Source organism: Diadema antillarum, unplaced genomic scaffold (genome assembly GCF_040938485.1).
Source record: "Diadema antillarum isolate AM-2024a unplaced genomic scaffold, OU_Dant_1.0 scf00000054, whole genome shotgun sequence".
Taxonomy (NCBI): Eukaryota; Metazoa; Echinodermata; class Echinoidea; order Diadematoida; family Diadematidae; genus Diadema; species Diadema antillarum.
The window spans coordinates 66,324-126,184 of NW_027270943.1; the positions used below are offsets into that span (position 1 = coordinate 66,324).

At 38.0% G+C, this 59,861-nt stretch overlaps 3 protein-coding genes and 1 non-coding gene across 4 annotated transcripts; 2 read left to right on the forward strand and 2 right to left on the reverse strand.

The window, feature by feature from the left end:
* Positions 1-5,976: 5,976 nt before the first annotated feature.
* LOC139715747 (armadillo-like helical domain-containing protein 3) lies at positions 5,977-40,351 on the reverse strand. Its single transcript, XM_071627296.1, has 27 exons — positions 40,223-40,351; positions 36,580-36,726; positions 34,559-34,615; positions 33,498-33,563; positions 32,131-32,211; positions 31,261-31,368; positions 30,559-30,651; positions 29,810-29,884; positions 28,808-28,894; positions 28,290-28,346; positions 27,207-27,250; positions 24,803-24,866; positions 23,083-23,132; positions 17,054-17,135; positions 16,491-16,569; positions 15,435-15,539; positions 14,733-14,791; positions 14,067-14,132; positions 13,275-13,344; positions 12,400-12,460; positions 11,789-11,877; positions 11,102-11,184; positions 10,311-10,437; positions 9,607-9,682; positions 8,094-8,172; positions 7,446-7,562; positions 5,977-6,821 (listed from the first exon to the last, which is right to left on the reverse strand). Exons 1-27 carry the CDS (start codon positions 40,277-40,279, stop codon positions 6,729-6,731), a joined length of 2,172 nt encoding a protein of 723 aa, XP_071483397.1. The 5' UTR covers positions 40,280-40,351; the 3' UTR covers positions 5,977-6,728.
* Positions 21,600-22,456, reverse strand: LOC139715748 (uncharacterized). Its single transcript, XM_071627298.1, has one exon. The coding sequence runs from the start codon at positions 22,398-22,400 to the stop codon at positions 21,600-21,602; it is 801 nt and encodes a 266-aa protein (XP_071483399.1). The 5' UTR covers positions 22,401-22,456.
* Positions 24,179-24,281, forward strand: LOC139715764 (small nucleolar RNA U13). The gene has a single exon (XR_011709865.1). It is a non-coding gene; the product is annotated as a small nucleolar RNA U13 (small nucleolar RNA).
* Positions 40,352-42,404: 2,053 nt separating the features above from the next.
* LOC139715720 (uncharacterized) lies at positions 42,405-49,396 on the forward strand. The gene is made up of 7 exons (XM_071627270.1): positions 42,405-42,494; positions 43,167-43,374; positions 44,052-44,261; positions 44,535-44,819; positions 46,273-46,414; positions 47,455-47,959; positions 49,000-49,396. Exons 2-7 carry the CDS (start codon positions 43,336-43,338, stop codon positions 49,394-49,396), a joined length of 1,578 nt encoding a protein of 525 aa, XP_071483371.1. The 5' UTR covers positions 42,405-42,494; positions 43,167-43,335.
* The last annotated feature ends 10,465 nt before the right edge of the window (positions 49,397-59,861 follow it).

Consider the following 59,861-nt stretch of genomic DNA (forward strand, 5'->3'; position numbering starts at 1 on the left):
CTCCGCCAAACATTCACGAATGATGTATCTCTCACACACACAGTTAAACCAGTACCCACTTCACGGATCTCTCACTCTTCCAAACCATCTCGTAAATATACAGCTGATAGCAGATCGTCTGATCCTTCCGTCAGCCTGGGACACTCAACGATAGGAGCTGCGCTCAACAGAAGGGAAGTAGAGATCGCAAAGAATTTGTTTCTGGTGGTGTGTGTATTCGTGATTTGCTTTCTCCCGAGCGCCGTAAATTTCCTTATTCCAGGATCTAGTGTCTTTACTCTCTATGGCTCCGTGATTGCGGTCACCAACAGTGCGTTGAACCCAGTTATGTACTCCCTAAAACACCCAAATTTTCAAGAAGTATTTAGGAGTGTCCTACGATGTCGACTATCGGACATATCCGAACCAGGAAAGGTTCTGCGGTCATGGAACTCCGCGAATAGATGAACCAAAACTGAGATTGTAGGGTGTGGTTTCGGCTCATAGACAACAAAACGATTTATTACTGACAAGAGTTCAATCGATGAATAACTCACTTAAATAAAATTAGCTAAATCTTTTTGAACTGGCATCTTGAATCACATTTCATGTGAAAATATCTTCGGTGGTTCTAGATAATTTTCTTTTGTTATTTTTTGTTTTTAATCACTGGACGAGTGATAAACAAGAATGCCGCAGAATGGACATATCATGACAAAATACGATGTCTGCACGTCTCTGTTGAAATAGTATCACCAGCTGTAAACACCAATTATGTAAAAACGGTTCATTTTCAACTTATCTGTGGCTACACTGAGAATGTTAAGATTGCTTGTAAGTACAAAACGCATAAAAACACATAAATCCAATAAGGGCACAAATATACAACTACAGCAAATGTATGAGAAACCCGTATGTAACTCTTACATCTTCAATTGTTTGGTAATTTGCGACAGAGACAACTACTGACTTTGAAATATGGAATCCATTTCCAATCCGGAAAGAAATGGATAGAAGAGAGATTACAAATAATACATGCATCAATGTTTCTGACTATGACGGAACGGTATGAGCAGAGCATCACGGACGAAAATCATTAGAACTATTTTTTTTTAAGGGAGATTATCATAAAGATATTATGGGCATTCGACAATAGGATACTATTTTTCTTTCCTTAACGGCAATCCAATACTTAAACTGATGTTGACTTTATAAAGCGACTTATATGTAAATGATTTAGGTAAATAGCCTGCATTTCAAAATACATTGTATAGGTAGATGTGGATACATAACGAATTAATTAAACATGAAGGAAAAAACTCAACAATGCTAGATATCAAATGCCATACGCTTGTTTCCATCATGAATGCGTGCTTCAAGCCCTCATAATTATTTCGGGAAAAAAAATAATATCGGGGATCACTGGCGGCAAAAATAATCATTGCAGCTCTGATAAGAACTTTTCTATCAACAAAATTCTCACATGTCGATGTTGTGATCATGAAAGGTGTGCATGTATTATGTGTGATTTTACGAGGATTGGTTCTGAGTTCCATTTCACCTTCCATGGTTTTGACTTGATGTTATAGGCGACAGATAGGACGTGCACAATCTCGTACACCACACATCACATCAAAAATACAAGTAGATCAAATATCACCAAAGAAAAGATAAAATCACTAATCGTCTATGAGATGATGCAATTTTCATAATTTTTATTACAATTTTGCTCTGCATCCTTGTAGTCAAGACAATATATTTCATGCAATAATGTGACCTTTTCCACAGTCGTTGGGAGTTAACATACATAAATCATGGAATTCTATTGTACAAGCAAGTTTCCCATGTAATCTCTTCTTTTAACAATCTATACACTCTTTCACTAACCCAAGTCATCGGTCTAAATGTTGAGATCTTTCTGAAACTATTCGTGAAATAGACATGAAAAGAAGAATGTGCTCAAGTATTTTGGACTTCTCATGAAAGGAGATGGGGGGGGGGGGGAGGGAGATGAGAGGACTTGTACAGTCAGCTCTGAGCCTATGAAAGTTAGCACGTGCTTGGATTAATACCTAAGAAATAAGGCTGCGATTTGTCTCATGTACTTGTATTATCACTTCTTCTTTTTATTTTTTCAAATTTCCATTATGTAATATTTGCAAATTGTCAAATACCTTCTTTTTTCTTTAGATTTGAATTACCTAAAACAAAGTCTAAAGTTGTGTATGTGATTATGATTAATTTACACTTACACAACTTGCAATATACACCTATGCTCAGCATACAATCTCTTGGCTAATGCTCTATGTCACATCATTTTCTAGCACCATAGTACAGTTTGGAGCACGCCAGAAGATGATTATGCTTGCAATGGCAAGGTAATTACCAAACATTGTTGATGCAAGAGTTGAGCCGTTCTCATCCTATACGCCATCGAGGGATACCTAAAATGGAGAGGAATACATGTGTTGTACAAGCAACAATGAAGCTGCTGCTTAGATGGCAGGGTTTTAAACGTGGTAAAAGTCGGTCATTGCTACCATCTATTGTATCGTGCCATTATCATGTTCACAAGAACTTAAATACAGTGCACTCCCGTTATAACGAAATGCTCAGGACCGGCAGTTTTCTTTCGTTATAACAAAATTTCGTTATAACCGAACAAATACAATAAATAACGAAAACAAGGAATAATTGATAAACCACGTACATATATCATATTCTGTTTGCTGAATACTCATCATACACTGGAAAGCTATGTGAAATGTGATGGGACAACTGTATTACAATAATAAATGCAAGTTCCCCTCAGAAACTGTGCGTGACACAAGGAGCAAACACACAGTCGTGTGAAGCGTTCACCCATGCAGAGACGCTATAAATGCTTGTTCCGCTACGTATTTTCGAAAGCAATTCGCATTTCGTTATAACGGAGCACATTTCTTTGGTTTTTCTTTGTCTGTGGCGCTCAGAAAAGACTTCGTTATAATGGAAATTTCGCTATAACCGTGTTCGTTACAAGCGAATTTTGTACCATAGACTTTAATAGTGATAATTTTGGGACCAGAAGATTTACTTCGTTATAACGAAATTTCGTTATAACCGTGTTCATTGTAACGGGAGTGCACTGTATGAAGAAATCACAAGAGTTTGCATAGGAGGATTGCAAAGAGCTGGAAGTAGGCTCCATCATCACTTTCCAACCTGAAAGATTAACATAAGATCTAATCTGGCTTGGTAATATATGTTAAACCTCGTCATCGGCCCACATAAACAAACAAAAGATTTAAAATTGAAAAAAACAAAAAACAAAAAACAAACAAACAAAAAGTACAGTACTTGCATTGCGAATTCATAATTGTCAGCCCAAACATAGGTGTATGTACGGTCAACCTTGCTTAAGTTGACCTCACATAAGTCGAATAATCGCCTTAAGTCAAAGGTCTTTTCAAGTCCTCTTCTCTTTATGTTCTATACGGTGTACTATTTCAATACCTCATACGTCAAATTTTCTGTAAGTCAAAGCTACTTCTTCAGTCCAAACAGATTCGACTTAGGCAAGGTTGACTGTACGATAAAACTATATATGCACCAATTTTCTGGCTTAGTCCATGGAGCTACATTTATGTGCTTAGTCATAACCTCAAGTACACAAACATTGTGTCTCTACCTTTTTGTAACACTGGTATGACAAAAATAACAATGGTAAAGAACATTCATTTGCTCCTTATAAACACAGAAAAGACAAAATATAAGGGCCTACTTTTTTTGAATTTGTATTTATGAAGGATTCAACATTTTTTAGGAGGATTCACGATGACACAATATTCTCAAAATGTCCTAATGAGCACAAAAAGATTGCCATGACAACTCTGTCATATGCATCATTAAAACAACAGACTACTTTTGGCTAGGTGCAGCTACATGTAAGCCTTTTCAAACAATAATTCTGATAAAAACACTATGAAAATGTGATCCATGAACATTGTTAGGTCTTTGAAATTTTGTAATATAAAAATAACACCATTATGTGAATCCACAAAACACTAAAAAACACAAAAGAAATTTATATCTGGATTCAAGAGCATTTAATGCTAGAAATAGCTTAAATTATAGCTGTGATCATAAAAATGAGAAAAAGAAATATTGCTGCAGTTACTTAAGGAAGATTCAGTGACATATCAATGAATACAACAGTAAACATGAAGCAGAATCAGACATGAAATTTTCAAAAGTTTTCAATCTGACGAACAAATTACAATTCAATTTCATTTACAAGGCTCAATATGGAGTTAAAGACATAGAGAAACATAGCACACCTTTCATTCAATCATATACATTGGACAATTAATCCTATGATAACCACTAGAATTGTCCACCATGTTACAACTTCAACAGATAATGTAATATGACTGACCATGAAAATGTTTCATGATTTGATTACACATTTTGTAGATGAGTTGTGTGCGAGGCCTATGCCTGGTGTAAGGACAAAGTTTCTATTGAATAGTTTTAACCAATGGAGAAAGAAAATCCCTTCACAAACAGGAGAATTAAGAATGAAGAAAATTATAGACAGTGATTAGAATTGCCTGGAGATAAAGTTAAAAGTGTTAATCCTATGACTTTAACTACAAATTGTAAAAGATGGTGAATACAATTGCAGATGGGGAATTCCAAATAAACATACAAACAAACCAACATTAGTCTTCCTGTCATACTGTCAAAACTACATACAATTATCTGTAACTAGAATTGACAGTGAATTAAGATGAACTTATTATGAATGGAAATTAACATCTAATGAAGTTTTGATGAAAACAATACCTCATTCATCCATATTCATTGTGACCTTGGAAAAATATAGAATGCATGTATCAGCATGGGTTCAAGCAAACCTTTCTTTTTTCAGCTTTCATAAATGACCAAAATGGGCTTTACAAGATGAATGTGACATTTGTAAAATCAAACAAATTGGAGATAACAATATATCCCCTTATGCACCAAATATGCTTGATACTCAACAACATAAACAAATACATATGGTTTTCCCTTGGATCACAAAGCATGGCTCAATATTAAGTATTGATTCTTCACAAAAAAAATATGAGTGAGCGCAGAAATCTAATTGCAGACAGAGGCTCTTCCTAGTTATTCATTACAACCAATTATGGTCATTTTTTAATCCTTCAAATTGACTGGGATTGAGAATAATTTGCATCATGAACAATGACAGAGAGGGGGGGGGGGAACACCTTTGAAATTCAGAATGGATGCCTTGATATCACGTGAAATAGATTCCTAATCACCTAATGAAAGAAGATGAAACACGTACTCATCATGTGATCCCCAACTTATCCTGACATTTCTTTATGCCGGCAAAACAGCTAATAAACATGTTAATAATTAATTAACTATGATATGCAAACATCTTAGTAGTCAGTATACTTTTAACACATAGTTTCATTGCTAAGGAAAGTTGCTATGATTGTAAGAGTTGAAGTGACAGACACAAGGTTGGTCATAAATCAATTCCTAAAGCCCTTGAGGTAAAGTCATCGACCTTTGATATACCACCTGCCCAACTCACAATTCCCAGAAGAAACAAAACAAAACAAAACTTATTCCAAATATAGCTGTAAACCATACTACAATGTATTTTCCATTTTTCCCCTTGTTTCATGTTTGCTACTGAAAAAATAAAATCAAACAAAATCATATCAGCTTCAAAAGACTGTAACTATTACTTGAATTCAACAAATAACAGAAATTGTGATACCTTCAACATTTTGAGAAGCAATATGAGATATTGATGAATGAATTCTCTCAGTTGACTTTAGACCTACGAAAGCAGCCATTCCTAATGCATCCAAGTCTGAACTTTACTGCCATAATACATGCCTTTCATATTTTCATATTGTCAAACAATGGCTGCCAAATGAAAACATAAAAACAATGATCAACTCATATATTGGTTTCCTTGCATGACTTCTATTATTAGCAATAGGACAACACTTATTCTGCACCATGTCAACACAATTTCTGTGTTCTTTCTCCACTCTATAAAGCAATGTTTGACTTTAAGCAATATCTCTTCATGCATCTCTCACAAAACCTTGGAAAACTGCTCATCATATCCACATAGAATATCAATAGAATCAATAGAATATCAATAGAATCAATAGGATATCAATCAGACTGTTCTTATATGTGCAAGATATGATCAGATCACCACATAAAGGTTGCTTTAAAATTTGTACTATGCCTGCACTTGGAACAAAATATAATGAGAAACACAATCTAGGAACTATAACATTACAATATAAATATACTCTTTATAATACATTTCACATTTCTGTTCTCCAATGGGGCTTAGGTGCAACTCCTTCCAACTTGTCCACTGCTTCAGCACACAATCTGTGTTTCCAGCGAGATGTGAGTGTGCTTAGTGTCTTCACTCACCCCCTGTAGTCAAGATTTCATCATAAAATCTCTGTCATAAATGTTTCATGCAGGGCTTTCCATGCTGCATCATCACCACACTGAAGGAAATTGTCACAATGAAGCACTACACTCCCATGATCCTTGATCCAACATGAAAGCTTGAGAATGGCCATAACACACCTTTGACCTTTGAGCTGCACTGGTTTCATATTGCGCCTCTTGTCTCCACATTGCACATTTGCCAGGCCACGAGGCCCTGTTTCATAGCTCCATTAAAAGAGTCCTCAGCCATCCAAAGCTGCCTGTCAGTGTATTGTGGAGAATTCTTGTAGCACACTCTGCTGCTCTAGGTTACTTACACCGGAGTTGGTTCGGAAATTCTCCACCACTGACCTCACCTGAAATCAAATGTAAATTCACAACAATTAACTTGACTAGTTTAAAATAAAAAGAAAGAAAAAAGAAACTTTTAAGAGCTGTCATTGGGAAACATTAACACATATAAAGTATGCAGGTCATTTGACATAGAGATGTTTGGTTGCAAACAAGTTTAATATAAGCATAATCTTCACTCAAAAATGTGACATACATGCTGTTTGAATTGCTATGACACATCAAGGAAGGCTATCATAGAAGAAGAAATAGGAGAGGAAGAAGAAGAACAACAACAACAACAAAAGGAGGAAACGGGAGAAGGAGAACACAACATTATTTTTATAGGAAAAAACAAGCAATAGCTAACACATTATGTACAAATATTCATTGGTGAAAGAACAAAATACAGTCAACCTTGCTCAAGTCAACCTTGCATAAGTCAAATAATCACCCAAGTCGAAGGCCTTTTCAAGTCCTCTTCTCTTTTTATTCTATTGATTTTAATCCCTCATAAGATGAACTTTCTCCAAGTCAAAGCTATTTCTTCAGTCCAAACAGATTCGACTTAGGCAAGGTTAACTGTAATACTGAGTGGGAGAGATTGCTTTGATACAACCTTTAAAGAGTATATTAAGTGATTTGCTTACCAGCTGGGTGAAGAAGGCAGACTCTTTGGGCTTCTCTGCATACCTCTCATACTGATCCAGACTGTCCTGCAGCTTCAGCGTCAGTGTGTCGTAATTATTCTTCACGATGGCAAGGACCTTAAAAAAACATTGAAAACACAGTCACAAAACAAAGTGTGACATACAAGCCTAGCATAGAAATTTATAACTTCTGCACAGTCATGAAAACAAAAGTGCTCAGCATTAAACTGTCATGTCCCATCCATAGGACAGAAGATTTTACACCAGTGATTGCTCTTCTTTATTCCTTTCACCAAATATAAATGAAATGACTTTCAACATTTAAAACTTGCTATAACATTACAAGCACACCAATGCGCCTGTATGCTCGTACATCTGTCTGTATGTCTGTATGCATTTTGCGCATTGTATGTGTTGTGTTCTTACTATGTGACAAACGACAATGGACACGGACACGTCCAGTTAGTAGCCATCATTTATTCGGAGCCAACAGTGCATGATCATACAAAACAGTATGTATGTACCAAGTGTGTAAGTATGTACATTTGTATATTGCGTTTGCTTATCTGTATGTATGAGTTTGTATGAATGTATCTGTGTATGCAGATAAAACTCTCTATAGGTCAGTCAAACTAGAGTCAAACTTACCTGTTCCTCAGTCAGACCCGTTGTTTGATTGTGTGCTGCCCATGAGTCAATCTTTGGGGTGAAGTGATTGATAATGGCCCTGCAACAAAGGTGAAGTAAAAAGGATATATGACAGATTCTATCCAAGCTTGTCTTACATAGAAAGGCATATGTTCATATCACTGCATAATGCTAACCTGTATACAAACACACAAATACACATATACAAACATATTTTACTGATGCAGGCAACTGGTCTCACAGCTGCAATTCTATTCATAATTATTTCAATATCTACGAACATCTTGTAGATTATATGCAAAGGACAGTCACACATCAAACAATTGTGTATTGTGGACATACATGTACAGTCAAACCTGCCTTAGCGGCCACCTCTCTATAGCGGCCACCTGTCTATAGCGGCCACTGAAAAATCCCCCCGAGAGAAAAGCAATGTTAAAGACCCTGTGTATAGCGTCCACCTGTCTAACGCGGCCAGCGGCCACAAATTTTGTTTCCCGTGGTAGATTTTAACCTGTCTATAGCGGCCCAAAACTCGATGGAGCCGTAGCCGAGCCGATAATTCAGCGTGTTTTTCTGCTTGTTAGCCGTGCCAGTCATTCCTGGGCAACGTTCAGTGATCACCATCGTTGCATTCATCACTTATTCAGTCACAATAATGCACTTTCTTCATGACTGTGCACATGCTACATGTACTGTGCAACAATTTCATAAACACTGGTATTGTTCTATGTATGATACACACATGTGCATACGTACACACATACATGTACATGTAAGTATATATAGATGTATACAACGATGATACATGTTACCTGTCTATAGCGGCCACCTGTCTATAACGGCCACTTTTCCCGTATCCCTTGGGTGGCCGCTATAGACAGGTTTGACTGTAGTTGATTATTGTGGTAAGATGTGAACTGACCTTTTTTCGTCCAACTTAAGCTTTGTGTTCAATGCTTAAAAACATACAAAAATACAATTAAAACAGTACAAAATGGTTGTACACAAACACACATACAAAAGTCATGCAAATACTGTATACAACATATATTTTGCAGAGTTTTTATTTTGACAAATTGTGCGATTCGGGTGCTATATGCGAATTTAACAACACACAAATATATCACCTCTGATCCCAACATGAATGTGACATGCACACATACATTTCACCATTCAATACTGTACTCCACAATCACAAATTTAACCACTCATGAAATTGTCAGTCCCTGATACATGAAATATTACACTCGCTAAATATATGTTGTATACAGTACAGCATTTCAATACAGCACAGCAACATAAAACAAATATGCATAACCACTGTTCAGGCTATTGATAATGTTATCAACTTGACTGTGCTTTTGTATGTGTTATTTTTTCACTAGAAGGGCTTTTGGCTGTAACTACAGTGTGCTAGAATTGATTGTCCGAAAACAAACATGGTGACCTGAAAGCAATGCACTGTAGTCAGGGTGACAGGAGAATGCTGTAGTGGAATGTTGCCGCTTACCTGATGTTGACAATGTTATTTGCCAGTTTGTTTGCTGCCTCTTTGAACTCTCCATTGTTTGTGATGTGTCTCCTGGCTGTAAAGAAGATTCAAATCAAAGACAAGACATAGATAGACATCAGACAAATCCCATTTGTGACAGCTGATGTGTATGACTATTCTCTTAGATCATTGACTGCTTACAAATCTTTTCATCCTAACACCCTACAGATGTATCACTGAAAACCGTATCTCGACAATGATTTCAAATGTTACGATAATCTAGATACTTAACAAGAAAAAGTGTTATATTTAAGAAATTGCTGAATTTAACAAATCTTTTTTTTTCTCAAATCAAAAGTCATACCAGAGTACAAATTAAAAGTTAGCCCAGCAAGTAATCCCTCTGATCTGAAAGAAAATGAGACACTGAAATCACTCCTAAAAACATGCATGCATCCAAAGCTAGCGAGCTTCCATAAAGACCCAAATAGACACACCAATTTACTCTTTCATGATTAAGAACTAATCTGCTTTAGTATTTTCAGGGAATTAAGAATAAAACAGGATAGCAAGAACTTTATTAACAGTAGGTAAAAATCTTCAAATACATTGTCTTTCAAGTTAACAAAGTAAGCAAGTACAACCTAGTGTTTGCCTTTGATAACTTCCAAGTTGCTTTCTAAGTATATTAAAGGCCAGTGTCTCTGCCTGTTGCTCCTTACCCATGGAATAAACATTGTCAAAGACTTGGTGCATTCTGACAAGTTCATAGTAGAGCTGGTCATAGCAGTTAGCTGAAGGCAGGAACGTGTCTCCATACGTGATGAACAGATTAAACAGGTTTACCACCTGGTCAGAAACAGATACACAGGAAGAAAACATGAACCATTCCTCTTTACATGATTTAGGCCATGATGCCTCACTGTACCCATGAGCAAACAAAGAATCTTGAAGATATATATGTCTGTGTCAAAGGGTGCCTGGTGTTGAAAAGAACAGGGCAAACTAAAACATACTTTTAATAACCACTTACATATCGGTAAAATATATACCACAAATTTCATTTACCAATTCTACACTCTGTAAGAGTAATTTAGACTCACAGGGAGTTTACCCACTGCAGACGCTTTGATACATCAAATGTTTATAATTTTATTCTAATCAGTTTTCTGTGACAGTCTTTTGAGAAGGAAAAAGGAGGAAGATATCACCTTGCTGTACGAGGAGTGTAATTCATCAGCAGGTTTAAGTTAACAAGTCATTAATGCAGATTAGATGATCAAGAATCGTAACTGAGTTTACCTATGCTTTATTGGTCCGTATCCACACCTCCTTGATTTAACTACAATACTGTGACAGCACATAAAAGATGAGTGCAGAATGTACTATTTGGCTGTTTAGTTTGTTTCTTACATGAGATGGAAATGTGTTTATGAGACATCATATCTAATGTCATAGATGTAACAATCTAGTCACCATGACATGGATTTTATGAATGATATGCTGCTCTCACCTTACATGCCAGCTCAAAAATATTGTTCTCTGGTAGCAAGACGGATTCACTGGCAAGGAGGTACTTCAGCAAGCTGATCAAGGCTGGAGAAAACAAGCATGACAAACACATTGTTCAACAAATTGATCTGATTTGATTTGATTTCATGTTAAAATGAGCATGTCATATATTGGGTATCATTGGTAATCAAAATTGTCAATTGTCAATTCATTGCTCCTAAAATATACCATGCCATGCATGGCACAGCAGAGAACAGTAGGAACATATTCAGAATAAATGCCGGGTGTGAACAGCAATAATACATCAGCACATGTTTGTGAAATCTAATGAGACGCTGGCTCATTGGTCAAAGAAAGAACACATCTCTCCTACAAACAAATCACACTGTAGCAAGCATCAATGATGCCTGAAATAACTTCTAAACAGTTTATACTTTCTCTTCTCTCTCACTCTAGCAGTATACAATCAATAATAATGGTGTATCAAATTCATTCTGTGCTTTCATAGGCATTGTTCTGATTCAAACTTCTGGTAATCAAATATTATTCCCACTGTGACCCGTTGAGGACTGCAGATTTTGCTGTAACACACATTTCCCACAGACACCTGCCTTAATTATTCTTGGGCTCGACTTAAACAGGTTAAGCTGCTGTGGACATCTTTTTAATATGCACTTCAGTTTCTTACCTGTCCAGATGTTCTTCCAAGAGTACTGCAACCTGACCCGACATTTCTTCTGGTAGCACAGGACCCTCTGTATCACACCCAAACATTTCCTGTCAGAAAAATGAAAAGGTCGAGAGTTCAACCAGGGGAAAAATCTTCTCTGTCCCATACATGTCTGGATGACAACGTGGCTGCTGTTATCACAAGGATGTAAATCACCCACCTGAAGCTAAATGGCAACAAGTCAGGATTCCAGAGTCAAAGGAAACAATGCTGCAGAAATTAGAACCATTTTACATGGTGTCAATGGCACTACCCTTCATCATCAGGAGAAGTGCCAAATACTTTAAACCTTTAGGGTGCAAAAAGTGTCAATCTCACAGATATAGCACAATATCACTATCTCACAATATCAGAGAAAAGAGAACTGGATTTCTGTTGCAAAGTGTCTCCATTTCTATCACTTCTAACAGTATACGCAAGAATCTGCACGTTTTGTGTCAGGCATTATTGATTTGCTGATCAACACAGCAGGAAAAGACTATACACTTCTTAGTTATGACACACTGCTTATCATTTCTATTCTTTTAAGGGGGAGGGTTGGTGATTATAATAATAACCTTAATACTTACAGATACAACTCTTGTGGAAGATTTCGCATCATGTGACTCAAGATGAACTCGACCATCAAATCTGGGAGTGGTTAGAAGCATGAAAAATCATGTCACTCAAAACTAACACCACAGCGTCCTACTCATCTCACTCAGTGGCTAAATGCTGCATATAAGACTGTGTTATTTCCTGGTAAACTACATTTGGAAGAAATCAAAAGCTAAATGAAGTTAGATATCTAGTACATTAATGGATAGTGTAGTCTCTGTCTATACTGAAGTAATGTTGAATACACTGAGAATATTTCATATTTTATACATTTTATTCATTTATTTTTTTCATCAACAAATGCTCGAACAAGAAGCACATGTTGCTTCTCAGGAGTCCTGGCCCTTGATGTTATGTATTTGTTTCTCTGTTATGACTTGCATTGTTTTACATTTTGCCAAATATCATGAATGACTGACTGACTGAATGAATGAATGAATGAATGAATGAACAGTATTGACCAGGCACATTGTGCCATATACAAAGAAAAAGGCAAAGCTTGGCAAGGTATAGCTAAGGGCCTCAAGGGCATTTATAATAGGATAAGTCCTTTTGTAGCTTTGTTCACTGATTGGAATGTCTGCTGGAGTATTTCTGCTTTTGCTTTTGCTTTTTTTCCTTATGGCACAGATGTCTATAAACTAACTGCCAATGAATGAAGATTACCTAATCCCCTTTTATCCCTGTTGTGTAACCATGGCCTTGGAGGATTTATCTGAATGCTAATGAAACAGCACAGCAAGCTACAACTAATTGTGTCTGGGCACATAAAAATTTAAGCCAGTGGTGAATTGAATAATATTAGCACTCAACATGTGCACCTGGTAGACAGGACAGAGGACCTCACCTAATAATGCACAAGCCAGTGGCCTGGCTGGGAGATCCTTCTCAGCTGGCTGCTTTCTGTGCCTCATTGGCTGGTAGAAGATAAAGAGATGAATTACAATCATGGAAAATTCATCTCATTCAACTTTTGATGTGCAAAGTTTGTGTGCTTCAATCATACAATTGCAAATCAAGTGGTGCATTATATTCTATTTGGATCAATTTAAGATGCAAGTGGGAATGTGTTACATATGTTACTCAAATCAATCAATTCTGTACCTGTAACTTAACACCTTCAAAATAAATCTTCACAATATATATTATGTAATCAAATGTTATTTTGTTATCTTGCTATTTTGCCAGAAAAAAGAAATAGCTCACTGGAAAAACAAATAAGATCTGTACCTAAAAAAAACCCCAACCAAAACAACAAAACACAAAACAAGCAAATATCAACTACTACTAGAAACAGATTCCAGAATGAGGTTTACTCATCATGTCAACGAGAGTTTATCATGACTTCGATTTAGTCACAATTTAAAGTCTGCCCAGGGAGGCAGCATACTGCATATAATATGTGATCTACAGTAGCATACTGAACTGATGGTATCACAAACTATTTTATTTAGAGGAGTTGAGAAAGGCCGAGTTACAATATCCTAGCACACATCCTATTATGCTCTTAAGTCAAATGCTAGGCAAATAATCTGCATTCCACTGAATTGCAGGAAGGGATCTACAGTCTGATGTAATCACTGCAGTCAAATTTTCTCTAATATCGATAGTTGAGCAGTATAGATCTATGCACACTCACTGCTTGATGAAGTGGAACTCTGAATGTCAGGTTGGCATCGTGAAGAAATGAGTAGGCATACTGGTCCTGCACATAGAAGGTGGATGATACAAACTTACAATTTTGTATGAATCAATGATCCTTAGCCATTGTTTATTGTCAAATGTGACATAGAATGCATGACACAGATCAGCAAAATGACACTGACAAAAATGTCAAATTTAAAGAAACCAACACTTATTGCATCATTTTCACTCTTTTAACCCGCTGAGGATGGTTTGATTTTGCCACAACACGCATTTTCCATAGACACTTGCCCGAGTATACTCTGGACTCGTCCTCAACGGGTTAATAGCACAAACACGTAAAAACACACATAGGAAAAATAGAGCGCAGTTCCACACATCCCCGATTACTGGACTTAGCAAAAGGCAATGGGTCACATACTGTAAGACTTCAAATATTTTATTGAAAGTAGTTGGCAAGTTAGTGGCTTTAGCAAATCCAGTTTCATGTAAGATGCCTCAATGGACAGAAAAAAAAAAAATTATTCTTGGCCCAAAGCAAATTTTCTAGTCACTAGTCTTCCGGTCTGTGGCAGGCTGTTGATGAGAATGGAGATGTGGACTTGGAACCTTCTAACACTGTGTTTGATTCTACGAACTGTGACTGAGAATATTCACTCACCTCGGCTATACATGACAGAATAATGAGACACAGCTTCGTGTTGTTCAATCTCTCTTCATCTGTGGATATCAAGGGGAAATACAGTCATTTATGTCATAGTGGATCCGTCAAATGCTTTGCTTCAATAACCCCATATAGCCTGGGCTATTCTGAAATAGTTCACAGCCATCAATTGCATGGTCATGGTGAAAATCTGCTCACATGTGCCCATCACACAATCTCCAAGAATTTTCCCAAAACATGGTCATTTTCTCTGCATCATGCTAATCAATTTACGCATATTTTTTCTGCGTCAGATTTTAAGCTCCAAACAGCTAATTAACCTAACTGGGGGGGGGGGGGGGGGGGGGGGGGGGGGGGGGGGGGGGGGGGGGGGGGGGGGGGGGGGAACCACTGTCACCGAAAATGGCAGTTTCCAATGACTTTTGTGTGTACAATGTATGGGTTTTACAAGAAGTGCTAAATGAATGTTTTTCCCTGGTTTTTCTTTGACATCTTTTTTGGTAATCATCAACTATTTTAGCAAAAAAAAAAAGACCATGACAATTTCATTAAATATTCTTTGAAGTATTATGAACAAATTCATGTGAAAAGAATTGCAATATGAAAATGAATTTCTCACATATTCTATTGTTTTTGTTTTTGTTTATCTATGTATTTCACTGTTCTGATTCATGCATTTCCCTGTTTTTATTGTCATACCTTTAAGATCCTGCATAATGATGGAGCAGTAGCTGAGGAAGGTGACCAGGATGTTGGTGGAGCCTGATGTGTTACCACCCACTGCTGGGACTGGGGTCTGCAGATCTGGAAACAAATAAACAGTGAAAAATTGATGAATTAAAGCCCTCTGATTTACAAACCTTGTTTGCTATGCAGAAAACTCTGTAGGACAAAACAGAAAAAGCAGTAGGTTACAAGTTAGCAATACACACATGCTTTGATATTAAATTCATAAGCGTCACTTGAAATGTGAGATATGAGGAGGCTTATTACTCATACAGCAGGCCATACTTTCTCCTCGAAACAATCATTCATATTTTGCATCCATTATTTTCTGAACTCTGAACATAGCCAGTATCAAATTAAAACAAACAGTATTGGCATCTAAATTTATGAACAGAAATTTGTCCTGTCCGAGTATGAAATTCCATATGAAAAATTTCAAAATGTTATCACCAACAGTCAAGTTGCTGGTGTAATTTCACTACATCCTAGAGTCACACCTACCATTCCAGTCTATGTATTTTAAACTGCCAGTAGACCAAAGCACCACAAAGTTTAGAGAAACAAAGGAATTAACCAAGTAACAAGTTGTTGAATAGTTTGGGCAATTAAAACCAATTTTGACAGCATATATCTTTATTTTCTGCAATCAGGCTGATTCTATGAAACTGACCATTAAAAACATTATCTACACACCCTGGATTTCCTGTGCCCATATTTGTGAACACAATGAAACTATTTCACCCATTAATACATATCAGTGGAGGATTAGCACCTTGGTACTTAATGAAATAAAAATGAACACAATAAACAGGGGCGGATCCAGGAATTCCGTAAAGAGGGGGCGTGTTTACAAAATTAAAGGGGGGGCGCACGCACCCCTCCCCCCGTTTTTTTCTTTTTATTTCTTTTGTTTGAAAAAAAAATAAAGGGGGGGCGTGCGCCGGTTGCGGTCCTCCCTGGATCCGCCCCTGATAAAGGTTCCAACGCAACACAAATTGCACAAGTGAAAAAAAAAAAAATCAAATTTACTGTTAACTACACTCGGAACCGCTGGCGCTGGAGGGGTGGTTGGTGTTGAGGGAGGACTGCCTGTTGTATCCGTGTGATTCTGCCAACAGGAGGAAAAGAATTAAAAACTACAACAACTTTTGAGATGAGAGCATGACACTGGAGAAATATGACTTGTAAAGGATTGCAGATTGTGAAGGCATGACAATTATACTCTCCAACAAGACAGTATAGCTTATTTATGAAACTTTGTTTCACTTCTAACAGTGTGTTGCTTGAAAAAATATGAGAAAGAGTACATCTACTTGTCTTAACCATCAATAGAGGCAGCATGAGCACAAAAACATCCAATGTATGTCCCAGTGATAACACACAAGATATCACATTATGGTAAGTCTTAAGAATATAATAGTATGAAATAATTATTTCATGATGGTATATATCATCCATTCTATCTCTGGTCCATTGTTTCCTGCAGCAACAAGAAAATCTAAAAGATCATAGGCAGTGGATGGAGTAAAGAACCTGACATGAATGGAGAGCTTTTGATGTGATGACTCCATCCAAAGAGTGGAAGAACTTACATGTGAGAGTACTGTGATGAAGTTTCTGTTGAGATGGACGGCTTCGTAGAGAGCAAGCAAGTTTGCGTTGTTGGGATCTCTTCTGCACACAGCAAGAAAATATGACAACGATGAAGAGTTTATCTATCACACCGCATCATACACAACATCAAGCTATGTCAACAGTTCAAACTGTCATCCTATTACTATAGACAGTTATTGAGTAGTCAGTACAGTTTTGCATGACTAATTTGTTGACTGGTTTAAGACAACTTTAGGCAAATGAAGGCTCTCAAAGTCTGCCATGAGTTACTTTTCACAAAACAGCAGCTGAAAACAAAAGTCTTGTTGTTTAGCATGGAAGGGATTCCACAGCAACTTAATACAAACTCAAACAAAGTAATGTCTGTGCAGCAGCCAGTCTGTATCTCTACAGACACACTGCAAATAATGGAGTGCAATATACAGAACTTATGAACATTCATTGCCTCTTTTGTTAATTACTGTATCTATTACGTTGATTGTCAATTATATTTGTTAGTCATTTGTTTATATATTGTATCCGAATTGTACAGCACATAGAGAAGCATGTGCTTATTATGTGCTTTATGAATGTAGTATTATTATTATATTATGACGAATCAGGTAAAATTCAAACAGAATTGGGCACAGCAATGAATTATTAGAGGCAGCAGTCAAATCTGCGATGTGTTGAGGAAAACTTTCAATATATTTTGGACATGGTTTTTCTTCTTTTTTTAAAACCCTTTTCTGGTGATTGAGATGATATATCTAACATTAAGACATAACATGAATTCTTCTTTCCAAATCATAAAGCTGAACCAAAAGGAGAACAGAAAATCAACAACTGGTATATAATTTAAGTAAAAAGTGAATATAGAGTTATTCACACTTGCACCCAATTTGAAAAGTATCCCCTTATTACTATTCTATTGAATTGAATTGAATTGAATTTATTTATTCAGCATAAAAACAACAGAGAAAGACAATGATGAGCAATCATGACAGACACAGAGAAAAAAACATAACTTTGGAATACATAAAGCTGAAGGGAAGCAGCCAACGAGGAATTAAATTTCCTTAAAATCTGGCCGACCCAGAAAATCCATTAAAAAAAATGCATTGGTGGTAAATTTTTCATATCTATAAAAAAAAAAAAAAAATGAGATGAACAGATATACCGTTGCAAGACAAAACAAAGCAATACAGCATGATATACAATACACTACATTTACATTACAAAGACAATACGAATAAAGTGAGTTACGATCATTAGATAGAATACATGTATTGCCAGTCAAGCATGTCAAAAACTTAGGAATTATAATTTTGTATAAAATTCTCCTTAAGTTTACGTTTGAATACATTAAAAGAGGTAACTTTACGAATATCATCTGGTATTGAGTTCCATATAAGCGGACCTTGATAAAACACAGATTTCTGAAATAATGATGTTCTTACTTTTGGGATATGAAAATTCTTAGCGTTTCTGGTATAATATAAATGAATATTGCAATTTAAGGTGAAATAATGCATCAGAGAATCGGGTAAAAGCTTTCTATGCCATAGAAACATAAGATTGCCTAAAATATATTTATATCTGTCATACAACTTTAAAATCTTTTGGGAATTAAAAATTGGTGAAGTGTGAGCTAAATAAGTTGAATGGTTTATAACCCTTATTGCACGTTTTTGTAGTTTAAAAAGTCTGTCTATGTATATATTTGCAGCACTTCCCCAAACAGAAAGACCATATTCAAAAAAAGGCGCAATAATTGCATTATATATCATTTTAAGAACAACAGTGGGTAAAAAGTTAAGTCGAAAAAGTATCCCAATATTTTTTGAAATTTTGTTGCATATAATATTTATGTGATCTTTCCAAGTCAATTTATTATCAATTGTGATTCCTAAAAATTGCAAAGACACTTCATGCTTAATTTCAGATCCTGCTAAATATATACTAATATCCTTGACATCAACATTTCTATTGGTGAATATCATAAAATGTGTTTTACTTGTATTTACTGATAATTTATTCATATATAACCATTCAGAAATTATACTTAGCTCATTATTGACTATGATTTGTAATGTTTGGGGATCATTATGAGATATAAAAATACTGGTGTCATCAGCAAATAATATATATCTAAAAACCTCAGACGTATTACATAAGTCATTCATATATAAAAGAAACAAAAGAGGTCCCAAGATTGACCCTTGGGGTACTCCACACTTCAATTCTTTAGATTTAGATTGAAAACCATCCACAACAACATATTGCACTCTGTCGGATAAATAACTGCGGAACAAATCTAAAACAACTCCTCTTATGCCATATAAATACATCTTACTAAGTAAAATATCATGATCAAGACTATCAAAAGCCTTACTCAAATCCAAAAATATGCCGATTAAAATTTCCTCATTTTCTATTGCACACATCACATTTTGAATAAAATTGATTAAAGCATGAGAAGTGGAGTGCCTCTCCCTAAAACCATATTGGTTTGAAGTGAATATATTGCACTCTTTGATAAAGGATAATAAACGAACATAAATGCATTTCTCAAAAATCTTTGAAAAAAGAGATAAAACAGATATCGGGCGGTAGTTACTTAAAATCTCTTGAGAACCTTTTTTAAAAACAGGTATTACACGTGCTATTTTCAGTTTATCTGGGAAGACACCAGCATCTAAACACTTATTGAATATTGCACACAGAGGTTCACATAAATAATCAATAACTCTTTTCAAAACACAAATTGCAATTCCATCTGAACCTGGGCTTGTATCATTCTTAAAATTCTTCACAATGTCAACAATCTCATCAGGAGATATTGGTTTAAAAAATGCAGATTTCTCATTTTTGATAATATATTTTACATTAGGTGACTTCTTATCATCATCGAACTTACGTTTCAAATCATAACCAACATTAACAAAATACTCACTAAAAACATCAGGAATTATATTCTTATCTGAAATCAATTCATTATCAACAATAATCTTATCAACACAGGATTTCTTTTTATGTTTTCCCAAAGCCCTATTAATAACTTTCCACGTTTTACTACTGTCACCATGTGCAGCCTGAAATTGAATCTTATAATACAGTTTTTTTGCCTGTTTAATTTTATTAACAACTTTGTTTTTAATTTTCTTATACACCCTTTTTCTATAATCAGTTGGATTTTTTAAATATAACTTATACAAACGGTTTTTCTTTTTTATAATTTTTCGAATTTCATCATTAAACCAAGGTGCACTTTTATTACTTTTGCTTTCCTTTAAATCAATGCGTTTTAAAGGAAAATATACATCATAATAATCTAAAAATACATTTATGAATTCATTATAACAATCATTGGCATTAGGAATTGTGATATTCCATTGGAAACTATTCAGATGCTGCGCGAATCTAATTATATTCATCTCACTGATTTCACGTTTATGAAAACATTTTTCTTTAAAAACAATAGAAATTTTATTACAAATACAATATATGGGAAAATGATCGCTTACATCACATAAAAAAAGCCCCGATGAAGATACATTCACACTATCCTCATTTGTAAATATATTGTCAATTAACGAAACCGAGTCTGGAGTAATCCTTGTAGGATATTTGATAAGAGGAAACATATTATGAACCAACAACATATCAAAAAACTCATTTACGTATTGCTCTCTATCTATTCTTAAGAGGTTAATATTGAAATCACCCATCAAATAAAACACTTTTTTCTCATTTTGCACAATTTGTAATACTTCACTTAAAGCTTTCATAAAATCTTCAACACATTGATTAGGTGGTCTATACATAACTCCAAATAAAATTCTTCGATGATTCATTTCAATTTCAGAAAATATACTTTCAATATAATTATTGTTTACATCCAAGTCAGTCCTTCGTTCAAAATTGACATCATTTTTTATATACAAACCAACTCCACCACCCCTCTTAAATCTACGACTATTTGCAAAGAAAGAATAATTATCAAGCCTGTACATATCAAGAGGTGAGTTAGCATTCAGCCATGTTTCAGAAATTCCTATTATAGTTGGTGCAATATCAATTGAAGTTAAAAATGAGTTTAAGTTATCAAAGTTGCGAGACATGCTCCTACAATTAAAATGAATACAAAAAAGGGGAGATTCATTTTCTTTTGCAATCATCTTAGAATGTAAAACGCTGTTAAAATCTTTGGTTGAATAGTAATACTGATCAGAGACATATTCGTTATCGCTAGCAGGAGAAATATATTCATGTAGTTTTTTAAGTTCAGGGTTCACGTGAGAAAACTGGCATTGGTTGACTATATCAGAAAAATACATTGAGCAACAAAACAAGACTCACTACACACAATTAAAATAACTTCAAGAACTAAGAACATACATGTACATAAGAGAGGGTGAGAGCAAAAAGAGAGTCTGCTCCTAAAGAGTGAATGAGGATGCATTAAGTATCAAGGAAATTTGATTAGGTTAACATATCATATGCGTATAGTAGATGTCAGTTTACGAAAATAACATATTTTGTTTAAAGCTTTTTCAATTCACTGACTGACCATATTCTCTTTCTCACAGTGGATCCATTGGTTGCTTTGACCAGCACGATGACTCTGCCATCACTGGACCATGCTGCACACAGTTTGTCGTTTCTTTCCACTTCTTCTTTTGCTTTGGTCAACAGGAGGCGATTTTCTGCTGTGAGATCTTCCTCAATCCCTACATGAGTACCTTTCAGTCTTCTCCGGCTTTTGATGACCGTGTCTCTGGTGCGGTAAGTGGTGAACTTGACTATGATGGCGCGTGGAGGTGGTTGTTTCCTTGCCCCTGGTCTTGAACTGGTGGTACGCGGGGCACCCACACGGTGAGACCTGTCAATCTCATGTCGCTGCAGCTTGATGTTCAGCTTCTCCGAGGCTAGATCAAGCATCACCTGGTCTGTATCCTCCTTTGGGTTTTCCGGGATGCCATATAGCCGCACGCAGTTACGACGCGAGTATTGATCAGCATCATTCATGTCTCGTTTGAGCTTGGCTATATCGGCTGAGTCAAGCTCGTGTTGTTTTTGCAGTGACGTGATGACACTCGCCTTTGATTTCACTTCAGCCTCCAATTCGATCACCTTGCCTTCCGCGATTTCAAGCTGTGTTTGAAGCTTTTGCATTTCGTTGCGGACTGCTTCCACAAGGGAAACTTTGAACAGCTCCTTGAACTGCTCACTGCTGAAGAATTCTCTGACCTCTTCACTTATCTGTTCACAGAATTCAGAAGCATCGACACCAGGGGGAGAAACAGATGAACACGATTTCTTTTGACCCCTGGTCCCTGGCATACCGATTGATGAGCAAGGCAATTCACCACACTGTAAACAATGCAAGTTGTTGAATAGCCCCTGAAGTAATCACCCCTTTCAGAAATACTTGGGGAGTCTCGGGATGCCTGGTGCTCTAACACCTTAACAAAAGAAGTGATCAGGGAAGAGTGCATTCACACAACACTGCGTGGGGAGACTGAATAGGTAGACACGTACGTAGTGTGCTGTACAAAGATCAGAGTCCAGTGTTCTATGACATACTGGATGGCAGCTGCTAACACAACTTAGTGAGCACGGGACTGAGGCAAAAAGACAGTGAAACTGAATCCAAATGAGAAATAAGAAAACTGAGCAAGTCTTTCCTTTCCTTGAACTTACATCCTCCCAGCTGGTACTACTTCATTCCAGAAGGTTCACCATTCAGTCATACAATACACAAATATCCAGAAGATGGGATTTCACCTCAGAAAATACGCAATTTGTGCCAGTTTGTGCCAGTAGCTCCTGTCTCCTTAATCTCCTCTATGCAAAAGAGCCTGGAACTTTTTTAATCATTTCCCATTTTGTTCAAATTTTCACTGATTCATTCTACATTTTGAAAACGGTAACTCAAGAGGAGAGTTCTAATTTCCACCAAACATTATTTGAGACAATTTCCTTTAAGTCAACGAATCTTACCACTCCCTCTCTTGATACTCACAGTGTAGCTCTCGTCGACTCTGTCTCATCTGAAACAAACATGTTTCCAACCTTTGGAAACAAAACAAAACAAAACAAAAGAAATTACAATTATTCAGTGTGAAGATGATCATGAACAAAATCACTGCCATGTTCTAACCTGTGATGTAATGGAAAATTAACACACTCAAATCAACAAACATCCAATCAATGTGAATCTGCCATCTGTTTATGATAACTGATGAACCACAAAAATGTATAAAGACAATTTTCTTTCTTTTTTTAATTTCTAGATATTCCTAAGCCAACCTCCTCCAGGAAAATGCAAGTGTGTCTGAGCAAATTATATTGCAGAAGTAATTCTGCTGTGAGAAATGCAATGATGTTAACCCTTTGCAACACATGCAGCAAAAATAATAGATATAGGTAGCATGTCTTGTTTCTTCCATCTACGAGGTGGTCAGAACAAAAAATGATTTAAGTAAATTCAAAAACTCTAATAACTCAATGCTTTCTCTTGTATTTTCCACTTTACACTAACCTAAAGACTCTTTTTGAAATTAGTTGGCAAAGAAAAACAAATTCAAAGACAAGCACAGGAAGCATGCGAAAACGGCAACAACAAAAAATCTGGCTTCAATACAATTTACAGAATCTTAAATACATACGAATGAGCTTCCTCATAAATATGCAAATTAGCTAATTGATATTCAAAATGTCGGGAAGTTATGTTGTATTGTTACTATATGTGAGTACACCATGCCGAGCAGTAGACGAATATCTAAATGTGTTTCAAATCACAAACAGAATAAATACATCCCATAACAGCTATGAAGGCATCAGAAAATCACAGGGGTAATTTGCATATCTTATGAATATTCATTTGTATCTGTCTCCCGGTAAAACACAAGCTGAAGTTACATTTTTAGCCATTCATGGTGTTTAAAAAAGTGAAAACACCTATACCAAATTACTATATTGTATAATTCTATAGTTGAAGGGACAATTAAACACAATCAATGCTATTCCACAAACAAAAATTGGGAAGCAGTCATTTTACTAACCGTGCCCATAATTTCATGTTTAAATATATATTGGATAGTACACATATTTCACTGATCCTTCTGGTTCAGAACAAATGATGAATTGCATATCATGTGATAGTTACATGAGATGTGCCAGCAGCTCATTGTTACGCATTGGTACATATGCAATCTGATGCATGCCCAGAAAGATCCACAGCATGTTACAGTTCATAATTTGCATAGGGAGAGCACAGACTTGTATGTCCTAACATGACAACAGTGCGGATTGATGCTATTGTGTATTCTATCTCTACTACCATCTGTTTCACATTACTGCATAGAAGGTCTTGTGATAAATATAAACTCATCTCTTTGAAATATTGTCACATACACACAAAACAGAATCAAAATACAAAAGAAAGATGTATCTTAAAAAACAATTTTACAATGACTTCAACTATCTCTCTCCTGCTTTGTAAATAATAGAAAGTAAATCAAAGATTTGTGAACTATTGTAAAAGACGATATATATTTATATTTCGCAAATTGGAGCTGACAGCCTTTCATGCAGTATAATATATCATGCATATTGTGTAGGCAATAACTGTCGCGTGCATTTTAATTTCGCAAATGTCGCCGCTTGCAAAATTCGCGAAATTAAAATGCACCCAAACATTCCTCGTTTTACACTATGTGAGACCTGTCTGCCTCACTCACCATGGATGTAATGGATGAGAACCAACCACTCCCCTGCTCCTCTTCTTGCTTAGCCTTGTATCTTCTGCAACACAATACAAAAAGCAGCATCATGTCAGATGACAGAGCACAATTCACTCTTTCTTAAATATGTCACAAATCATACAAATCATCATGTCTGAACAATACAGATGCTGTGAAAACCTACAAGCTTGAGCCCTTTAAAATTTTCACTCACAGGATACTACACTTGTACATCAAAACTTCCTTTTCGTACCATCTGCGCTCCTATTAAAGAGCTCATGAATAATGCATTATAACATGCATAATATGTGGTAGAATTGTGCAAGTTTAGTTGAGCTCCATTGTGTATAGTCTGGTGAGAACACAAAGAGGCAGTATTTCAATACAAGACTATTGATTCTATGAACAAGCTATAAGCTCAGTGTGAACATTCTTACAACTTTGTAGATACCCTTATACATGTCTTCATCATTAAAGCCCAAACAAAGTTCTGGTAGGCCTGCAAAAGTTGTCAAATTTCGCTCCCAAATGTGAACGTATGCTTAGGAAATGTGCAGGATAACGATGTTTTTGCAAGATATTCGATGGGTAACAACGAAAATGCGAAATACAGTAAACCTCGGATAAGTCGACGTCGAGTGAGTCGAAAATCACTTAACTCGAAGCAAAATAAAAAGTCCCGATTTTTCCCTATGTATTTTCTCTAAGAAATATTTGGATAAGCCGAAGTACGAGAGTCGAATTTCGGCTGTGTCGAAGTAAAACATTCAGTCCCTTTTGTACAAAATACACGTAGTTTACATCACTTGAGCCGAAGAAGATTTGTCTGGCATTCTCATTACATTTAGAGGAGAACAAAAAATCGGCATGTCGCAGAACCCCGTCCCTGGCCTGCTGCAGGAAAGCATGCACACTCACCGTACCGCTCTGCACGCATGTCGAATACATACACATGTATACATATATACACACAGCACATCGATCCATATACTTTATCCATACACACAGCACATCCATACTTTATCCATGTCAAGCCAGAACTCCTTGGTCAACCAATCGCTGCTTTAATATTTTAGTGACAGGCCAAGTGGGCGGAGCTTGTTTGTGCGTGCCCGGCTGGCTGTATACTTTTGTTCAATGGAGGTGGGATGGGCCTGGGAGAGTGTTTGTCTCAGGGTAGGTCGACAGAGATTGCTAACTATGTTGCACCATAGACATAGCACATGCACATTGCCACATTAGCGCAGACATTCTCAGAACTACGTTTAACTACTAGTATTAATACAAATTCCATGTTCAATTTAGAACAAAATAAGAACATTATCTTCAAAAACAGACAAATTTGAATGCAAACACACACACGCACGCACATACACACACACACACACATGCATGCAAATGTACTATAATACATGTACATAACTGTGAGTCGGAAAAAAAAAATCGACTCTCGCGAGAGTCGAATTTCACTTAAGTCGACGCATTTTTGTCAGTCCCGAGAGCTTCGACTCATGCGAGGTTTACTGTATTAACCAAAAAGGTTCAGTCTCAGAACTTACCCGCACGGGGTCAGGCTAAACTCGGACTTGGGGATAACTCGGCTTCGCTTTGACGGCGGGATGAGTTGTAATGGTTGTCCCTCTGATTGTACAGTGTTGTCCTATGGGAGCCGCCTGTATAAACTAGCGCTTCGTGTTCTGGCTACTCGCAGTAATGGTCCGAGTTGCTACAACGCGCGCATCCAAAACCTCTTTTGCGCGCAAGCAAAATTAGTGTGCGCCTATCAAGCACCTCTAAAACAATCAAAGGCCCTTGATAAACAACAACAAAAACTCCAAAGACCGCGCGTCTCAGCAACTGAGGACCGCGCGCTGTCATTTTTGTTTCAAGTGTTTTGTACAGGATTACGTTAGCACGCACTTTCCTGTCCATTCAGTTAGGCCTCATTTGGTACTTTGCAGTGGCCAGTAGAATGTGGCGATCACTTACTGCGTGTGAATTGTCTGAAGTAGGGTCGAATTTTTCCCGAGACCGAGTTAGTCTGGAGCCTTCTGGAATAAAAGTCGGTTTTCCTACTATTATTATTTTTCTCAAAATACTCCAAATCGACTCATCATTCCGGCAAACCGCGTCAGCCAGGTAAGTTTCTTCGTGGACTCTTTCGATATATTGCAAGTAAAAATGAAATGGTGCTAGACGGGTTCTCCAGCACTTACCGAAACTTAGTTTTCACTTTAATGAATTGTAATGGCTACTGTCAGAATCTGCTGTGAAGTTGTATGGTCTGCTATACAGTAGAACCAGCAAGATACGACTTCTTGAGGCTTCACACCAAAAGGCATAGAGGACCAAAAAATGTATCTTTGCTTACTACCATTATGCACCAATACATTGTACTCACTTGTTGAAATCTCCCAGGATGTTTGATATTACATGTCCCAATCCCTGTCAAAGGAGAGAACAAGACACAGAAGCTGGTGATGACAATCAGGAAGTCAATGACAAGAGAAAAATGTGGAAACTAGAAAAGCACTCATGGAGTGCACATTTCTGCCAAGCAGCTCATTTCTACCCGTTATACATGCAGTTCCAAATATCCCAATATAGAAGCCTTTGGTTTATGTCATCAGCTTCCAGTATGCCAGCGCCTTGCCCGAACAGAGCACGCACTTTAGAGTGCATATGCAAACCTCATAAAGCCTCACCTATAAGTTCACTGACGCTATCTGCCAAAAGATTAAAAATCCATAAGATTCCAAGATCACTACCAAAATTTAATCATCTGTTCCTTGTTGTTACTAAAATTTAATCATCTGTTCCTTGTGTGATTAACAACTTTTCCTGCAAGTTTCATTCAAATCCATTCACAATTTTTTGAGTTATTTTACAAACAGACAAACCAATGCCGATGAAAACATAACCTCCTCCTTCCTTTGGCATAGGTAATAATGATAGCAAAATGAGATGGAAATGCTGTCAATTACACTGAAGACTATGAAAAAGATGACAACAGACAAATGCAATGACTACATCAACAAACAAGGACATGAGAATGAAGACATAGTTCATGATGACAACACAGATGCTAGTGATGGAGAGGACAATAATGGCACAATATAAAAATGAAAACGGTGACAAAGAAGACAATGCAACTAAGGGAAAGAGATTGAAAGAAAACGATGGAAACACTGAAATAGAAAAGGTGAAAACAGCATGAAGTCTTGCGCCAGAATTATTCAGTTCATTAAATATGTAAAGAAAACACCAATGCTCCAATCACAATACAGTAGAGTTTGTAGAATATCATTGCACAGTGTTCTAATGCCTGAGCCTTTGCTTATTTCATATCACAGTGTTCCTTTCACAAGGAATTTAAGAGGAAAAAAGAAATGCTAAATAACTTCAAATGTGTTGCAAAAAAGTGCTTTGTGTGGTTATTGCAACCTTGACAATTACATGGTAGGTAAATAATAGGATTACTTACATTCAAAGCTAGCTCATCATCCAGAATTGACAGCTTCACTATGTATGGATTGGCAGACTGTGTACAAAGGATGAAATTCATGAATAATGCTCAACATTTGTTTGCAAAGTAGTTAGAGTAAGTAATATCTAACAAGCCATTCTGCGTCTATTGACACCCCAATCATTGCAGATTACAGAGCAATCCCCAAAAGTATTCTTTCTTCCCATAGTGTAATTTTTACCTATTAATCTGTTGATGCAAACATAAATCATTGCTTAATTAAGTCTGACATGAAAAAAAATTAGAGAAAAACTGAAGAATACAAGTTGAATGCACTTTTTGAATCTGTTGACACAAACATATATCATAAATCAATCTGGTTCGAAAAAAAAATATAAGAAAAATTAAGATTAAAAGTTGAATGCACTTTTAACACAAACAAGGTTTGCTGTCTATTGGCAATGCTAGTCAAGGTCAATGCTAAAAATAGAGGAGATACTTGGCTAAAAAGTGGTATTTTGATGTTTTGAAACTACCTCATATTTCCTGTAATTGACAAGTAGTGTGAGCAGAAGCAGGGCCTCGTAACCATGGTGATACCTCGCAACTGGATTGGCCAAGATCTGAAAGATGAAAGCTGAGTATCATTATTTGGACTTCAAACCAAAGTGAACATTTGATATAGTAGTATGCCAAGGGAAATCATACAAACCACATGAAACAAATATTATAACAGAACCTAAACAGCAAACTAATGCCTTAGAAATCTCTACAAATGACAAATTTTGGTCTTCACTTAAAGTTAAAAAAAAAGCATGGTTTGTTCGCACTAGAAAGTACTAGCCCTTATCTTGGGACATTCACTGCCACTTTCAACCTACTTGAAAGCAATAGGCAAACATGTTCATTTTCATATAATGGTTTCCCTGCAAGTACACAAACAATACATGGCATGAGATGTGTGTGTGTGTGTGTGTGTGTGTGTGAAAGAATTTGCCCCACCTAAGAAAAAAGATTTTTAACAATATTAATTTTGTTAAAGCCATACAACTTTTTCAGTGATCTAAACGACAGTATCCATGTGGTACTATGTACTTAAAGGGTGTGTACAGTTCTGGTTGAGGTGAGGATTTAGATTTTAATGTTTTGCAAGATATTCAGAAACCACTCTATGAGATATCAAAGAGCATGCAATTCTAAGGGGTATCAAAAGTTTATTTGATGAAAATCGGTTTTGAAATGGCTGAGATATCCAAAAAAAAGGTGAAACAAAGAGATCCTAATAAAAGGCGTGGCCTGTTGCCTTTCATTATTATCACTTTTTGGGATATCTCAGCCATTTGAAAACCAATTTTCATCAAATAAATGTCGAATCCTTCTTGAAATTACATGCTCTTTCATATTTCATAAGAGGTTTCTCATTACATTCTCACTTAGGAATGTTATAAACCGGAATCCCCAACCCAACCAGTACTGTACAGTCCCTTTAATGGTGACCATACTTTTAGAAATGATTAGCTGTTGATTTCTACTCTTACCTGTACGATGGACTCAAAGACACTATTCATCATTAAATACTCCAAAAGGGTGTTCTGGCTGACATTGTCTGCTACCTATGAACATAAAACAGAGGAGAAATTGAATTCAGTTCTTTTTTTTTCTGACAAATTAGCACTTCAAGGACATAAAGAACTTTCACATGCTCAATAACTGATTTAAATAAACTTGTTTTTTTTTCAAGGAAACCTCTTACTTGTCTAATATTTGTGTGTAAAGCATACAATGAAGCAGTTCTCAAAGGAACATATCATTATGACCTTGGCAGTATGGCTGCCTTATGACACTATTGAGTAACTGACATTCAAATCGTCACAACTTTTGAACAACACTTTCAATCTAGCGAAGACTTTCACAGTCTTGTTCCATTGCAGAAACTACTAAAATCACTTTAAAAGGCTACAATAAACTTTCACAGCCTGTATGTGATGGATATTTTTTTTTAATTCTTTTTTTTATGACAACTTCCAGGAAGGTTTTCAATATATAGTGCAAACTTAGCATGTAGCCATATCAGATGAGAATGAACAGATACCACATTAAAAGTGGAGCCCAGTTCACAAAAGAGTTTTTGCAATAATTGAATTTTTTCACTAACAACAGCAGCCATGGCAGCAGTGGAGCTATAGTCAATCTGAGACAAGTATTGATGATGTCATCACAGTAGCTGCAATTATTATAACAAACAATAATTGCATTAACAGATTAAAGTCATTGCACTTGAACTCACTGTGGATATGACGAGGAGCACTTTGAGGGAGAGGTTTTTGAGACTGACAGATTGGTCCCCTGTCAGGATGTTGTTTAGTCTCTCTATCAGCAACTATATCAAGAAAAAACACAAAAACATCAAAAACATTAGCTGTTAAACAAGCGATGGAAGCTATACACACAGAGAACTCTTATTTACTACCCATCACAACTGTGATACCAATTGCCTTCGCAGAGTCATCTCCCCCTGAACTGTCATTGACAATATGATCATCACGAACCATGTAAAACTGATTGTTGCCAAAGTCATTGGTTAGAAATAATCTTCAAAGCATCAATTGAAATGCATCACCCAGCATTCTTCTTTGTCTCTGTGACATGGTATGTCATACATTTCTTACATTCACTGGGCAGGCAAAGGTATAAATGATACAATAGTTGTTACTGACTGCAGCACTGCTACTGCACAGTCAATGATCGTATGATTCTTGATGATAAATCTCTTCCACAATATTTACTAACTGCTGTAGAGATATGCCACCAAATGAAGCACTGAGGACAAAGCATGTCATTAATTATACAAGGCATGCACTATCAAGTGTACGTATATCAAGGTTTGACATTATGTGTGACACATGTATCAAATCTCATCAATAGCAATATAAAATGTAAAAGCTACAAGTGTATTATTGTTTAAGGGTGAAAGGTCAAATCATGGTACCTGCATGACAAGCTCAGATGAGTCAAAGCCAATCAAAATGTTGATGACATCAAAACCATGGTCCACCATGGCCTTCTTGTACACACCTCGGATTAGGGCACATAATGTCTGCAAAGAAACACAAAACAAAAAACAAACCACATGACATTTAATGAGTCACAGATGCCACACACAAAGCTTCACTGAAGAGAGGCATACAATGGTACTACATTGCTGACACTGTCACATCAACTCAAATGACCCATCCTTGTACAATACGTATCTATCGATAAAATAACTAAAACTAAATTGCATGTTGTTGTGCTAATTTGAACCACATTCACAGTATGTTCTCAAAATATGATTTTTTTTTTTCCATAGCATGCAAGTGATGCATGAGGGGATACTCTAGAAGTGCTTTCTACCATGAACAAGCTATGAAGTGTACCTGTGAGAACTCATAGAGTTTGTGATAAGCACACTTCTTAGCCAACTGGAAAATGTATCCTGATTGTAACAGTTAAGAACAGAGATAACATACAATGATAATCAATGCTATTCGGTACTGTATAAATAACAAGGGTCTTCCTGTAAGACTTTCAATTGTCTCACTGTAGTCTGCTTGTCTAAACTATGGCCAAGTTTGGTAACATACAAACAGCTGGTAAATTATTGTCTTGTGCAGGCATTACAAAGGTTAGCCCTTGTGGTACTGAGAAAGAGGCATGTTAGGGAATATTACAAGTATAATAAAAAAGAAAGAAAGAAAAACAAACAGATTTGATGCATACGTTTATGTAAAGTACCTCTTTTTTATTTTTCCACATTTTCTGATGTGCAGAGTACTATGCATCCTATCAAACATAATTTCAATTTTAATTTTATACTGACCTGCAAAGCATTGACAACCCGGATAGGATACGATTCCTGAAGAGCAACCACACAGTGGTAGAACAGGGTGTTGATATTCTCCTGAAAAATAACAATGTCATGAATGCAGATAGGTTGCCTTTAAGATGCTTTCAAGGAAAATTTCATGGATGGTATTTGTTATATATTCCCTAATGAGAGGCATTACTATTACTTAAACTTGGAGACCAAAGTTATGATGTCTGCACTTGATTACAATTCCGAAGCTGTCTTTTTTTCGCAATGCGCATGCGCAGCATACATGTGTATGTTGGAGACGTGTCGATGCATGGCACATGATCTGTTGATCTGTTCTTCATACATAACAGTATTGACACACTTTTAACAAGCATGTCTAAATGCAGAATGCTCCAAACATAGATAAAACCAAATATGCCAACGTAGATTACCACATAAATTGTGACGTTTGGCGTATCTACTTGAGCATCTTCATGCTTTGTATCAAGTATGAATGAGTTCATAGAATATATATCAATTTAACCTTCTCAAGATTTTGCAATAAATTTACATTTCCACTGTCCAAACAAATTGGATCCATTGCAAATTAATGAAATGTTGATCAAAGAGTCTTAAAGCGTTAGTAAACTGCTCAAGGGAAATCTCATTCATAAATTTGCAATATATTTCTTATTGCAATATATCTCCTATCGCAATATCAATGTGTAAATTAGAGCTTTAAAGGCAGCCGATCGCCATCCCTAATGGTACGTAAACTCCGAACGACCGAAGTTTGTGTAATGCTACCACAGAGACAAGTTTTAGTGTATGTGTGTGCGTGTGTGTGTACGCATCATACACGAACATTGTCACCGCGAGCTGCGGTGATTGGAGGAGAGAGGCCAGAAGACGCTGCGGCGTGTGTGTGTGTGTGTGTGTGTGCGTGTGTGTGTACGCATCATACACAAATATTGTCACCGCGAGCTGCGGTGATTGGAGGAGAGAGGCTAGAAGACGCGTGGCTCTTTTGGCCTCTCTTCATGCGCATGCGCACTGAGAGTGTGCGTCCATTCGGAAGCTCTCGTGGCTCGCTGGGACAGCCATTTTGGTTTAGGAGATAAGCACAGGGAGCTCTCTTGTAGCCTACCGTATTTTCGCTGACCCATTGAGCCAGCGCTATTCTCATTCGGGGGTCACTACATTTGATACAGAATGGGGGAGGCAGCGTGTTGCGTTCGTCTCCGTGCCGCACAAACCACTCGCCACGACTGAGTGTCTTTAAAGTTGCTATTGACTTCCCTAATCAGGAAGAAAATTTGGTGGCAGAGCCAGGCCCAGCTAGGGCCATGAAACCAATCCTGGCCTACCAAAATGGTTATTGTTTTGCTTACCTTCAGACTCATCAGTTTGGCTGGACCAACATTTTCCAGTAGCTTCTCAATGTAGCTCACATTTGCCTGAAGAGAACCAATTGGAGATTTAAAAAGAAAATGTACTTTCAATGTCCCATATGATTACACGTAATAAACGATAGGCCCACTGCAAATACAGTAACCACTATTTGTTAGCTAATTGTTTTATCCCGGCAAATAATTATTAGTCGCCTTAACAGTAGGGAACTTTAATTCAGCTGCATTTGTTTGATGCAAAGGCTAATGATTCCATGCCAGTAATTAGCTAGGTGCTCTGCAAATGTGCAGCCACGGGGCAGTTGTTGGGCATACTTTTCAGTCTTCAAGCGAGAAACAAATCTTGTTCACACTAGAGAGGTGGTTGCTATTTGCATGTTCTGAATGACATGCTTTCTTTAACAATAATGGGGGATTGCTTGGGGCAAGGCTTTGTTAGATAAGTGGTCACTAAAACATATGGTTATATGTTTGAGATAGAATAAGAAAGAGATAGAGAAAGAAAGATGATGGACTCTCCACATACACTGTAATTGTGAATCTGGGGGGTGTTTCATCAACGCTTGTCAAGTTGTCGGCGCTGACCAATTTCAGCAAAATCCTTGGTTTTGATTGGCTGAGATACTCTGGTCACTGACTGTTACTATGGTGATTCAAGTTGTCAGCGCCGACAAACGTTGATGAAGCACCCCCCTGATCTTCTACTTCCATACTTTACATGCAACAGCATGCAGTAATTGCATAAAACATGTAAAAGCTAAATTTCAATATACTTGAGAACAAGTAAATCACAAATAGATATACTGTAAACTTGGCACTCTTCTTGCCTTGTTCATGAATTTTGTTGAAATCAAATCAGTACAACTACAATTTGTAATGAAAGCCTCAGGTGCAAGTTTCTTTATTTTGTTTCCCTCTACAAATAATATCTTTCTTTCATTTAATGAAAGCCTCTTGGCCAAGATCCTGAGGAGAGCAATATACAACACTTTTAATATGAAAGGATAATATCACTTGATAACTGACAGTGGTTTGGCACTTACTTTCAGCAGGAAAAACTCTTCCCAAAAGTTTGCATTGTCTCTTGAAGGATCTTTACCCTATTGAAAAGGATGACAAGATCAAACATTTATAATACATTTAGAAAGGACAGAAATATAAAATGGGTTACACTATTCTTAAGATATTAGATAGTAATTCACGAATCATGTTTTCCAGAATTTGTCTGGTTTGTGGACACTTGTGGACATGTATGTGATGTTGCTTAATAATGGTAAGACATATGTCGTCGTCTACAATTACAGTACATGGTTACTTTAAAAACAATGAACAAAAAGATGAGAAAAAAAAATCATATTACAAGTTACAATCAACATTCCAAAATCTTGCTCTCTTGTAAAGTACATACAGTCATACATCAATTACACAAATGACATTGCTTGAGAGATGATTTCCCTTCATTGTATACACTACAACTGCATATACCCATGTGCATTTTTCTTTATTCAAGAGTTGCAGTTTGAATTATCTTCTGAGCATTGTAGTTATTATATTTCTCAAAGCGCCATCTTTTTTTCTCTCTTTTTTTTTTGTTTGTTGTTGTTGTTGTTGTTGTCCAGGCCAGCTGTCAGAGGACATGATGAGATCAAAGTGGAAAAACAGTTTTAAATGTTTTTGTAACACTTTGGAAAGAATTAAACAACGAGTGATGCACGTCCATGCGTAGTATCAAATTCCATGGTTTGATAAAACCAGAGCATTACATTGATCCAAGTGCTAATGAGAATGTGTCTGCATACACTGTAACATGCACCTGACTATCTGCCACGTACTATTTGTATGCGAAACACTCTCCTTTTTCTATTGTCCCAGCATTGCATAATCCCATTCAATTAATGCAGTGTAGTTATTATCTATAGCTAAGCTGCACAGTCTGAAGACTTTTATCTTAAAGGGAAGCAGTCCTGAGATTTTCACTGTACTGATAATTAAGAAGAGTAATAAATATAACCTTTCACCAATTTATACGCGTGGACATTAAAAATTGTCTCCGTACGCGATTTTTAAAAAATAATTCCTGCAAGCGATTGTGTAAGAGCCTGCTGAAAGGTGCAACGTCATTGATGCCCTACTCTCAAGTTGACAGCCGTGCCTCAGAAAACCAATTTAAGTGTTCAAAATGATCATATCTGATTTTTTCATAAAATGTGACAATATGTGGTTTTATTATTTCAAACAAAATATTTCAAGCTTATTTATATATACAATTAATATAAAAATAAATAGTAAACATTTATTTATAAATAACTAGGGATGACGAGCAGAACACCGCTGGAAAGAGTTGTGCATCGATGACGTATGACTCTCCGCCAAGACTTGCTCATTTGCAGAGTCACACTTTTTCAACCGAAATGTACGAGCTTATTTGGTGATTTGAAAGTTTGTTTTTGATGAAAGTAGTTCATTGGAGGTACCAACAACAACATATTTTTTTAAATTTCGTGAGGACTGCGTCCCTTTAAAGTTGTTGACTAAATTTCCATCTGCTGAGAAAGATGCTTCAGAATGTAGAACACATGCAGGCAGCTTTTCTTGTTGATTGCACATGCAGCAATTTGTCAGGTTGAAGAGTTGTAATTCCAGTAGAAGCAGAAAGCTAGAAATGAGTACGTAAATGGCAGCATTAAGAATGTTGTTACAACTTACGACAATTATAATTGTATGAGCATTATCTTGGTTATGCACTTTGTTTTTGTATAGCACTCTGTTTTTCTCAAGGACAATCAAAGACTGGGATAGGCTTCCTCAACACATCATTGAACTGCCCTCTGTTGAGCAGTTCAAGAGAGCCATAGAAGCAAAGTAAGCATGGAAAAGTTTTTTTTTTTTTTTTTTTTTTTTTTTTTTTACTTGCACAATGAGCACAGGCTGTTACTATTTGAAAGAGCACAAAGCACAAACAGCATCCACTATCAGAAACTCCACACCACAAACCCTCATCCAATTGCTGAACAGGCTTTGATGAGAAGCATCGTAGAAGTAGAAGTAGAACTTTAAAATTTACCTCAAAAAATGAGTCATAGATGTGGAGGACTTTCTCCTTAAGCTCCATCTTGGAAGAGGAACCATGGCGCAGGAGCTGTCGATTTGGGCGAGGCATTTTGTGACTTGACAAGGTGAACACAGTCGATCTAGTATCAATCAAGTAATTCTGCACAAGATAAAAAGAAAATATGCAGACCTATTAATATCTAAACAAGAAATAAAATATGCAATTCATACAACGCTCATCCTTTAGTAATTGTGAGGCTTTTGCAAAGACAACTCTACATTTTACATTACATCCCTTTGATATAAACTACAGTCATTCAACAATGGTGCAGAACTACACACACATGCAAGCCAAAGCCCCTGTAATTTACTGTATTGTTAGTAGGATAGTAGATCCTATCTATTTTACGTGCTTTGTCTACTGTATGGGAGCTGCATGCGTGGACAGGCCCCTTCCTTAGCGCACAACTATTCCGCATCGTTCGCGTTTGAGGACGATAGCTACAAATTTCCGACATCGATCAGTGAACTTTTGGTTCTATTGAAATACTTCTATTGCCAGTATTGGAATCTTCAGCATTTTTCCTGTACATGTATGTGAGTGGGATTTCATAGAATTTCAGTCACGAAATGTGATTCAAACATGCATAAATATTAACTATTAGTATGACGAGGTGCGGGTCACTCAACTATAAATTTGAGGTAAAATGTGAATTTCTTCGTGTTTTTACATTTTTATGTCACGTTTTTTGCGATTTCGGTCCACACAAAGTTCTGTGAGGCTAATCTATGTGAAGTCTCGCGCGTACAGAATGTCATCATTAATACGCAAAAATGTGCGTGTCCGGTATGGTGTCCGGTAATACCACGCCTGCATATTCTGAGACACATGGGCTGGGGTACCTGTACCACAACAGCACAAGTCTATCTGTATCATGTCTAAATTATGGAATGATAACTCCACACGACAGCACAGCCACAGGATCAAATAGCCAAAAGGATCATACTTAAGGCCAAGTAAAAAAAGAAAGTAGTTTCTCGTCCGGGTTTTTTGAGCAAGGCGATGAGGGAGGTCCTTACTATTTGATATCTTACTATTTTTTCGAGAATTGTCAAAATGAAAGTAATATGTGTTTCTCGTCCGGTAATTCTGAGAAAAGTAACGAGAGAGGGCTTTACTATTTTCTATATCCAATTTATGAAATGAAATATCACTCTGTTAAGTGGTAGCTGTGTTATGAAAAACCAGGTCCCACGTGTATGTCTTGCCTGCACTCTCAAACATTTTCAAACAAATAGATATATGTACCATACTTGAAATGAAACTTCATGCATGCAGAAATACATTTGCTTTTTCTTTCCATTACAGATGTCAAGGGAAAATGACCATCTTAATACTGGTATTTAGTGTTGTAATGGCATTTCTGATACCAGTGTACTTGCAATTCTGATGTATTGTGCTATTAATTGAAACAGGTATAAAACATGTCTTTCAACAAATGTTCGACTGAAATAAATTCCATGATATTTTCAAAACACAGCTTTATTTATTATTGTGTTTGTGACATTTTGTGTCCACACAGCTGGTACAGTGTATGTATATGCATTTCTTCACAGTACAATTGTAGCACATTCAACTGGAAACTGGCTTGTACAATTGCAGATGGATGTCAAAATGATACGATTTATGGCATTATAGCATTAAACAAAGATGTTTCTTCATGTTCTAAAAAGACATTTGATAATCACTCATCATTTGGATGATGATTGTACAAGTGGAAACTCGATATAACGAGATGGTCGGGTACGAGTCGTGTTCCTCGTTATAGCCGATATCTCGTTATATCAGTAGAAATAAAAGAAGGCATAACATAAAGACATTAATTTGCACACGTGGGACTACCCATCATCTTTCAATCAATACTGATAACTTGCTAATGTGTGTGAGGTAATTACTCACCTTTATGGGTAAGAAGATTTTTTTTTTCCGCCAATGAAATCCGATATCAAGAATGTTTTTCTTATCAATTGTAGAATAGATGTTTGAATTTGTAAATCTACATAGCTTGCGATTGTGTGAAGATCGTCTGTGGATTGGTATGTGGTTATGGTATGGGTGTTGTGTGTGGAAAGCTTGAATATGGCCTGCACAATGCTGTGTGTGTGTGTGACATATTCTGTATGTACATTATGACTGCATATGTGTGTGTGTAGATGGGGAATTCCCTACGTAGAAAGCCAATCACAGCATCAGATTGCCTCACACTTGCTAAACGTCATGGTGATGTCATGTATACGGCCGTCCCACCACATTTTCTGCATGTATCAGTGCGCACACACACACACACACACACATACACGTACAACATGCGGTGCTAGCTGTAGAGTGAACTGTCATGAAGAAAATGTGTGTGTACAAGACAGTTTTTGGCGCATCGAGCTTTACAATCTCGGACCGTGATAGCACAGGCGAAGTTAAGCTTTACCCGAAGACATTTTGCTTTACCTCGCTATATCAGGTTTGATTGGCTATGTTTTTCTTTGTTTGGAAATCACAAAATTTATCTCGTTATAGCAGTTATTTCGTTATAGCCAATCTCGCTATAAGAGTAGCATTTTACATGGACTTGTGTGGAAGGAAATTTGGGACCGGGAAAATTTCCTCGTAATAACCGATATCTCGTTATAGCAGTGTTCGTTTTATATACCGAGCTTCCCCTGCCCTGTATACCACACTACAGATAGTAACTACAGATGTTACGATTCACGGCCGTGAATTTACGTCGTAAAGAAAAGTATCCCGCAGAAATACGATACAAACCAGAATCCGTGGAAAAGTTATTTATTTTGTAGATACACCCATTTTATAATTCCACATTTGCTGGAAAAGCGCACTCATTTTCTCTTCAAAATACATCGCCGTCAGATGCAACGTTACAGAGCAGAGTGTACGGGCCTCTACACATTTGAATGTGTTCATGCGTGCGATGGCCTGGGGACCCGATTTGGACAGCTAGCAAGTTACAGACACGGCCGAAAAAATAGTAAATATCAAAAAAGTCGATGCGGCAACTGAAAATCGATGCGGGCGGGGAGCGGGCTGGGACGGGATTTATGAATTTCTTGGTATTTTCAGCGCCATTTTGAAAATAGTAAATAGTAAAAAAATCGATGCGGCTGCCAAAATCGATGCGCGCGAGGACGAGAAACTGGTTTCTTTTTTTACTTGGCCTAATCATCAATTCACTACACAAAGGTAGAGACTACATACACATTCTGAAAGCTACTTTCACAAAATATTTTAAATGCATCTTCACTGACGGAAAAAAAAAAAATCCAAAGAGAAAACATACAACATCATTAACCTTAACGTTAGACATAACTACAACTAGAGTAATGTTAGACTGCAAAGTGCGTGCCTAGGGCCTACAATTGTGCGTACATTGTATATACGGGGTACAACTGCATGGCATGGGAGACTCGGGTCTCGGCAGGTCTTGTTATGTCTTGATATGAATGATGCACACCAACCTAGACAAGTTACAGTACGGTAGGCCCGCTAGATCATTACCACGAATAGTTAGGGAGGTGAGACGCCCTGATGAGGGGCTGGGTTTAGAGTCAAAAATAGTCACAAAACAGTGCCGTATACTTACGAAATCATCAAAAACCGCACGATCTACAGCAATACTTCTTCGAGAACACCACTGCATCTACGTGAACGCCCTGCTGCGTGCATGCAATACACGTCACATTTGGTGAAACTTGGTGAAAAGGAAAAAAAATATCAGTGCACAAAATTTCTCGGTTCGATTGCTTTGCCTGAAACTTAGCTCGGAGAAAATGAATGAGAGTCGATCGTCGTACATGTACGCGTAAGAACACTGGTCGTACGTGGAAATAAGTATGCGTTGCCAATTTTATTAAATTAGTGGTGAATTTAAAAGTGCTAATTGTATTTTATTATCTTTATTTTGAAGTTGTTTCCCACAAAATATCAACATGTAATTGTAACTGATGGGTATTTGATAAGTGGTTATTATTCGCTTTATGGATTAGCCAATACGAGTTTTATAATGAATCGTGAATATAGCCTATTAGGCTGGGTCTTCATATATTTTACTGCCACTTCTCACCTAAAACCGTGTGACAAGCAAACAAACAAACAAACAAAAAGCCTTCACAATAGTTTTCGCTGCCACTTCTGTCCCCAAATCGCCTGACTTAAGCCCCCCCCCCCAAAAAAAAGGTCTTAAATGATGAGAAGCAGCAAACCTCATCTCAGAACTTGTTGTCCCTCACACAAGAACGTTACAAATTGTATGTTACAAATCATCATTCTTCCCAGATGCCATCCAATTATTGTGGAACAGCCTTCCTCTGGATGCTGTCAACTGCACCTCTCTAGATCTATTCAAAAAGAGGGTGCAGGACATAATAATAATAATGATAATAGCTGCTTATATAGCGCATAATATTCCTGTTATGGAATCTCTATGCGCTTTACACAAATGGGTAGAGTACCATAAACTACAACTTACATAATTTTAACAAAACAATATAATTAAACATACAAAATACAACTTATCATAATCATTTAATAACAAAACAAATATGTTTTTAAGGACTTGAGGAAAGTGTGAGTACATGTGATGGCCCTAAGTTGACTTGGTAATTTGTTCCAGAGTACAGGTGCTGCTGACTGAAAAGCCCGATCCATATGAACATGTTTTGGTTGCTGGTATAACTAATAAATTCTGGCTAGAAGATCGTAGATTTCTTTGTGGAATATATTCAATGATCATGTCAGACAAATATGTTGGGGACTTATTTATCAATGTTTTATGACATAATGCAAGGATCTTAAACATGATTCTCTTATCTACAGGCAACCAATGCAGGTGTGACAACAAGGGTGTTATGGGATATGGGGTTATGGGACATACAACTGCGTTAACAACCAGGGGTGTTTTTAGCTGCACATAGTGACTTTGTAGACATTTTAATGACACTCTTTATGCCTGCACCACACCTGCCCACACACTGATACACATTTTGTGGACTGTACTACACGGAAGAAGAAGAAGAACATGACTAATTTCGTGTCATTGGATTGGAAATTACCGATTTGCTCGTATATATAGCTTGATCATAATCCCAATTGGCGTGCCAGACCCAGCTGGAGATGGTGTGGTGTGACTTTTTTTTGTTTTGTTTTGGGTGTCTGTGAGGTCTAGTCATGGGTCATTCCTTGGGCCACACAGGCTCCTAGGTCTGGCACCAGATTGTCAAGTCATAGTCTGTATAGCTGTTCATTTGGGTTACAGCTCGTTTAATAGGCCAAAGGTTCGTTATTCCAAAGGCTCTTTATTCCTAAGATTCGTTATTCGGAAGGTTCATTGTTCCGAATTTCATTTTCGGATTAACCAATCTTCGGAATGAACGCACCTTCGGAATAATGCCACAAATTTTCATATTAACGAACCCTTTTTCATTTTTTGATTAACGAACCTGTAGGTATGGTATAGGAAATTTGCGTGTTTCGGATTAACGACCCTTCGGAATAATGAACCTTCGGAATAGCGAACCTTCGGAATAACGAACAGCACCCGTTCATTTGCACACTCTCTTGCCTAAAGAGCTATATGTTTCTATGCTCTTTGCTCTTGTCACCCTCACTGATCAGTGATAGCACACTTATAATATATAAATTATTAATTAAATTGTTATTAATTTAATTAAATTATTAATTATATAAATCATACTGCACATATTAACGTACATCATCATCACTGTGCCTACCTTCAAATTGGCAACAAACGTAAACGCACTCCGTCGCGTAATTTAATGCCGTCTGATATCTACCGTCGTGAACTCTGGACATGTTCAGCGTCTTGTCCATTCCACCACTTGATAGAGCTTTAACAGGTAATAATTATGGCATGCTCTGACAATGATATGCTATTAGCAGGGACATTGCGTGTATGGGGGATGATGTAGGATGGGGTCTAAATTGCCACTAACCCCGGGCCGCGCTCCTTCACACAGTCCTCAGCCAGGCGGGTCGCAGCAGTTAGGGTGCCACTTGCCACACTGTTGTCCCACACGTACATATCTGTGTTGGTCCCTGCATCAAGCTTTGTAATTCTTCTGATTTCTCGAGAACTTTTAAAATTAAGTCTACACAGTTGGTGGTTTAAATTAGGCAGCAAATGTAGTGAATTGTCACCATAGTTACTGGCAGAGTATGCTGGTTTATATTGCTTCTTTTTATGCGGTCCTATTTTGCTAGAAACTCGACTTGAGCTTGCATGACTTGCGACATAAATAAATTTATAAATTAAATCCAAAATGAATGCAATTTCACATCAAACACTGAATTAAAATATCACCAGAGACTTGAATCAATTGCAGAGTTTTTAAATCAAAATTGTGCTTGTTACTTGGGTTGGAAATGAAACATCCTTTCAGTGATGGACAATCATATTAAATCATTTAAATGCAATTGCAAAGTTACCATACAATTTGTTGCATGTTGCCAAATGTTTGCTTCTATTTCTTGCTTGTTTGTAACATCGACTAACAATTTTTACTTTACAGAACCTGCCCGACAGTGTCTGTTATGTGGCTCATACGCATGCTGGCCATGAACAACGAGCATGGTACAATATCTGAGGAGTGAGGATTGAGGACTGATGGGTTGTGTGGCCCTCTGCATCCAAGACAAATCAAAGTCTGCAGTTCAAAACTCCAAGCCATAGATATCAAAATGCCTGAATTGATAATGTTTGTCGGTCCTCCATTTAGTGTAAGTCAATTAAATATTTCATTTTTTTCATTTTTTTTTCTTTGCTTTTGCATCAACTCCAATAATTCTTGGCCATTATTACTGGTTAGTAAAAAAAATTTTGAAAGTCATGTGACCCTTGCTGTGCTTGGTTTGTTCATTGGCACACATGCTGGAGTTCTTTCTTTGCAGTTGACACTGATGTCTGCAAGCTAGCTTGTCGGTGAACAGAGTTAACTTTATCCTTTATGGTCCATGGCCTTTCTGCTTGACTTGGGTACAAAGACTATGCATACATTGGAAGCACACATGCTACCTTTTTTAACAACTGAATTTAGATCAAGTTTGGACGGATTACTTAATGCTGATGAAAATTCTTGGCTAGAGTAGTTAACCTTATTGTATATGCCAGGGCACACATTTTTTTTAAGGAGGGAAATTGAAAATGGAACATGACAGTGAAGGAGTCAAAGTTTATGGGGGGAAATTAAGAGCAAGACTAGCAAAATCAACATTGCATTCCTACACCATGAATCAATTCACTTTATTGAAAGTTATCAAGAAGACTGTTTTGAAGATGCGTACCGGTAATAACATATCTTGCCAATTGAATTGAAGCCTAGTGAGATTTCTAGTATAAAGTAATGAAGTAAAATTATGTAATCATGAAGATGATTTGTCATTTGAACATATTACAGGGAAAAACGCTCCACTATCAAAGATACTTCAAGTCAACCCATCGGCGGCTGTCGACAAGCGAGCTGTACACAGACCATCCAGAATGGGGGCTAAGAAATGTTGCTCTGAATGTCATTGCCGTTCTCCGAGGAGGAGCAAATGTTGTATTGGATGATGAAAATTGGCAAAGAAAGACAAGAGTTTCTATCATTCAGCTCATCAAATCTAAGGTGAGTGGAATATATTGACTGAGGGATAAATTGAATGTCTACATGTATCATTCATCAAGCTCAAGTCTAAGATAGGTTGAATATAGGGCCTGAAGTATGAATTAAATGTCTATTACTCAGCTTATCAAGTTTAAGATGAGGGGAATATTTTGACTGAAGAGTCAATTGAATGCTTATCTTATATCATCATTCAGTTAACTAAAGTGAGAATTAAATGTCTATCATTCAGCTTATCAAGTATAACGTGATTTTCTTTTTCTTTTATAAGTTTAGGAGCCAACATACCAACTGAAATGCATCATCTTCAAGCCAAGGAATGATCTGGAGTGTTATTGGAGAAGAGAATGGGTCCTGGCAAGATGTTTCCTGGCCCGTGGTGGAAAAGAAGGGATGCAGCAACCAGCCATCGATATACTCGGCACCCAGGCTAGGATTGGAAAGTGGTTCCAACATGTAGCTGGTACCAAGGTGTCTGACATAGAATGGGTAGATCACTCTGAAGGATGGCATCACATTGAGGAGAAGGAAACCTGTCTGGAAGCTGAGACTAGCTACAAGGTAGACTTTCTGTAGCATTTCAAAATTTAGGCTTCAGTTATTCTGTATTCTGTAGGTGTTGCACACTCTGTATGATGATGAAAATGAAAATATTTTGCAAACTCATATGCAATGTTGAAATTTGGGATGCCCTGTTGCTCTCTCTCCTTCTCTCTCACACACATACTCACATACACACACTCACATACACCATGATACACGGACACACGCATGAACGTGCATGTTATTATTTCATGAGACATGATGTACAGTTAGATACAGAGGATCTCACCTTGTCGCAGAATTCTATTCTGTTGCAGATAAGGAAAATATCCAGAGGGATAATTCCTCATGATCATGGACAGCCAGGTTTATGTTTTGTTTTGCTTTGCTTAATTTTGTTTTGTATGGTTTTTTTTTTCCCGATGCACTACCTTGAAAGATCTGAACAAGAACTTTTCAATTAATTATCTTTTTGTCCCCGCCGAACGAGTTCGAGCAGGGGACTTTGAAACGGGCTCCATACGTGTGTGTGTCCGTGTGTGTGTCCGTGTGTGTGTGTGTGTGCGTCCGTGTGTGATCAAAATGCTCAATCTGCTACTTCTGTCATTTATGAGCCAATTTTGATTCTGTTTGCTTTATATGATAGCACTACATGGGAGTTTTGAAATTTCTACACAGAATTTCAGTTTTGACCTTTGACCTTGACCTTTGACCTATATTGTACATTTTGCTACAAAATGCTACTCCTTCGCCATTTCTGACCCGATTTCGATTCCGTTTGCTTTAAGTGATGGCACTAGGTGAGGGCTTCAAAACTTGTACACAGAATTTTGACCTTTGACTTCTTTGACCTTTGACCTTGATTTTTGACCTATATTGTACATTTTGCTACAAAATGCTACTCCTTCGCCATTTCTAACCCGATTTCAATTCCATTTGCTTTATGTGATGGCACTAGGTGAGGGCTTCAAAATTTCTTCACAGAATTTTGACCTTTGACTTCTTCACAGAATTTTGACCTTTGACTTCTTTGACCTTTGACCTTGATTTTTGACCAGTATTGTACATTTTGCTACAAAATGCTACTTCTTCGCCATTTCTAACCCAATTTGGATTCCGTTTGCTTTATGTGATGGCACTAGGTGAGGGCTTCAAAACTTCTACACAGAATTGTGACTTTTGACTTCTTTGACCTTTGACCTTGATTTTTGACCTATATTGTACATTTTGCTACAAAATGCTACTTCCGGCGGGGACATATATTACGCACCGTGTAATTTCTACTTTTCCTTGTTTTTTTTTTCTTTTGATGAATTGCTTGCTAGAAATATCTTTTTGTAAATGGGAGTGATATTTAGAAAGCAAGTACATATTTCTTGTGATTATTGCACTGGATGTTATTTGACCATGCTTTTAAATCGTGATAATGAATGATCACAAATAACATTGTAATTACCGTACTGGTTCACAGTTTGAAGTGCCTGCAGTTTTTCTGGAGTGGACTGCAATGCGACATGCAGACCTGAAGGAACTTTCAGCGGCATTGAGATTGTGGAAGGAGCATGCCCCTTGTGGGAGGGTGATAGTTCTTGCAGCACTCCAAGATAATGAAGGTGAGGTGTAGTTTAATTTCCTTGCCTTCTGATGAATGCATTTCAGTGTTTCATAATATTTCATTCTTATGCCCCTTTCAGACCAAGAAGGCAGAATTAACTTATTGAGGACAAACTGATTTTGCTGTCACACATTTTTCCAATAGACACCACACCTGCCCGGGTATTCTCAGGTCTAGTTTTCAATGTGTAAGATGTGCTTTGATGACGCTTTGCCTCGCCCTCATGATGTTTCTCTCTATTGCTGGGCTTTCAGAATGATCTATGATATTTGTGTTTTATTGAAGGAAGAAGAAGCTACCGTAATGCACATCAAAAGGAAAGATACCATTATATGTTCCTCTGGAAAATATGTCACTTCCCATGCAATATATTGTTATGTGCAAAGTGTCAGTTTTAGTCTGTTTGATGCATAGAAACAGTATCAGGGAAATCTGTGCTGTATTCATATTTTTTTGCACACAAGATCTGTAACTTGCTCCAATATTGTAGTACCTACAGGCAGATTGGCAATCAATGCTGACCACACAAACTACCACAATTTGCCCCCCCCCCCCCCCCCCAAAAAAAAAAAAAAAAAAAAATGAAGAAAAAAAAGTCTTGATGATGGGTGATGATAAAGTCCACTTGTTTGATCCAAGTTATCACCAAGGGTGTTCTGCCCTTAGACTGAATTTCTGCTACTTATCCTATTTTATTGGCATAATTTTAGTTGATTCCCCCACTGTAACTGAAGTCAGCCATACATTCTTGTGCATAGCTATACCAAAGTCTTCCATGAAGGTCACTCTGATGTGATGGTGGCAGTGCTCCAGTGACAGCTTGTGTGACGACATAACACAGATTGGTGAACAGAGTGTAACAACAGGTGTGCTAATTAATCAGAAGGCATTAGGCAAAGTATACTTTGGGTTCTGCCTAAGTGGTTTTATCTTTTATTTCTGTTTGAGATCTGAACTTGATTGACAGCAACATACATTATAGTCAAAATACTTGGGATAACAAAGCGACATAGATCTCTTATTTTCAATTCATTCCAGGAGGTTCTGATGCGGCAGTAGTGGAGGAAATTTTCAACATGGCAAAATCCGTCAGCAAAACTTGTGAATTTCCTATCTACCTTGTCATCACAAAGGATCAAGAACAAAGCGGGACCTTCAGCAGGGCTCCTCAGCCTGGTATCCTAGCTTTCCTGCAGAGTATTCACAAACTTGACCTCCACCACCCAGGAACAGTGTACATACACCAGTCTGTGGGCAAGGCAGTCGTAAACTTCACCCACGCAGGGATGAAGCAGCTTGCTTGCAGTGCAGTTTGCAAGAACCCACACCTGCTCGTCATCAGCCAGAGTGACAGAATGTCAGATGATGTTCATCCGTCACTCACAGACATTGTCTTTGTGAGAGATGGTGAGAACGACGCACCATGTGTTCCCTTGCTTGACAGACTGGAAGATCTGGACTCTCAATGTGGAGAATGGATCTCAGAAGAGATGTGGGGAAGGGTGCTTGGAGTTGCTGTCAAGGACAGGCAGTGCATGAAAAGGTGAGCATCTTGTTAGATTTCTGATCTATGTACAGTCTGTATTAGTCATACAACAATACTGTAATACAACCAGATTTCTCCAGTTACTGGGTGGGATTTTTTTTAGGCATGTTTGCGGACACATCACTCAGATTCACGACAATCACATCACATTACATCATCACGCCGAGTCAACATCATTAACCTGTTCCTTTACGGAAACCTGGTATACCAGGTTCCCGTGGGAGCAACTGATATACAGGAACCTGGTATACCAGATTCCCAAGATAAAGATAAGAGTGCCTACTTTCGTGGCCTAAATTCATGTTCAGCACAAGCAGTAGCACCAGACTTGAAATCACCCTTGTTAGTTACATGTATGCTAGTTATTATAAATTAACTTCTGGAGTTTATAGGTTGTAGTAGATACCTACAGCAGGCTGTCACTTTTTAACCCTTGATTGTTAAAATCTCGTTTGAATTGAATTGAATAGAATTGAATTGAATTAAGTTGAATTGTTTATTTGTTTGTTTGTTTGTTTACGAATTGTTTTTGTATGAAGTGTGTGCACTCCTCTGATTCCAGCAGTACAATTTTGTAAATTCATTACCTGTTCACAGTATTCCATATTAGCTTTGAATTCTAAATGCTTGAATTGGATTAAGAAATTTTACCAAGAATTGCAAAATGAGAATGTAACATTTATTTTCATCTGCCACAATGGACTGTCATTTCAATTTTTCTTGTAATGTATTATCATAGGTTTTTGTAAAGGTATTTGACCCTGCTGATAAGCTAGTTGAAGTAGAGCTTCAAATATATGAATATAATGGAAACAAGGCATGCTGTATGCACAAATTTTTAATTTCTTACAGTGCAAGTTTGACAACTGTGATGCAAGCTAATGTCTACTTGATTGCATAGATTCATTCTTATTTTCCATTTGTGTTTCTGTATTCATGATATAATATCTTTGTAACTGTATACAGTACCGTATGATTCATGTACAATTTTGTAATGTGGAACTTTTACTAATTTTATGGAATTACCTTCCTGTTAGATATCAGAAGGAGTATGAGGACCTGGCCTCATGCATCTCAGCCAGCGAATCAAAGATGACCCTGAAACCACTACATCCCAACAGCCTCCTAAAGTTAAATGTCTTGTCAAGAACATCAGATGATCAACCAGCTCCACAGCATAGCTTCTCAATTTCTGGTGGCAACAGCCCAACAAAAGTGCCTGCATGGATGAGGCACGAGGGATTAGCAGGCAGAGAAACAGGTGTGGAGCCTAAAGACACAGGCAGAAGAGGGATTCTCACCAAGACTGCGTCAGTCAAAGCTACAGGAGAACCAAGGTGTGTGAGCAATACCAGAATAGCCATCATCTTTTTTAAAAGTGGTCATAAAATCTCAGAATTCCAGCCCACAGGAAGTGAAAACACAGAGGCCTGATGATTTTACTGTTTGCAATTAATATAAAACTCTGTCATTAATTCTGACACTAAATCAAATCACAGTTAATCCATTCATTGGGCTCTGCATTTCCATTCATATCCAATCAACATTAGCTGTACTTTTGAGGGAGGGGCCATTATTGGTCGCAGAAATGGGGGGGGGGGGGGACCCAATAACAAATGCAGTATATGTGTATTATTGAGTGCCACACAGGTTCAACCTCATCATGAGTCGCGCAAAATACAATGGACTCCAGTTATAATGAAGTCCTCAGGACCCGCAGTTTACTTTCGTTATATTGAAATTCGTTATAACTGAACAAATAATAATATTACATAGAGTGGAAAATGTTGCGGCCTGAATTTTTACTTTGTTGTTACCAGAATTTCGTTATAACCGTGTTTGTTATAACGAGAGTGCACTGTATACCAAGATTATGGTTAGATTTGAAAAACAGAAAAAAAAAAAAAACACCTTGTGTCGCTCAACCAACATTGGTGACTCGGGAGTGAAACCCATGGATAACAAGTTTGAAAGTATTCAAGCTTTCTCTCTCTCCTTTTTTGCTCACCAAAGTTTCCTCTGTAGCAATAACAGTGGTGAGACTTCCAATCTACCAAAGACCATTTATTGCATGACTGTCAGAGAGCTGAGAGAAGTGGCCAAACAGTTTCTGAGTGAGGTAAGAGGCAACATATCTCTTGTCTGGCCATATGAATGAAGCTATTTTTGGAGCTGATATTTTTCTAGTCAGGTTAAACACATATGGGGACGCCATGCTCAATAATGTTGTATTCATGTTAAGTGTTTCCTTCAAGACATAAAGGAGGTGTTAATAAAATTGAATTTATGATTAGCAATTGAGTTTCACATAAACTTGACTTGTGCTTAAATGATGAAAAGTGCAAGGACTGGCCTTAAATGGTTTGTCATTGTATGCACAAAGTAATTTGGGCTGTTGAGAATGAATGTCTACAAATATATCATAGAGAGCTATAGAATTTTCATATGAGTGTGGAGGTGAGGTGAGTTTTACAAAGTTTTGTTACAAAAAGTATACAAGACTAGCTTCATGGTATGACAAGGTATCAACGCACTGCCTTACCTTGCATGAAGAAGGAGGTACTATGTCATAGCTGTATGTCCACAAGTCTTTTAAGTTAGATGTGTTATTTTTTGTAGACATGACTGTCAAGTTCTAAGACAAGGGTTCAGTTCTTCATTCCACATTTGAGAATTTGAATTCAAAATTAAAGAGTACTATTTGCATAGTAACATATGAGATGATGAAAGGATAGTGCATTGATTTGCAGGACATTCATGTAACATCCAGAATGAATTTCTGGGAATGGCATGTTCATGGTGTTCTTTGGTGTGATACACATGCATTTTGTCCATAGATACCACTAGATATCATGAGCTGAAGCAACAACAAATCTAAAAGAAAACACATGCATAGAGGGAGGACTTCCTACAAAGGTGCATACCCATGACTTTGCCATTATGAGAATATTGCATACTTGCCTTTCAGCCACTGCTTAGTTGTGCATTGTGCATGCTAATGTAGCAACAAGTCAGATGCTGCAAGATATACTCTCTATTAAACAAAAATTATATTTCATATCAGAGAAGCTGTCAAAGACTATCATGTACCCACTGAATGCAGTAATTAGCAGGAAGTACAATGTACAAACACTATGGAAAATTGCCATATCTCAGAGTTAACAGAATATAATCTTATCCTGTAGTGAAATATTGTATTGTGATATGACTCATCAAATGATTTTATTTGGACCATTTGTCAATAGGTGATATTGTTGAACTCTTGTTCATACGAAGAATTGTTTAGAAAAATGCCAGTTCAGGCTTATTTTGTTTTTCCCTGGCAGTTTACATGACTTGCAAAACAAGATTGTATTTCTATACACTTGTACACCATAGATCTCTGATGATGACAACTGTGACCATTCCATGCTCCATGAACAATCCAAGGTTGGTTTGCCCAGGAGTATCCCCGTCCAAGATGAGACAGCAGCGGGTGTGTGCCAAAGGAGGGGAAAACTTCAGAGAAGTCCTTGTAAACTGATTGAAGCAGGAGCTCTGTCTGATGAGAAAGGAGGGAGTGATACCAGTGGAGAGATAGTGGATGAACTTCCAGTGTCTTCTGGAGAACAGAGTGAAGAGGATGTAACCAAGGAAACACTGAAGAGAGTTGCTGAGGAAGAGGATGATGGCATTGCTGGAATCATCACAGACTTTATCCCTGTGGAGAGCAAACTAAGGAAACCACCCCCGAAAAAGAACACAGTGTAAGAGAAATATTTCATGGCAGAGAGGCATTGTAGTTAGTCATAATCAAAGTGAACAATGCCAAGCTCTTATGAATGAAACATAAAGCTGACTGTTTTTACATTGTCTTTATGAAGTTTTATTCTCCAACTGGGAAACTGCTTGAGATGGCAAGATGAATGATCTAATGTTCTTTGTTGTTCTTTTTATTGTAATCTAACTTCAGTCAGTCTTGCAACTTATTGACAAATTGCCCTTCTTTTACATAAATAAGCACCGATTATTCAGTGTTTTCACAGTAGCCATGATAAAAATTATGGGTATACATCCTCTAGTCATTTTCACTGGAATAAACACAATGTTCATTTCATTCTTTTTTAGAGTGAACTCAGTACTAATTCAGAGATGATGTAGCATTCATGACAACACATTCAAAGTTGACCTCGCCATTAAAAAGCGTGGTTATTTTAGGTATACAAATGCTACCCTCATTTGAAACAAAGGTCCAGTTCAAGTTTGTTTGTTTTTCATTGCAACTGATTGACAAATTACCCTTCATCGACATTATTAAGCTACGAAGTGCAATAAAGAACAACAATGCAATAATCGGTAATTTGTATAAGTTTTGTTTTGTTTCTCATCAGACGCCCACTTGGGATGGAGTCTCCTACATTGTGCACACCTGAGGAGGATAAACCCAGCCAGATGATGTCCACACCTCCACTCAGAACTAAGTTAGCAGGGAAGCACTATGTTCAAGATCTGTCTTTCTTGGATGAAATATTTTGATGAAAGTACCTTTGGTTTTGAGTGTCAAAGAATTGCTCTACAAAATATGTGGTTATGTGGCACATGTAGTATTGTAAATGTTTAATCATACAGTAACCCTTATAATCATGCTGCACTTTTTCTGTGCCTTCCAATGAACTGATACATTATGCTGTCATACAGTGTACTCCCGTTATAACGAACACGGTTATAACGAAATTTCGTTGTAACGAAGTAAAACTTCTGGTCCCAAAATTATCGCCATTGAAGTCTATGGTACAAAATTCGCTTATAACGAACATGGTTATAGCAAAATTCTCGTTATAACGAAGTCTTTTCTAAGCACCACTGATAAAGAAAAACAAAAGAAATGTGCTCAGTTATAACGAAATGCGGATCGCTTCCGAAAATACGTAGCGGAACAAGCATTTATAGCGTCTCTGCATGGGCGAAGGCTTCACATCACGTGAGCGTGTACGTGTTCGCTCCTTGTGTCCTGCACAGTTTCCGAGGGGAACTTGCATTATTGTAATACAATAATCTAAAATTAAACAAGGTTTGTTTTATTGTTCCGAAGGTACTGTATCACAAAACACACAGATTCTTATACACCTAAATGTCCGTCGCTGCGGAAATGAAATAGGGTTTGTTATTACGAACATTCTGGCGTTATTCAAACAGTTCGTTATTACTAAAGTTCGTTAAACCAACAATGAGATATGGTTCTTATTACGACGCGACGGTTCGTTAGTCAGAAAATGACAGGAATTCTAAACTTTCGATAATCGGAACATTACAAAAAAAAGTTGCATTAATCCAAAGGTGAAAAAGGTGTGTCCACTAACAAAACGTGGGAATTGCAAACCTCATAATCGTCTTAAGATAACCGAACCTTCGAAATAAGTAACTTTTCTCATTTTTTTTTTGTGATTTACAAACCTTCGGAGGAATAACAAACCTTATTTCATCGTCGGATTAAAAAACCTTCGGAACAGTGAACCTTTCTCATTTTTTTCATTTACAAACCTTCGGAATGACAAAACTCATTTCATTTTCCGATAAACGAGCCATTGGAAAATGAACAATATATTTATATCTAAATCATGAACTTTCGGAATAACGAATCGTCAAAAGAGCGAAGCTTCAAAATAACGAACAAACCTTCGGATTCCCGGGAATGGAGAAACTTCGGAACAAAGGGTCTTTCAGAGTAACGAACTTTAGTGAAAAACGAATCTTTGGAATAGCGAACTGTAACGGAATCCTAAACCATCATTTTCTATACGACTTATTTTGTGACAACAAACAACTTTATGCTCTCTTTTAAATGTAATATCCAAACAAAATCAAAAAGGTACCATCCCATTTCATATAGCTTTCCAGTGTATGATGAGTATTCAACAAACCGAATATGATATATGCGTGGTTTCCTTGTTTTTGTTATATATTGTATTTGTTCGGTTATAACGAAATTTCGTTATAACGAAAGAAAACGGCCGGTCCCGAGCATTTCGTTATAACGGGAGTGCACTGTATCATGTTACAAGTATAAAACAAGTCTTCATAAATTCTTTTCTTTTGGTGCTGTAGTCCAAAACAGATATACCAGTATATATATACTGGACCTCGCTATAACAACGTATCTACCGACAACGATCGATCACACTTTAATTCGATCGATAATGAATACTCGATCCCTGGCTTACTGTACAAAAGCCATATACCAGAATTGACCGATTTCGCTACACGACCCCCCGACCCACCAAGCTCGGTCCCCGAGCTTATACCACTTAATATTTACTGAACACTTTAAAAGTAAAATACCTTAAACACAACTCAACAAACATTACATCTCCAACTGGTGTCTACCAGCAAAGTCCTTGTTACTGGTGTCTACCACCAAATTCTTTTAAAATTTCATCACTCTCATGATTTTATAACACCACCATTTACTCCTTTGTGACCATTAACTCTATGTACATCTTTACGCTACCTCCGGAAACTAATCTAATACCTGTGCATCCAGCATGGACACGACCAACCCAAAGACCAGCCCTCGAGAGTGATATACCAATCGGAATATTGATACCACTATAATTCTACCAACTCTTTCAAATGTCTATTCTTCCAATACCTGGTACAGCTTCAATCACTTTACTTCACCACTTCTTGGAACCACCACCTATCCGTACATATACTCCAATACATATGTTTCATTGGTCCCAACTCAATACCATATACCACCGTTATCTTTGAGAATCGAGAACAATTAAATTGGAAATGTTCATCAGTCCTCGGGGAAATGTCCCATTATAACAACTTAATGTCCATATTTAATTGGGCAAATTATGTATAATTAACATCCATATCTGCCCATCTCTACCAATTCTCGCTTCCACTATTTCTCCTCCATGGTATCCGTCACCACGTCCAAGAACTCGCCACTGGTCGTCATGTACCTATCAGTCTCCCGGGTCCACGTTCGGCCTGGCCGCAATACCAGCGTCTCGGTAGCGCTGAAACTGGTTCATCCTCTGCAACGTAATGGCCCAGCCTCTCTCGGATGATCTCCCCTTCTATGTCGGATGGTGAGACCTGGACCCCGATTTCACTGGTTACCGGGGCTTTTACTGCAGGTATCACGTCCTCTATCACCACTCGCCTCCTCCCACCGGACAGGTCGAGGAGCCCGCTGCCATAGCTGTCCTCCTCGTCCAGCACCGGGGTACTGCTTCTCTCCGAGGTGACACTCCTCTCCGGGCTGACACTCCTCTCCAGGGTGCGTCGGGAAGGGGTTGAAGTAGAGGGGCGCAGGGGGGGATCTACTTCTAGGTCTGCTTTCCGTCGATGGCGGCTTCCTAATCTTAACTGGCGCATCAACTGGGGTTTTCAGATGTACCTGCTCTGGAGCTACATCGGTGGCGTGAGTTCCGTAGTGGCGTTCCAATTCTCACTTGTGCAGCGTTTGGAAAGCACAACAGTCACACTTGAATTTGGGGGTGTGCACATCAAATTTGTGTCGTTGCATTGGGCTTCTACTGGAAAAGGACCGGCGGCACACCTTACAACGGTAGACTTCCCCCTTATCTGAACAGGACTTGGATTTGCTGGAGGTAGACATCGTTCTGTTCAACAAATGATATTAATCGAATGTTATTCGCGACTTCAATCAAATCCCTCACAGTCGTACATATACAGTACATCTTATAATTAATTCATGTGAAACTGGTAACTGTCATAGTCCACATTCTCCGCTGCTTCTCCCCTTCTGTTGTCAGTTGCTGAACACTGGCAACGCTGCTACCTGGTACAACAGTTAATTAATAATACTTGTAAGGGAAGAATTCCTCAGCCGTCCGGCAGCATTCCGCTGGGTTTTGAAATACAACCCCGCTGTGCCGACGCCACTGGTAGATCCAGGCCCCGCTGACCCAAGCAGCTTTTTCTTTGACAACGGACAGTACTTACTGGTGTGAGCCTTATCCCCGATGGCGCCACATATCAGGCATCTGTAGGCCTGAAGTACGGGGCAGGTAGTTTTTCTGTCTTTTGACTTGAGCTCATGGCTTTCATAGACCCGCTATCTTTCTCCATTATTTTTGCAGAAGACGCACCATGACACTGAGCAAAGTGGTCTATCACTCCCAGCTCGTCCGCGTAGAGCGATGATGTCTGGTAGAATTTCCTTGTTGCTCAACCCCCAGCTACCAGTCAACAGAGACTTAGTAGTATTGCCTTCCCTCTGTAAGTCCAAATACTGGTATCTCGTCCCCTGGTTGCTGCTTACAGGTGGTTGTCTTTCCATTTGCCCATACGGACAAAATCTCCATCCATGGCCCACCTGATTACAATTGTAGCATATCCTTTGGTCCATGATGGGTGTATTGGAAACTGGCCGTATTTGTGGAAAGGGGCAATCCTTCTTCCAGTGCCCCATTTGGCTACAATTGAAACATCTCTCATTCTGGTGTAGTCCTGCCAGAGGAGCAGGTATCTTTCCTGTGTTAACTACTCTTGGGTTGGTAGACTCGGTCCGTGAAATGAGACTCTCTACTGCCTTTGTCATCTTGCCGACCACTCCCTCTACCTCCTTGGTGGTTTCCCCCTTCTGTTTTCCCCCGGTGTTTGTCAGAGCCCTACTGTATCATGGTGCCCTTCCATCGCACCTCTCTGAACTCCATCGTTAGGAATGCTTCTGTGCTTAGCGCTGCCTCTATTGCCTCATCCAACGTGCGAGGTTGCGCACGGAACATTTCCTCTCGTATTTCTGGTCTCACCACTGCATCCATGAAATGCCCCCTAGCCAAGCGGTCCTGCCCAGCCTTGTCGAATTCTTGGTATGTAAGAGCCGTTAGCTCTCGGATGCTCCGCCCCAACTCTTGTAGTGACTCTTTGGGCTTGCGACACCTTGTTCGCAGCTCTGCCAGGAACATCTCCACCCTTCCTGCAGGACCAAATCTGTGTTTCAGTCTATCCACTAACTCCTGGTAGGTTAGCTTTCTTCCCGTCTGTTGTACCAGCTTCTTGACCGCAGGTCCCCTCATGCAAGCTGCCAAGTACTGAAGAGCCTCCTCTTTCAACCACCTATTGACCCCAGCACAAGCCTCAAAGTGGGTCAGGTGGTCCAGAATTGGCCCCCTGCCGTCCTAGCGATCTGGCGTCATCCTCACTTTTGTATCTCGACCCCTTTCACGATGCTTGAATTGCCCCTCATCCCAAAGCTACGAGCGGTGCCATGGGGTACTGATTCTTGGGAGCTCTCTTTCCGGTAGTGGGTTGAATTGAATACTGCTGCCCCCCTAGCCGAATTTGGTTCAGTCTGCCATTGTCTGGTCTCTGCCCTTCTGTCAGCTGGAGGTGGGTAATCTGGGTTCCATTGAGTTGGCAATTCAATGCTCCCGCTGTTCCTCCTCTCCAGTCGATTTGGTGTTACCCTCCTTCAGGTGGTCTCTACCCTGGCTCTAATTTCGTCCTCTACCGTCACATCTGCCCTGGTACTGTCAGTCCAGCTCCCTGCTATAGCACCAGTCGTCCTCCCGCTGCTGTTGTACTGGTTGTAGCCCCCGGAACGCCATATTGTGGTGGTGAAATACCACCCCTGCTTCTGGTCTCGTCTGTTGGCTCCAATCCACCAGTCCTTCCCGTTGCTGGTAGTGGTGACCGCCTCATACCCGTTTCAGACGAAGTTCATCCATCATCCGCTCCACCTCTGCCATCTCAGACTGCAGTTTCCTCCATAACTGCGCCGGTGACAGCTGCTTCGCCATGGCTGGTCCCAACTCCCCTTCTGGTTCCAAATTCCGCTGGTTCCTTATCCCACTCCTGACACCATTCGTAACAAAGTTGAAGATTGTCGTAGAAATCCCACTTCTGACACCAATTGTAACAAAGTTGGTTGGGTGGTCCCCGAAGTCCCCAGTCCTGACACCACGTGAAGCAAATAAAACTTGTTGTCGTAGATCTGTGCTGATAGATTGGTATAAGGTGAGGCCCTACAACGAAACTTGATCAGGATGACCGAGCTAGGCGTGGAATCGTTTGGCCGCAGTATACGACCAAGGATACCAGTTAATTCATGTCTACCAATTCTTGTCTACCAGTTCATGTCTACCAGTTCTTGTCTACCATTTCATGTCTACCAATTCTTGTCTACCAGTTTATGTCTACCAGTTCCAAACTACCATCATCTCCATCATCAGTCCATCATACCAGCTTCGCACATCATTCTTTTTATTACTTCTACCAAATATCTTTACTACCAGTCACCACTACCAGTCACCACCAGGTCACGCTCACCTGCACCTGCACAGAACTTGTTAGTAGAAAAGACCACTCTTCCAGTCCTTGGTATAACTTCAACAGTTAATTTGTAGTATTTTATTTGCGAAATAGTTCACAACAAAAGTCCAGCTCATTCCTAGAACGTATGTACATAGTTCACTTCTATCACCGCGTTAGCCCGGTCCCATATCTCTTGCAAGTCCCGTCCCGGCCTGCGTACACTACACAGATCTGGCTGCAGTCAGAACTAGGCTATTCTGTACTGAACAGTCCCTCCTCTAGACCTGCCTGTACAAGGCTCGAACTCGGAAGCTTGACTCAATCAACACGTAACTAGACGTGCCTACCGTATCTGTCCCAACTCGACTACGAAACCATATCACAATTGCCAATTTATATTCTTCTCCATAATTGTTACCGTAATTATACAAATCATACCTTCCACTACTAAAACACAATTTTTTGGAATAATTCTGGCCGAAACCCTACAAATATGGTATCCAAATACTGGTATCTATTACCTCTATCCGAATCTGTAGCCAACTTACCCCCTCAATGCCCCTATCTTGCATAATGTCCAAAAAACTGACCCAAACCATGATTTTGGACCTTGCTATAACAACATATCTACCAACAACGATTGATCATACTTTAATTTGATCGATAATGAATAATCGATCCCGGCTTACTGTACAAAAGCCATATAGTGGAATTGATCGATATCACTACAATACATATACTAGTATATATATATATATATCATTGTGTGTAGCATCTATATCTGTGTCTTGATGATTAGAAGTTGTTGTGTAGACATCTACTCCCTCATGTTTAATACTTTCATTTTCAAAGATATAACTACAGTCATCCTTGCTTCACTCTTTATGTGCCATGTTGTAAACCCCCTGTGTGCCACATTATTCTGAGACCGTGTAGGCATGATTTAGGTCAGCATTCCGTGTTTACAGATTTATGTAAGTTTTTTAAAAATTTTTGTTACACGGGACATGCAATGAGCAAAACCTTGGAGAAAATGTGACGCTTTGCTATGACGTAAATTTTTGTCACAAATCTATGATTATTTTTCATTCTAATGATAAGTAGCTAGGCCTACATTGTTGTCCAGGCATGACTTTTGCATGCATACTCAATAGGTAACACCGCTTGATGTTTAATCACAACATTAATTATGAAAGCTACATGTGACAGGAATGTGATTGAGGGCAACACTTTCATTGTGCTGTATCATTTGGCAATTTATTTGATCGATTTGGGTGAATCTGTGCGTTTAAGCAAAATATGCGAACTTGGCACGCCGTTGACTGAATCGGGGGTGCGAACATTGGACATAAAGAGTCGAGTCAAATCTGTAGGGACTGGCAAAAATCATTTGGCTTTTGTGACTTCATCACCAATAGAACTAACATGTTTGTATCCATCCGGGGTGGACTTTTTGTTCAACTTGACTGTTTTTATCTCAGCAAGCATTCACAAAAGGCGTTTTCACATCAGCCCGATAAAAACCCAAGCTCGAGATATTTTTTAATGTCCCAAGTCAGAAAAATAGCGTGCTATTTCGAAACATCGGGCTGATGTGAAAACAGCTAAAGACTGCTCTTGGACC

Excerpts from the sequence above, each read along its gene's own strand:
- LOC139715720 (XM_071627270.1), top strand. The coding sequence starts at position 43,336 with ATGCCTGAATTGATAATGTTTGTCGGTCCTCCATTTAGT. Across the intron at positions 44,262-44,534 it reads TTCAGCTCATCAAATCTAAG|GAGCCAACATACCAACTGAA; the intron begins GTGAGTGGAATA and ends TTATAAGTTTAG. Across the intron at positions 47,960-48,999 it reads GACAGGCAGTGCATGAAAAG|ATATCAGAAGGAGTATGAGG; the intron begins GTGAGCATCTTG and ends CCTTCCTGTTAG.
- LOC139715747 (XM_071627296.1), bottom strand. The coding sequence starts at position 40,279 with ATGCAGTGGTGTTCTCGAAGAAGTATTGCTGTAGATCGTGCGGTTTTT. Across the intron at positions 36,727-40,222 it reads GTGCGGTTTTTGATGATTTC|AATTACTTGATTGATACTAG; the intron begins GTAAGTATACGG and ends TATCTTGTGCAG. Across the intron at positions 15,540-16,490 it reads GGTTCCGAGTGTAGTTAACA|ATCTGCAGACCCCAGTCCCA; the intron begins GTAAATTTGATT and ends ATTTGTTTCCAG.
- LOC139715748 (XM_071627298.1), bottom strand. The coding sequence starts at position 22,400 with ATGCCAGGGACCAGGGGTCAAAAGAAATCGTGTTCATCTGTTTCTCCC.